This window comes from Mytilus californianus, unplaced genomic scaffold (assembly GCF_021869535.1).
Source record: "Mytilus californianus isolate M0D057914Y unplaced genomic scaffold, xbMytCali1.0.p SCAF_34, whole genome shotgun sequence".
Classification (NCBI taxonomy): Eukaryota; Metazoa; Mollusca; class Bivalvia; order Mytilida; family Mytilidae; genus Mytilus; species Mytilus californianus.
The window spans coordinates 1,364,913-1,437,001 of NW_026262684.1; the positions used below are offsets into that span (position 1 = coordinate 1,364,913).

The window sequence follows — 72,089 nt, forward strand, 5'->3', positions numbered from 1 at the left end:
TTAAAGACTGTGTGTTTTTTTAAAGACGAGTAATGATATCTAAAAGCCATAATTTTGCCCAGAAATTGCAAAAATATTAAGTCATACAAAATTAGGTCAGTTCTATTGATAAAAGGACTGAATAATACAATCCCAAAATTTTAGTGCAGTAAGGGCACTTGTGATGTTATTATGATGCCATAAACATGTTAAAACTGACATATTTTAACAAAAAGTGTTATTTAACATATAGTTTTTGACAAAATTGATTTGAGCGAAGTCTTGATCTTAAAGTGATATATTACACACATTAGCATCTTCATAAAATGCATATTGTAACAAAATACACTTGTACATTTAAAAAAAGTCTAAGCTGATATGTAATAAAAGATAATATCACACGATGAGGCTATAACGGCATTTATTGCAGTTTCGTACTCTATTCAAGGATTCAGAAACCTTAATGCAAATATGTAAGATACATTCTAAAATATTAGATATCTGTCAGACTAAATTCCAACGAATATCCGAAGGAAAGATTTATTATATGCTTTGTGATTTTCGAATTCGGGGGGCTAAAACCGTGGACTTATCAAACCGTTTCCTTTATCACTGGTCATTGCTGCGCACATGTGACCTCCAAATTTTTAATTGTTAAAGTATTCATCACAATTCGTATTGACGATCATGTCTAACCTGGCTATTGTTGGGGATATTTTATCGGAAATATTTGCAAAAAGTAATAGGACTGCTTCATATTTAAAAAGGGTCATTTGCAATGAACAAAAGTGTAAATATGATGATTGTTTACAATCACAAACGTTACGTTGATTTCGTTATTCCATTGATCTATGTAATCAAGGGAACTGTTAAGATCTATGAAATCTAATTTAATCCCGCCATCTATTAATGTGCCTAAGTCAAGTCAGAAATTTCGTCAGTTGTTGTTTAATATCGTACCTAATACTGATTTTTTTACTTTTTGTTTAAATTTGATGTTATCGCCCGATCTCAGAAAGAGGTCTCTCAAAACATTTAATAAATTTTATCATCGGTACAAGGACATCATTCGTAAATATAAATCAACATGCAGACATCTTATACGTTTGGGTATTTCACATCCAATATTTTATGGTAATATTCTTTACAAAGCACAAAAATGTCGGCATTCACCTCAAAAGCTAACCAAACCTTACAACAGACTTATTCGGAAAGGATATAGTTACGATACTGTTGTCAAGTCATTAAGGATTGCATATTTTGGTATTGATATTGATTCACTCATAGGTACTTTGGATCAGAAATAAACACATTTATTCTAAAACCAGTTATTGGCATGATACGGGTTATGTTCCTCTCATATATTTTATGATGGTATGATACTAAACCCCTTACGGGAGGGATTGTTCTTGATTTTCATATGATGAAGACATAATCTTTCAATAAGTTAAATTGAGGTCTGGAGCTGGCAAGTCAGTAACTGCTAGTAGTCCTTTGTTCATTTATGTATCATTGTCATTTTGCTTAGTTTCTTTTGTTACCTATTCTGACATCGAACTCGGACTTCTTTTGAACTAAGTTTTACTGTGCGTATTGTTATGTGTATCTTTATTCTACATTGGCTAGAGGTATAGGCGAGGGTTGAGACCTCACAAAACATGTTAAACCCCGCGGCATTTTTGCGCCTGTCCCAAGTCAGGAGCCTCTGGCCTTTGTTAGTCTTGTATGTTTTTTTAATTTAAGTTCATTTATATGTTTTGGAGTTTAGTGTGACGTCCATTTTCACTGAACTAGTACACAATTTTTTTTAGGGTAGAGCTGAGGACAACCTCCGGGTGCGGGATTTTCTCGCTGCGTTGAAGACCCATTGGTGGACTTCGGCTGTTGTCTGCTCTTTGGTCGGGTTGTTGTCTCTTAACATATTCCCTATTTCCATTCTCAATTTTATTCTTAATGTATTGACACATCTCAAAGCTAAGTCAAATACAAACATTTAAAATCCCAGAAAAAATGACAGTTTTTGAAAAATTTCTATAATTCGACGTGGTTAGCACCAGCTGTTTTCATATTGGATGCCAATTCATTTATACTTTTTTGATATCCAAAATTATTATTTGATAATTTAGGATGAAAATGGACATGACATTTTCTCTTATGAGAGCCGGGAAGATTATCAGTTGAACTTATTATATGTCACAAAATTGTTGTCTTTACTGTGGTTATTATCTTAACTTGTATGGCTACACATATTGTAAAGATATTTGAATTCCGAAATCTATTTTAATTAATCAAGAAAAATTATTGCAAAACGAGTTTTATTTATAAATGTTTATGTTATACCTAAATTCTATCCTACGTTCAGTTTTGGATTCAGTGAAGAATTAGTATTTCAGTGATATATTTTCAAGTATAACTTTGTTTCATGGTCACTGCGAATTGTAAAAGTATCATCATTTAATGTATGTAGATTGATACTAGTATAAATTATGAAAAGTATTCTCATTAAAATCAGGAAAAAAAGTAAGAAAGACACATTATTTAATAAAATCAATAGTAACATTACAAAACAAAAAGCTATGATACGCAGAGAAAAAAGTTTTTTAAATATACACTGCAATTTTTTTCGCAGGCACATAGTAAAATGAATATTTGTTCCTGCTGTTTAAATCTAAATGTTTGATGATATCAACATTTTCTATGTTCTAACTTTTAACATCATCGATACAAATACAGTTTAATCAGTGTTTTATTACAGATTGCAGCCATACAGGAGAAAACCTTCATAATTATGTCTGGCAAATAATAGGCAGTCTGTTTGGAGGAGGTCTTTTATTAAGCATATGTTTAAATATATATTGCTTACTGAAACCCAAGGGAACTTCAGAAATGGTTTCAGAAGTTCCACTTGAAGTTCAATTTGATGAAATAGGAGCAATTAATGATGACAGTGCAATTTTGCATGTATCATTATACAGTGCAGACGAAGAAGTTGTTAATGTCAGCGGGCAAGTATTTGAAAGAATCAACCGTAATTTATCATCACTTGAACAGGAGACTTCTTCAGTCAGCTCTGTTCAAAGTCTGTCAATTTCACGACTGAATGATGACGGATATGAAAATCCTTATCAGACGATTGATCCTGAGAACATTGAATTGCATCCATATAGTACAGTTTGGTCTACCAGATATCAAAACACAATAATTTTCCCACCGGATATAAGAACTAACAGAGACAGAGGTCCGTGGCTTATTATTTACAAGAAAAAAGTGTGAACTTATTGACATTTTATGTAATTTTATATTCAAAGAATTAAAATACAAAACTAATAATAATTTGTTTTATAGTCCTTGAAGGCATCGTGATAGAAAAAGGGCCTGAATCAACTATCATGCAATGTGACATTACCTATTGAGGTGAAGTGGTTCTGAGCTACAGATATCAATCCGGTTTGGTCCTTTTCAATGAATGGGTTCATAATATACCTAAACATGTTACGTTCATGTGTATCTTAATAACATATTACCCTATATATCAAATATAGCACAATTATGCTGTAATGCTGAATCACATTTACACACATATAAAATTGACAATACTAATATAAAAACATTTGTCATTACTGATTTAAATCAAATAAATTCACCTATGTTTCATGCCTCTTGAAAAGAACACTTTTCACATAGATTCAGAAGTTGCAAATGTATGGCTATATAATTGAACTGTTGAACTATCATGCAACAACACATAATTAAGGACAATCAGCTCTTTGTTTTAGAGTTGGCATTATCAATTGGGTATTTGACGGTCGTCAATGCAGAAGAACGACCGCAATTGCACAACACGTGTTGCCAATAACTCCAGCCGTCAGCAATGGCATTGATGACATACGTTCAATTGATGCATGCATCTAGTGCTGTAACATTGGTACCGCTAACATCATTACTTCTACTAGGTCGATACCTCTGCTGGTGGACTGTAAGTCTATGAGTAGCACCAATCCTGTTGTCATGAAAATACGGATATTGTCTAATTGATTTTTGCTGTTATAAAATTAGGTAAATTTTGATGATTTCAGATAATATCTCCGCAATAAAAATATGATAAAATTGGGGCGATGAATCTGAGTTTATTAATGGCTACATTTCTATTAACAATTTAGTATATTGGTTTTCAGACCATTGTCATTGTTTACTGTTTTTGGCAAGCCCATACAGTTGTCAGCATAACAGATAATATTAAAAGAAGAAGATGTGGTATGATTTCCAACAACACAACCCTTCACAAGAGACCAAATGACACATATAGGTCACCGTACGGCCTTCAACAATGAGCAAAGCCCATTCCGCATAGTCAGCTATAAAAGGCCCCGAAATGACAAATGTGAAACAATTCAAACGAGAAAACTAACAGCCTACTTTATGTACAAAATAATGAACGAAATACAAATATGTAACACAGAAACAAACGGCACTCACTGAATTACAGGCTACTGACTTGGGACAGGCACATATATTAAACATGTTACCGGCGCCCAACCCTCCCCATACCATTGGACAGTAATGTAACAGTACAACATGAGAACAAACTATACAGGGAGCTCTTTCTTTGGGCAATCTTGACACCGATGTGTGTTCTACGACAAGAAAAACCTTAAAATATGCATTATCTGACTTATATACCGTCAAAAAATATTATTTTCTGCAGAGATTTGCAAAATTAGCATCCTATTTTACCGACCACACTAAAGTAGGATATTCCTTTCAAATGCGTTCATGTTTTAATACGCCTTACGGCTCATTTAGAATGTGAAATAAAACTCACTAATTAATCTAGATATAAACGTTAGAAATCAATATATATACACAATAAAAATATAACTGTAACTGCATGAAGTAAGACACAAATAATTGTTACTATCCGATAATGGTGTATGAAAAATACAAGTCAATTTGTAAGTAATTTATTGTACTAACATATTTGAATACAGAAGGAGGTGCTTTGTTTTTTTTTTATCTATTATCAACAGTTTGAAACGCATGAAATATTCAGAATTACCTTTTTTTTTAATGGCAATATATTCTTTTTTAAAACAGATAATCAGGATTTAATTATATACTCCCCGTCCCTAATGTTAGTTACGTGGCTGTTATTCAATAGAATATCAGAATAGTTTATCAGTTGATCATTTGATAGTGTAAAAGGTATAAATAGATGTAAAAAGTTAAGAACTGGGACGAAGAGAAATCGTGATATATGTACATGTAACACGAAAACGAATATCAATACATGTATGTATGTGCCTGTCCTAAGTCAGGAGCCTGTAATTCAGTGGTTTTCGTTTGTTGCTCTGTTACATATTTGTTTTTCGTTCATTTTTTTTTTTTTGTACATTAGTTAGGCCGTTAGTTTTCTCGTTTGAATTGTTTTACACTTGTCATTTCGATGCCTTTTATAACTAACTATGTGGTATGGGGTTTGCTTATTGTTGAAGGCCGTACGTTTACCTATTGTTGTTTTTTTCAGTGTTATTTGGTTTCTTGTGAAGAGTTGTCTCATTTTCAATCACACCACATCTTATTCTTTATATGTAGGTCACAGTATGATTTCCTATTCAGTGTGAATCAATACGATTTTCAATATCCTACACACGAATGTGTTAAATCTGGCTTGTTTTAAAGGTGTATTGAAAAGATTTACATTTAAATTCATCTCGCATATATGATAATGTCCCTTTATTGTAGCGATAAATGGATAAAACATTACATAATCTGTTTCTAAAGTTAAAATATTTTGTAAAACCTATCAAAGATGGAACTTTAAAAAACAAATTCAATAATTGGCAACAACAAACTATCAAACGAATTAAATGTTATAGTTTGCATTTTTATCAAGGAAAATAATGACCTCACGCAGGTCATTATTCTATGCCTTGAAGCATATTTCTTTGAAACATGGTATCGTCCGGGTTGATTCTTATAAAGCATGACCTATAGTTCTGAAAGAAAATAACTTCATATAGGTATATAATATTATATAAAAATTAAATAACTCGAGTTGATATCAAGCGCTATTCAATTCTCACTCGGTATAAAACCTATAAGTATCTATTATAATAATCATAATAATAACAATGATAACAAAATAAAGTCTTCTATTTGGTATTACAAAGTAAAACAGCAAAAATATTACATACATATGAAGATCTTAATCATGTTAATTGAGACTCAGTGTGAAGAACTGGAACTTGAATTTGGTTCACCATTAACTGAAGCTATGATGATAATTTTATTGAGAAGTGATGTTAAAAGCCACATGACAACAATATAAATGTATATTCAAAAGATGTCAGACTCAACTATGGTCCGGTATGAATGAGACCAAAATTAAAGACGTCAAAAACAAAACAATAACATTTCTGAGCGAACAGCTCGAAGAGTCTATACAAAATTAGTAAACCTGTATTTTGCACACTTTGCCATCAAAAGCTCGATCCTATTATTAAAATTGAGAATGGAAATGGGGAATGTGTCAAAGACACAACAAGCCGACCATAGAGCAGACAACATGTTTTTTCGTTTTTTTTTTCTTTAGACACTGGTGTTAGGTGTTTTTCTTTCAATTGTGGATTTGCCTTGGAATCACCTCCTCCCTTTTGATGTGATTGTTAAACAACAGCAATTGATAAAAAGAATGTGTTATTTACATAAATGCCTGCTGCTGAACATAAAATAGTACTGCCGTAGATGTAATGACAATTTGCATCTACAATGTACATCTTCGTCTTTAGTTTAAACAATATAAATAATGATGAGCGATATTAGTAATAATTTTAGCACAATGATGTAATATATGTACATCTTCGTCTTATATCTAAACAATGCCAATAATGTTTTTTTTATCATTTTTGATAACATATAACCATCTAGTCCAAAAGGATCATAACCTTCAGTTCTACAGTAAATCGGACATCGTTCTTTCGAGTTGTAAAGATTTTTGTTATTCAGTGTTTAGATATAAGAAGATGTGGTATGAGTGCCAATGAGACAACTCTCCATCCAAGTCAAAATTTATAAAAGTAAACCATTATAGGTCAAAGTACGGTCTTCAACACGGAGCCTTGGCTCACACCGAACAGCAAGCTATAAAGGGCTCCAAAAATTACTAGTGTAAAACCATTCAAACGGGAAAACCAACGGTCTAATATATATAAAAAACGAGAAACGAGAAACACTTATGAACCACATCAACAAACGACAACTACTGAACATCAGATTCCTGACTTAGGACAGGTGCAAACAATTGCAGCGGGTTTAAACGTTTTAATGGTACCAAACCTTCACCCTTATCTGAGACAATAGTGTTACATCACAACATAGAAAGACACACTATAAAATATCAATTGAAATGGCTTAACTCAATCAAAAGACATATTAACACCAGTGAGCTTACACTGAACAAATAAATTTGATCTATGATACAATGTAAATACAAAATAAATAAACTAAGGGAAGAATAATTAAAGTAACTCGTTATACCGCTGTGAAATGTTAAACAATTTAAGAAAAACAATATGCTTGAACAAAAATATCAGCCATTTGCAATTACTTTAAACACAGGTACAGTGTACAGTTCAAATGGAGAAAGGAAATATTTTTACAAAATAAATAATTTTGATGTTCATAGTACGAAGAAGTGAAAATTTATAGTAGTGTTATATCTAGCCTCACTATTTTCTACGTACCACCTTTGATAAGTGTTTAGTATTACGATAAATTTTCACTTCATTTATCATACTATGAACAGCAAAATTATTTTGTAAAAAATATTTCCGTACTCCTAACAACAAAATTATTTTATTGATAGTTACCTTATTTTATTTAACGCTATTTTGCCCCAGGATATAGTTGTCTTTTTGACATTTCTTTACATATTGTATCATAGATCAAAATTATTCGTTTAGTGTATGTTTACTTGTTTCGTCGATATTTCTTTTTGAACGAGTTAAGCCATTTCAATTGATATTTTATAGTGTGTCTTCCTATGTCCAAGTGTTATACCACTGTTTCAGGTGAGCGTGAAGGTTGGTGCCTGTTAACACGTTTAAACACATTGCATTTGTTTGCACCTGTCCAAAGTCAGGAACCTGTTGTTCAGTGGTTGTCAATTGTTGATCTGGTTCATAGGTGTTTCTCGTTTTTTATATAGAATAGAGTTGGGTTTCCTGTTTGAAAGGTTTTACACTATTCATTTTTGTGGTCCTTTATAGCCTGCTGTGCGGTGTGAGCCAAGGCTCCGTGTTGAAGGCAGTACTTTGACCTATAATGGTTTACTTTTTGCAAATTGTGACTTAATGGTTTACTTTTTACAAAAATTGTGACTTGGATGGAGAGTTTTCACAATGGCACTCATACCACATCCATCTTTATCTATATGATACAGTTTGTTTAGTTTAATTAAATGTCAACATATGGTTGCAAGTCGTTAAGCGCTTCTTGCTTTTCTTTCTTTTTTGTTTAAAAAACGACATATGCATCAATTTCTGATATTTAAAATAGATTAAGTGGTTCACCATCTATACAAAAGTGTAAATAGATAGCACAGTTTCATATATTATTCATTTTTCGAAGAAGTCAATAAATAATCGGCGTGTTTTCTAAATCCAATGAATTCCCATGATATCTAAGAGACTTACTCTAAATCTTAAAACACAATGGAGTACAGCCTTAACTGTATTTTGTTCACAAGATATATGATATCATTAAAGTAAAAATTAAACTAGAAAGTGAAAAGAGTAAAAATGAAACAATGATATGGATACGTAGAAGAAATGTATTAACGATTTTAAAGAAGATCAGTAATTTATAAATACGCCATATAGTTTTATGATCTATTCCATTTATAGCAAGACGAAGTCTTGATTAGTACATTATATTCTGCGAGGTTATAAATATATAAATATTAGTCTTATTACATATGAAAGATGATATAAAAAAAAACAATCACTAAACACCAAAACTGATTTCTGTACATGAACTTCTAGAACCAGTTTTTGAAAACCACAAAACATGTTTAAACACACTTAAAATAAACTACTCCCTTCTTAAATAAAAATTAAAAAAAACAATGCATTTTGTAATTGAAGATTTAGAAACACAAATAGAAATTAAACCGTACAAACAAAATCAATCAAACACATATAAAAAGCAACACAAAATAACATAACGTACATGACATTTTATTAAACATATTTATTAAAGAAAATGAATATGTCATATTCATTAATAAGAAAGAGGTTAAAAATACTAAAGATGCTAAAGGTAAGGTCAAACTCATGGGTCGTAAACAAACGACAATGCCATTGCAAAAACAGAAAAAACGACGAAAAGACAAACAACAGTACACAATATAGAAAACTAAAGTCTGAGTCACGTGAATCCCACCAAATACCGGGGATGATCACAATTGTTTCGGAAGGTTAGGCAGATCCGGCTCCCCATTCTACATCTCTCGTGTTACTCCTATAAAATACGGTGATTGATTCGATTATTTTGTTATTGGTTGAGGGAGCCAGTGTACCCGGAGAGAACCGCCAACCATCGGTGAGAAAACTGACAATCTTAGTCGACTACTCAACATAAAAGGAAGAACAAATAGACATAACTTGACCTAGACAAAATTAATTAGTATCCTATTTTTTGCAGTTCATTTATCCTTTTTACATTTAATTCCATGAATAACAAATGTACAATGATACTTCATGTCAATATGAACCTTCACAAAAAAGACATATTAATATGACATATCCGGTCGAAGCAATTCATGCACATAAAAAAATATACTTTATTCTACAAACGTTTTTTTTTTTTTTTGGGGGGGGGGGGGGGGGGGGTTAAGTGTTTATCGTGAAATTTGAAGTCAATTACACTAATCTCTCCTAATTGCGAAATTAAAGTTATACGTATACAAGTTTTACGGATGCAATTATAAGTTGTTGTTTGATCGTTATGGAATAGTTGTATCACAGTAAAGTATTTTATTTACCGTTTGGATTTTCGTTGTTTTGTTTGGCCATCGTATTGACTGTTTTTCTTGATTCGTAGGTTTTTTTCTTATTTTGTTTTCCCTGATTTTTATTTTTTTTTTAACGTTTAGAAGTTTTTGTAAAAAGCATTTGGCAACTATGGACAATTAACATAAAATTTCATTTTCCATCAAACTGTATCCTTTAACCCCATTCAGAGTTATCTCCTGATTCCTGTTGATACTCGGAAGTCCTCATTAGAAAAATTTCAGTGAATTCTTTTTTCGTATTACTTTTGCTTGCTTCATCTATAAAAACAACAGCAAAAAAGTAAGAAAACTCTTTTCAAACTCATAGAATTATAAAAATATACAATGTTATAATTATGTTTACAAGCAAATAAGATTTCATAGGAGGCTTTACGTCATATACTGAAACGGCCACACATGTTTAAGACTCCGAATACCATCTTGGTCAGACATCTGGTTATTGTTTAAAAAAACTATACGGCCGTTTATTCTTATTTGGGTACTGGTTTGACAATACTGATGATGTTTTATTTAAATTTGCTGTATTGCATTTTCGAAATCATTTCAAATTAAATATTTTATCTCTCTAATGCATTATTCTGATTTTTTTACCGTGATCCTTTTTGTCTTTATCAACGCTTTTATAGAGTTTTGGACATTCATATATTTTAGCTTCCAGCATCAATGAAGAGACTTTTTTGTCAAAATGCGCGTCTGCTGCAGTAGAATTTGTACTGTTAATATTATGAGATGTCTTTTTTTTGTCATTTTCAATACTGGTTTACTTTCTCATTGACTAAAACCTATCATATCGTTGACTTTGATATCAAAACATATTTATATTAAACTTGCCTGTATATTTTACTATGCTCAATCTAGTGAATTTTGCACCAAAGCATCGCATTTCTCTAATTCGACAAAAACTAAATTTTTGACAACTGTAATAGTGACATTCATTGAACAAACTCCATATAACGTAAAATAATAACACGTAACAATTAACAGTTTTCGTAATAAAACCTACCTTTCTCACTATTTAAGCATATTTCTCTATTGAGGCATTCTTCCGTTTGATCAATTTTTTCATCGGGGGAGTTGCTGGTTGTGCTAGACCTCATGCTTCTATTCCAATTGCTTCCTCTTTTTTTTGTTATACAACAGGACAATCTCAGTTGATGACAAATTGTAATCTCCCAGTCGTGGTCTGTAATAGTATGATAAAAGAAAACATATTTTTTTCCAGGTTTTGTTTTCAATTTTCTATTTAAAAAAAAAAACAATTAATAATATATTGATTCCAGTTTGGTGTTTTATAGTTCATATATACTTTATTTAGATATTGATTAAGCATATACACATGTTCAAATGAAATTTACTTTCATGCTTATTCCAACTAGCGCATTAGAAAGCTAAATGAAACTTTGATGAAAGATATGACTAGTTAGTTGTGACCATTACGTAAGAAAATGTAACATTAGATCGACATTTGTTTTAAATAAAAGAAAATATTATCTCAACGTCAAACAGGATGGTCAAAAAGAGAATTATATGTTACTCAAATACAAATGGAAATTTATAAGGATTTCTTTAGTATCAAATCCTTCGCATAAAAAATCAAACAGCAACACCTATTATGCATGAAGACACCAGGTAACAGTTTACATTGTCATAATCAATCACTATTTTCAGAAAGCATTTCTAGACAATATCAGAATTGAAGTATGCTTACCATCTTCATGTGATGTTTTCGTTTGTTTCAAGATCATCAAAACGAAAATAACTATTACCAGCAGAACGATGGGAATGCATGTACCTAGTAATATAGGTTTTAATTCTTTGGATGAACTTTCTGAAAGAAAAAAAAAAGCATAACATGTATACTGGAACTGTTAATTGTGCAATTTCATCTTCATCAGAAACTAAAGCAATCATCATGAGCAGTCGATCTAAACAAAAAATACACTGTCTTTGCAAGATTAGCTAATTTGTCAACTTACGCAATGAGACATTTCTGCTTTAGGAATAATATTATAATATTTTACTAAAGAAAGCTTCTTGTTCTCGATTCACAACAATGGATTATGATAAAATAAGATTTCGTTAAAACACAAACATCATACTCGTTTAGCATGTTAGGAACAGTGGAATAATTATTTTCCTAGAAAAATTGATGACAGAAGGTAAATTTAATTTATCTATTATTTACTTTGATTTCTAGATCGAGACCATTGTTTAATAAAGCTTTGATGTAATTCGTACACATTAAGTATTCACACAATCGAAATATGAGCCAATTGCGATAACATTTGTTATATACGTATTATCATGAACATTTGTGATTTACTCCGAATGATCAAAGTGTTTCTGCAAAGAGAATGCAATATGTTGACGGAAACATTTATGTATGTCTAATTAGAATAATAGTCCACAATGAATATCTTGTCGAAGGAATGAAATTTTAAACTTCGTCTTTATAATAAAAACCGTACCATTCAATGCATCGTCTTGCAATTTAAAAACAGATGAAATTTTAAGAACGTTAAAGAATTTAAAACAAAATACACATCTCAACATTACATTTAAGACGTTTTCGTAAATTCACGATTATATTATACAGATAACCGACAATGATACAGTATTACTTGTTGTTGAAAAGAACATCACTGTCATGGTTAACTAGTGTCATCTATCTTTTATATAAGACAACATATACTTGCAACATAATATACTGAGATACCCCATTAATGAAGAATGACTGAGGTAAAATTCCTCCAATTTAATATTGTTACTTATACTCGTCCTGTAATAGTTATTTGTTGTGTTACTTGATGCCATTTTACTATAATCGACCAGTTTTTTGTTTTAGTTTTTTAAATCTTTATGTTTGTTTTTATGACAATTGTATTAAACGAAGAGTTTCTTTTCAGAGACAGCATCAATGTCTTTGCGTTTATATACATTATTTGTAAAACGAGATATCTAGTGAAAAGCAACTTTAACATTTACCAAATGTATATGTGCATTAAAATTGTTAACTTTGGTGAGTGCTTGATTTAAAAAAAAAACAAGCCTAATATAGCACCAGTGCGGTCTTAACAGAAACACTACATCTTATGCACAATTGACTGAAAGGATCCGGATTGCAGTGAACTTTCCTGAAAAAAGGAATAGTAGCAATAGTTAAAAAAAGATATTTTGACATTTCGAAACAGAATACAAATAATTTGATGTTACAAAAACGAAAACAACTTATATGCATCATTATTTTCTATAATTTTGTATCACTGGTCACATATATTCCTGTAATTCGTTTCTGAAAAAATCAAGAATGATGTGAGCACCGTATCGTTTTTTATTGCCAATAACTTAAAAATATGTTCAATTCCTGAATATGAACCAAAAATTCCTACTACGCTTTCTACGTAACATATTAAAAAGTGATTAAAGAAAGAAACTATCAAAAAAACTAGAGGCTCTCAAGAGCCTGTGTCGCTCACCTGTATCTACTGTGTTTTTGGAAATCATGTAAAATAAGGTCAAAATCATAATAAATAGTATTAGATACCCTAATAATGATTGAGGCCAAGTTTGGTTTGATTTGGCCCAGCAGTCAAACTTTAAATACGTCATTCCATTGTAGTTTTACAATAGTAACTGAAGACCCCTTATCATTATTTAAATTATTTTTCAAGTTGTGACCATTTGAAATTGGTTTTTTTGCAATTTTCCCTTAGACTTCTATAGTATACCCCTGTGTTCTATTTTTAGCCATGGCGGCCATGTTGGTTGAATGACAGGGTCATCGGATACATTTTTCAATCAAGATACCCTATTGAAAATTATGACTTAGTTTAATTCTATTTGGCCCAGTAGATTAAGTGGAGAAGATTTGTGTAAAAGATTACAAAAATTTACGAAAAATTGACTATAAAGGGCAATTACTCCTTAATGGATCAATTGACAATTTTGGTCATATTGACTTATTTGTAGATCGTACTTTGCTAAACATTATTGTTGTTTACAGTTTATCTCTATCTATAATAATATTTAAGATAATAACACAAATCTGCAAAATGTCCTTAAAATTACCAATTCAGGGGCAGCAACCCAACAACGAGTTGTCTGATTCGTCTGAAAATTTCAGGACAGATAGATCTAAACCTGATGAACATTTTTACCCAATGTCAGATTTGCTCTAAATGCTTTAGTTTCAGAGATATAAGCCAAAAACTGCATTTTACCCCTATGTTCTATTTTTAGCCATGTTGGCCATGTTGGTTGGCAGGTGGGGTCATCTGACACATTTTTTAAACTAGATACCCTTATGATGATTGTGGCCAAGTTTGGTTAAATTTGCCCAGTAGTTTTAGAGGAGAAGATTTTTGTAAAAGTTAACGGACAACGACAGACGACGGACTCCAAGTGATGAGAAATACTCACTTGGCCTTTTAGGCCAGGTGAGCTAATAAGGAGATGTGGTATGTTTCTTTTACAACATTTTGTATTTTATGAGCTTTAAGAACAATAGTTAGTTCATTTCCAACAATTAGTTACTGATTTCGTCGGAAAAACGTTTCTTATATATCAGATGGTCAATATGATGATACTACCGTTTATTTTCTAAATAATAAGCATCATACTAGTATAAATACCTTTAAAAGAGCATACCCGGAGATCCTCTGTTGGAATGGTGTACTCGTGTATTAATTTACATTTTACTATCACCTTCTCGTTGCACTTTAGTCTCTCTGAAGATTGATGGCTCAAAATTACCTCATAATAGTTTCCAAAGCTTTTAGATGATGTTATTTTGAAATAAAAGCTTGAACCCTGAAATATTAGAAATACCAATTTCAAAATATACATAAACATGATAAATTCAATGTTGGTAGGATTAAAAAGAATTAGCCTTTCCGAAGCAATATACTGCTTTTGAAAATATGTATAATGATCTAAGCTCCTATTTAAATTCTTACTATATGTATTCATGACCTTTATGATATGATTGTAAGGCTTGTGTTTCTGAAACATTTTATGCGACTGTCATAAACGTAAGTTATTTAGCTAGCTTTAAAACTCGGTTTTTTCCATCATTTTCTACATAAGAAAATGCCTGTACCAATTGAAAGTCAGTGCCTGAGCTTTTAATGTTGCCATTTGATTACGAACTTTCCGTTTTAAATTTTCCTCGGAGCTCTGTATTTTTGTTATTCTACTTTTACTCATATCACCTTGTCTATATGTATATGCATACGAACACTATTTTTTTAATTGATAAGATTTTACATTTTTGTCAAAGGCTAGCTAGAAAAGACCAACAATAGGAAATACCAAAGACAAAAATGCAAACTAAAAATCAAAGTACAATCTAAGACAAGACATTAAAATGAGAGATAACGCCAAAAGTATCGGCGGTAGGGAATAATAAAATGAATTATATCAGGTTCTCTAAAATGGTTCCTAACATTTTACATTAACATGTAAGCAACATATGCATAATTGACTTATCATGCGAAGTCTACGTAACCATCAGTACTTTGTACATGGGCAATGATAATCTAAAAAAATGACTTATTCGTGAATGTGATTTCAATATTCTGAAGAGTAATGTTGAATGTTGCTGGATAGAAAATGCTAACTACAAAACTGTTCAAGTTAAAATAAACCACTAAAAGTTGGAAATTAAGGAAATTAACAAATAAACCGAACTCCAAAAAAATTCAAGAGGGAGAGTTCCATATACTTGTATCAGAGCAAAATCAAAAGCTCAAACACATCGAACAAATGAAAAACAACTGTCATATTCCTGACTTGGTACAAGCATTTTCTTTTGTAGAAAATGGTGGATTAAACTTGGTTTTATAGCTACAATGTAGCTAAAATCAGCGGCAGAAAAATGGTATCCCGCATACTAAGTTGTACTCGATTTCATATGTGTCAATACTAATAAAGTTAAACTTCACCGTTAGCAAAAGTGTAAAATGGTCATTTAACTTTCAATTAAACAATTATGTGATTTAGCCGATATTTCTAACAACATATCGATAGTGTGACAGTATGCTGATGTAATTTTCTAATCAAATGTTTTGAATGCCTGTTTTTGATATATTTTACATTAAAGACTTTAATAAAAAATATTTATAAATGCAAGAAAATGTAAAACGTGCTTCACAACTTAATCATCCTGCTGTCCTTCAAAATGCCAACATGAACACCGCAGAAAATAATAGAATAAAGTTTAACATCTTTAGAGCCTATTTCAAGGTATCAGTCATCATATTATGTTTATTTTTTAACCCTATAACTGTGCAATATTACGAATTATTTCAGATTTATTCTTAACTATGATTATATACTCAAAAGCAAAGAAACCTTTGCTGGGGAAGGCCAATGTACAGAACAGAATTTGCAACCCATGACTACCATAATATCAAATGCACCAATCATTTTATTTCATTTGCTTATGACAAAAACATAGGAATACAGTGAAAGTACTTTTATTTGTGGGGTACCGATTTTCATGGTTTCGTGGTTCGATTAAACCACGAATTCAAATTCTCCATGAAATGTGAAATTTCTATTCAAAATTCAGATGCTCTTAGGAAATCCACGAATTCAATACCCTACGAACTAACGTAATTTTTACAAACCACGAAAATTGATACCCACGATTTAAAGAACCTTCACAATATCTAATTTCTCACAATCAGTCTGGTATGAATTTTGGCCTTTTAAAGCTGACTATGCGGTATGGGCTTTGCTCATTGTTGAAGGCCATATGGTGACCTAAAGCTATTAATTTTTGTGTCATTTGGTCTCTTGTGGAGAGTTGTTTCATTGGCACATCTTCCTTTTTATATGGTATGAAAGTAAAGCATTTCTATCAGGAAGCCTTTTTCATTAATTTCCCCAACAAAGTCACAATATGAGGATGGGATTATTCTTGCTACTCGCCGTAAAACTATATGCAATGCTTTTCGTTTCAAGAAAACCCCTTTTTCGTGTTATAGATCAGGTAAATTCACACATAAAATTTCAATGTTAAAAATGGTTTGTCACTCAAAAGTCTGTAATCGGATTTCGGTACGTTTGTAAGTTCCAATAGCAGGTGTCATATCGCCAATCGGCAGTGATAATATATATCCAAATTAAACGGTATACGGTATAAAATACTCAACTCAGTAAACTCAAAACAAAGTCACCTGATCCATCTGAAATATCCATTTTCAAATATAAGCAGAGGAAGTCGCACAACAGATACCCTACGCTTCAAATCTTTCCACCAGTTTACAAAGCTGTCATTATATTTTGTTTGATCTGGATTTCGTCGAGCAGGTACTTTTAAACATTCGAACGGAAATGAGAGACCCATCTCAATAAACCTGCGTATGCTTATTTACTTACCCCAATTAAAGCTGTACAGCTTGGCAATGGGAATACTTTCTTAAAGTGAAGATTGACTGTTAAACTTCGATCAGTTTCGTTTGTATATATAATAGCCCTCACCTCATTTGCTGGAGGATCTACAATCATCATATACTAGTATCAAAATTGTCGGATAATGTTTAATTTGGTTGCATTTTCAACATTCGAATTGATTTTGGGTTTTCTGCAGTGCAGTATTCTACCTGCTGTGTGATTTTTTTTTAAATTTGATTAACATTCTGCTGGTGTTTATTAGCTAATTGGCCCTGTTTTCAATGCATTACAATGTGGTTTCAATTAAGGGAATGTACGATTGTCATTCAGGAACAACTAAATTGAAAAGTGATGTTTTTTTTACATTCTCTAGATGACATGTGGTTTTTTAGTTGAGATGAAATATTTTAAATTATATTACAATCGAATGATTACTTCTCCATGTCGATTTTGGTTGCTCTGATAAATTATCGTTTGTTCTCTTATTGATATTCATTCAACACCACTTTTTATATATATATATGTATATACCGTTACTTGTTTCAATACGATCTACGATACGATATAAAATTATATTTACTTACATTCGAAGTTCTCCTGGGTCGATTGTATGCTTTTTGCCTGTGATTCAAACCCGTACCGGCATTGGTACTTGCAGTTTACATCCGACTCGGTTACATTTCTAATATGCAGTATAAATTTGTTCCCATATGGTAATGTCTCTGTGTACTTAGAGGAATCAATAGGATGACCATTGTAACAGATCAGATCTGGTCCTTTGGACCACTGTCTCGTCAGTTTGGTATTAATATTGTCTATGCCATGAGCTGTGCACGTAACGTTTATATTCTGGTTTATGCGTACTATTTCTGGTTGGAAATTTAGTGTTACTAAAAATAATATAAAAATTAAGACTAACTTATGGGCTAAATAAATGTTGATATCACATTTTACAGTTGTTGTTTTTTTTTGTTTTTTTTTTAAACGGTATTGATGGTAAACTTATTTTTTGCAAAGTTGGCTATTGTCGCTCCTATAAGTTTGATTTAAAAAATTTAAGAATTCAATGAATGATCCTTAAGAATGGATAAGAACAGTAATCTGATTTCGCCAGTGATTTTTGTTTTTTAAATCAAACCTTTTTGTTCATTTAAACCAGGTTGGCTCAAACTGCACCTGGAGGAGTAAGCAATCTCCAATATTTTTATAGATTATATCATTTCTATGTTATGCAATCAGTGTGAAATCGCAGGGTATACAACATATAGACACTTTAGTGCACTCATGTTGATAAAATACAGCCAAGGTGAAATTATAAATATAATCTATGGCATACTTGACTAAAACTGCCATTTTCTTTTTTACAAAATAACAGGTGTTTTTATCTTGTTTTTTTAAAAAAGACACATTTGAAATACATGTAGACACTACAAAGTCTGGAAAGTTGGACATACTTAATACATTTTCATATATAAATTTGATCGCTTTCTTTTTATCAAGACGTCAAGTAGTTCGTCTCATAAACAATAGTAGTACAGTGTAGGTTAATATATAATTTTTTTGACGAGCTATAGAAATAGAGAGAACTTTCCTTTTGGATCGTAGAAAGTATAAATAAATTTTATACTTTCCTATACTGTATGAATATTGTTTTCATCCTGCAATTCAACATTGAGCTTAAACGAATACAATGCAGTTGTTTTCAAATCCAATCGTAGACATTGTTTTGAAAGAAATCAACACGATTTACATGTAAACGCGGACCCCAATGAGGACGTGATGTAAACAGAAATTTCAATATAACTGTTTACTCACAAGATAAGCAGGATACCAGGAACTTTAAAGTTTAAAGTAAAAATATGAGTCCATCGCTTCGTGTTATCGATTCACCTATATTAGTATAGTAGAAAGGCAAGATAAAGTTGAATAACTTCTGCGGTCGTTCAGCAAATGTACTACAGATGTGTTATTATGCAACCTGGAACTTGCAATCAAAGCTGATATCAGATGACCTCGGAGAGATCATCGCTCGTTAAATTCTTTATTTTTTAGCCACGGCATATAAATAGTTATTACAATATATGCATTTCAATTTACCTTTTAGGTTGAAATATACAATTGATTTTTTTGGTATTTTATACTCTTTTCTTTTTTCGCTTCGGTAAAATAGGTTTATCACCATTTGTTATTGCTTTCAATTAGTTTTAGAAGTCTTTTCTTCATTGCAATGAATATGCTGCTGTAAGAATATTATACAATAACTGTCTTTTGATGAGGTAAATATGTGATTTTATTGACTTTTGAAAAACTGATATTCACTGAGGCTAACGGCCGAAGTGAATATCAGTTTTTCAAAAGCCAATTAATCCACATATTTACCGAAACAAAAGACAGTAATTGTTTTATTCCATGTTCCAAGTAAAATGTATGTAATGAAAATTATTTACCAAAACTAATTGTACATCAAACGTTTTTTTGCCAAAATTATAAACGTAAAAGCACGCGACGTTTTGCGCGGTGAATAGCATTTTTCCGCAGGTGAATATGCTTATTTATTCAATATCCCATTCATATAGAAAAACCTACTAAAGTTTTATCAATATGGAAAAATTAAACATATTATCATTGTAATGTGATTATCAATGTTAGCTTGCAGTTAAAACATACCATATGTTTGCACTGTACAAATCTCAAAATTCAATAATGCAAACACCGTGAAGAAGCAAGATTTATATGCAGGAAGTAGAATGACGTCCATTTTGTAAAATATCTACTAAAATATAAATAGATTATACATTTATTTGTTTAAATCCACGCAAAGATATAGATTAAGTTATCAAATGGTATAATATATATTACATATTACATGTTGTTTAAAAGTAGAGTAATGACATATCTATGTGTTGTTGTTTTTTTTTTAACTCAGTCGAGGTAACTACTGAAAATAAAATAGCCAAGTATAGTTCATAATATTGATATGATCTACAAGTCATACCTAATTTGGGATCGCTCATGTTTCTTTGAAAAGGGATTCGTGTTATTCTTGCTTTGTGTTTTTTTTTTTTTTAATTTCCAATGTCTGTGTTGTTAATTTCGGTGACAGTCTATCTATCCTTTGTCATGAAATTTGTTTCAATTCAGAATCTCATATTCGTACAAATTTCAGGGCAAGAAAATTGACCGATGGTTTATGAATTTGGTGATATCTTTTGGAAAGATAAGAATCAATAACCAATCAGTTATTGCGTGATGCTTCATCACTTTGTCAACATATTTCATAGGAGTAACGGGTGGCACATTTGGAGTAGGATATGCTAACCCTTCAGGAGCACCTGAGTTCATATTCTATTTTTTATGGGGTTCATAATGATATTGTCAGATCGCTTTCGACTATATGATAAATAATATAGCCTGCTAATTATTTAGATCGTCATTGGTACTGTCTTAAAGGGGGATAAACTGCAATTTATCACTGAATTTTTTTAACTGAAAAAGTATACAATTGTTATTGTGTACTATAAATAGGGTGACATTGAGGCATTCATTTGTAAAGGCAACATGACATACAGATAAAAATAGCTGCCAATCTGTGAATGATGTTATATTATTTATACTGGACATATAGGGAAATTTTCATTTTTTACTTGTAGCAAGAAAAACAAGTTCGGTGACACCATTTTTTCTTTTTATTTTTTTAAAATATATTATAAAACCTATCTTCTCATATTTTATTTCAGAATTCTGTCTCATAGATTTCTTTTTATGCACAAAAATGTGTTTTTTCATGAACAATCTAAGCAAATTTTGGCAATTTTGAACGACTCGTACCTTGAAAAATAGCGCAGTGACCCATACTTTTTTATCATTTAAAAAAAAAAAAGCATAGTAAAATCTTTATTTTGGCAAAGTATAAGAAAATTCTGTCATTTTTTTCTATACCCCTGAGCTACCTTAATATTAATTTTTTCAATAACAGTCTAAAGTTAAAAAGTTAGATATGCTAATTTTATATTATATATATGATAATTATCTACTAGATCATACCCATAATTTATCACTCTGGGTTAGAGTACATGAATATGTTGATGTTAATGATTGCATCAGCCTTCTCCTCTAGCCACATGCATCACTGTCAATACTATGATGTTGAACATGAGAGGAACCAGGAGAGGCCACCAGAGATCATTAACAGATAAGGGTTAGACAGGACATTTTGGACAGAATAACGAAATAAATAGCAACAGTAAATGACAACCTAAGTCAAGGGGAGATAATTCAAATACAATCAAGCAAAAACAAGTATATCAATATATGTAATATGACAATATCAATAAACATCATAGATAGCAATTTTAAGATGCACACAAATCACTGACCAGTTGTGATGTGCATCAACATATTATTAATCTACATGATTTATTATCAAGCCTTAAGTGAGTACAAAAAAAGATCTCTCGTTTGGGTTCTTGTTGGTATTCAAAATACTTATCAATGGTCAGCTTAAAGGTATCGTATACTTTTAGTTCATACTTAACCATTTAAAGAAGGATAACTCTAACGAACATTATACAACATGTAGTGTAACAGATTTATGCCAGTGGTCTCGTGCAAGCGTGCTCACTAAGAGTGCTGGATTTCAACGATTCGATCCCTGAGCTGATAAAATATTTTCCGCTATCCATGAAAGGTGGCATGTGTAACTGCTTGCGTTAACTTTTCTGAATATGGCGTTAAACATACAACAATTAAACAAATATTCCTTGTTACAGGGTGCAAAATCTAGACTGATTGTTTTTATTTAGATTTCAAAACCGTGTACGTTTTACTTAACTACATGTAGCTTTTAGTTACATGTAGTTCACTCAACCTTAGCATGTGTTTTTGTGTTCGCGTACATTAAAAAAATATTTATTGGATTGTATAAATTAAGATCCTTTAAAAAAAGAACGCATTAAAATGTTATTGTCGTTTCTTCAATATTGCGTTCTTCAGGCAATTATATACACATGTGGCACTTTGACTGATATACATGTATATTGTTACAAACAAACATGTTTAGTTCAGTTTAAAATAATTGGGTAACTTTTAAAGTATTAGACTGTTATTAACTTCAGTAGTATACGTCTTAGGGACTCGCAATTTGAAGATATATTTTTCAATCATAATAATTTAATGTGTTTTCGTTTTCACTGTATGTTTTAATTTTTAATTAATAACAGTGGTTTCAAGAGATATGTGTTTACAAGCAACGCGCAGTATACTATCGAAGACCATATACTTTATAAAAAATGTTCTCAGTAACATCTTGCGAAACTTAAAAATAGTGTAAAATAAAATTGCCCCCCCCCCCCCCCCGAAAAAAAAAATCAGAAGACAAATGGTTTCTTCAAAAAAAAAAATCCGGCTAACCGAGTCCCTGTGATGTGAGTATCAGTTATGACTGGAAACAATGTCAGTATTTTTACAATATATTCTGACCTCAGACATAATTTATTAAAAACTTTCGGTGTTAAAAGTCTTTGTCAGTAGTCGAATCTATTCGACTAGGTCAAGTCTAGAATAAATGTGTATACTGAACGATATAAGACACGAAAGCTGCTGCATACAAACCTAACGGAGCACAGAAAAATCTGGTTGAATTCAGATTAAGATTTTAACAATATCAGCTTCTATATATAGAAGCGTTGAGGAATGAAAATAATTTAATGTTCTCTAATTATTGTCAGTCGATTATAAGTTAACTGTAAAAGGCAATATTCATTTAAAATCACATATGGCAACATATTAAAACACACAAAAAATTTGTGTGTAGTATCTACCTTGAAAATTTGTACATATCACATACCCTTGGTTTCTTTTAATGCAGATCTTCAAGTGTTATTTTTACTGAAAAATGAAATATGATTGCATAATAATGAATTGTAGATATTGTTTGCGTTGCGTCCAGTTCATATCCATGCATGTTCAGGAGGAGAACGAATCATCAAAAAATGCAAAAGGTTGGTGTCTGGGAAAGAATAAAAGCTTCACCATAAAATTTGAACGAGGTTTCATAACAACAGTTTTATATGAAACGTTCACCCTATTATAATTCACACATCATGCACATTGCCACAAGAAAATTTCCTGCGCAAAAATTATTGAAATTATCTGAATTTTTTTTTTTTATTATGAAACAAATAATATGTTGCAACGAAGAAAAACATATGGATTCCAATAACGCTTTGAAAATTTAAAAACAATGACATATGAATATCAAAAGTCACTTATTTCCGTTCGTTACATTATACCTGGTAATTTGCAGAAAAAGTATTAATTTATGGCACAAATGAAATATTCATAGTCGGATCCAAGGGACAGGGGCCAGGGCCTCCCTTTTGTGGGAAAAAATTGGTTGATTATATTGGGAATCACTAAAACATGACTGGAGCGGCAGTGGCGGATCCAGGGAGAGTTGGAACCCCACCCCCTTCTTTTTGGACAATCAATGCATTTGAATGGGGACATATAGTTGGAAACCCCCTCCCCCCCTTTATCATGGGTTGGGAACCCCCCTTTTCAAAATGGCTAGATCCGCCCCTGTGCGGGCCCTCTCTTATGGCAGCCAGAGGACCCCTTTGTAGAAATTTCTGGATCCGCCACTGATATAATCAATTTTTAAAAAAATCGCCGCAAAAATAATGCGTCGTTCGGACATGTTAAGCCTACGAAAAATTCAAGTCTTTGGAAGTCAAAGTCATAAAAAAGATCAATACCAAAGCAAATACATAAGTATGCTTATATATGCAAGCATGTCTGAGTGTCATGTTTAACATTACAATTACATAAAACAATCATGCATGTGTACTTAAGTAAGAATTATAAATAAATTTACCTCACTCATATATCTGCAATCAACAATTCAAATTTAAACATATCATGACCTAGTGCGATTGAGTTTTTGATAGGTTGTTTTATTTTAAAAAATTTTTTCAAATTTACCTGTGAGCAAACAAGTTTAAAATAGATTTAAAAAAAACCTACAGCTATTTATTGTACTTCCCGTTTGGTTCGTCCTCAAAAAGAGTCAAGATCTCTGTATCAGGATACAGTAGTCTTGCGAACTGTTTTAGTGGGTTTTTTTTTCTGTTGGGACGTAAAACAATAAGCTCAGCATATATCATGCAATTAAGGTAGGTCTCTCTTTTAATCGAACCATTAATTTTTTCCACATTTTCATTCAAACGTTAACATGGTTAAAAGCAGGGTTTTATGTGGGATGTGTTCTATGTGTATTTGAAATTTCATCTGCGAAATTCTTCGTCCATATGACTTTCATTTCGGAAATGGCAGTCAAATGATAATTTTGACACCGGATTTTGATTCGAAATAGCGTATATAACCTATATTTCAAATACGTTATATATAATTCGAAATCCTTGCACGAAAAGATAATTCTCAAACTTTTAGATATGTTTTATACATCAGCTCCAGCAAATATCATATTATACCTAAATATAATAAACAAAATGTGTTTAACGTAACTTTTCTATTAAACTCCACAGCAAAGACCTTTCTTATTTTCGACATTTACATGGTTCTTAGATTAGTTTTAGATAGTTTTAATTTTAAAATCAAGACCTCATCTATTTTGTTGAATAACATAAAAATTAGAATACATGACATAATAAATTCATATTATATTATACAATGTTTATTCTTATAGAAATTATTTTATTCGTTTTGATGCATTGTTGAAACATAAGAGGCAAATCACAGAAACGTATTTGTATTCAATTGGTGCAGGAAGTTTGTATTGCCACTGAAAAACTAGAGTATGTTGGATACGGGCAACCTACGGACCTTTGGAGAGGTGTCTTAATGATTATATAGCGTGTAATGAGCCTGGCCTTCTCCCTTCTCCAGCCATCGGAATTAACGTCCACATTCTTCTCGGACGTGGCTGCAAAATACATATCGCACATTCAAACGGGCGCCCAGCGTTAGCAAAAATTTTAAAGCCTGCATGAAGGAGACGACCATTGTTCTTAAACATATTTCTTAACTCCAGTCTATCCTTCGGGTTTTGAAAATAGGTAGATCTACATGTGTGCATAAATTTACAGCAGAACAAATCATGGAGATCTCTGTTACAAGTCGTGTAATATTACTGGTATACAACTGCATGTACACTTGTTTTTTAAATTGAAATACATACGGTCTTCCGATATACTATTCAAGTAGGCATGTCAAATATATTCGTGTGGTATCGTATCCGTAGAATTAATATTTTTCAATACATGTTGGTTTTATGTTCTTTCCATCTACTTACGTCTGCACGAGCAACATACAATTCGATATTCCCTTCATCTCTTAGATGGCAACGTATTGTTTGTATTTTTACTTTGGCATGGTAAGTATATTGTCCGGCTAGGATCGTGGTTTTTCGAGTGAATCGGTTCACTTTTTTCGAGTGTAGATCGGTTTTTTTCGACTGATAAAACATGCGATAAGGTCAATTACCTGCTATTTCGTAACTATAATAGTTGTTTACATGACTACCCATCTTATTTTGAATACTATACATGTTTTGAGCAACAAGAAAGCACAACTTCATTGTATTTAACCCAAAAAATTCAATGATTATAGATATTAGAAGATGTGGTCTGAGTGCCAATGAGACAACTCTCTGAACAGCATGCTATAAAGGGCCCCAAAATGACTACCGGGAAAACCAACGGTCTAATCTATATAAAAAACGAGAAATGAGAAATACTTATGAACCACATCAACAAACGACAACTACTGAACATCAGAACACCAAATAAAATTGGGGTATTATTTTAGTTAGGCCTCGTGATCCTCCTACACAATTGTGTTTATATATGAATAAAAAAACAGACAAACATAGGTCTTAAAACCAGGCCTATGCTATGTTGACATGTTTTATAGACGCCAGAGTATTAGTTAAGACAAAGTTTTCACCTCTCTGTACATACATATCTGTTTTATTATGTTGTTGAATTACTGTCGGATTGATGTTTGCACTTCATATACTTTTATATGTAATACATAAAGCCCTCCAAATAAGATCAGTCGTAATATTGTGCTTACCTCAAAACGATGATGAATACAAAATTGTCCATGAAATACATTTTATTTTTATGTTTTTCTTGTAAGAAGTTTAAGTTTCCGTTATGTTTTCAAATTCCCACTCATTTCCTTCCTACAATTGTATGACAAATGAAAATAAAGTGGGAAATACCAAAATACTATAATAAATACAATAGAGACACATTTGTTTCTTTATTTGGTTTCTCCTCTCTAACGACAAACCTCATGTTTACAATACGCATGGCATAATGGAAAATGGTGTTTTTTGGTTTTTTTTTTATATATCATGTATATGTAAACTTCACTTACGCTTGCGTGTGCTTCAGTACCACTTAGCTCTGTTTGAAATTATTAAGAAAATGACGCATTGGCGGCCCTATTCCGTACTATTAAAGAAATTGATATGGCCTATGAGAGACAGGTTGCATGAAATTGTTCGCACTACAATGAGCCCCCACCCCCCCCCCCCCCCCCCCTCTCTCTCCCCCCTCTACAATGACACACCACACACAAATATTTAATATATGAAATACCGGTATTAAAGCCTTTGTCATCATCTTCCAGAACAAGAAATTAACTCCTGATGAAGTTCAAAATCGAGTTCCGTATACAATGTATATACATAATTATGTATCACTATTTTTATCACAAAAACCTAATAATATAATATATCAAATTAAATGATAAAATTGTATACGAATTAACGTCAAACGCTATAATGATATAATGTCAAAAAAAATTCATTTTCGTTAACAAATTCAAAGATCCATCTTCCTTCTTCAATACACATTTATCCAATAATCTCTATCATTGTGATAAATTGTAAGAACGCCGTGGTTTCCGAAAATCTCCTCAAATATGGTCATAAGATAAATCTTATGACAAAGTTTAAGACCTTCTTATGACCATCATATGATTTGTTATAAAATGTAAATCGAGGCTGGCCTAAGATAGTCATACCTATCAAGCTGTTATGACCATGATGACATAAGTGAAACTTCTTTTTTTTAAATAATTATTAACAATAATAAAATAACCATTATCTTTTTTTTTCATTTAAATGAAAAGGAGATTATATATGAAAAGGAAAAAATCTAGGTTGATAATTTGTTTAGTAGGGCCAATAAGACCCTTATGTGTCGTAAATGTTAGTGCAAATTGAAAAGTTACCATACATATTACACTTAGATACACTGTGTTCCGTAAATAAAAACAAATGTTACATTCAACGAGTTGCAATGGCAACAAACTATGTGTATATTGTAAAATTTCTTGATTTTCCTTGTTTTAGTAAATTTTTTAGTATCTATATTAGACGGTCTCTAAAAACACCGAAAAGAGATTAATGTAGCACAAAGAAACACAAAACATACATGTATATAAGATATGAAATACCGGTACTAACCAAGCCTTTGCCATCATCTTCCAGAGCAAGAAATTAACTCCTGATGAAGTCCAAAATCGAGTTCCGTATAATAGTGCATATTGTGACGTAATTGTGAAGTCAAAACTTGTAAAATTTTATGTAACTCATTCATATCTCTTTTTTTTTGCATTTCCAAACATTAATAGTTATAAAAAACTTCATTTTCTTGGACCAAAACCGGGCCTTGATGCCCCGCACCTACTTCGTTAGTTTGTATATATACATGTATAATAGAATTCTATATTATTATACATGAAGTGTTATTTTTTGTGAATACTTTTAAGATTTAGTACATAGAGTGCTCGCTTAACCAATTACTGTGTAAATACGTAAATAAACTATTTAATAAGGAAAGAAATAATATATGTATTTATTATATATAATCACGAGAAGGAAAAGGAGTCATAAATTTTACGTCGCTGGTGATTTAGATTCTAATTGCCGAAGTGGAGAAGAATATTTATATATTATTTTGATAGCAGACTGCGGTAAATATCACTGATCACATAAGTGAACTTGCTGCGTAAACAGTTCTAAGAAGCTTGTAGAAAATAAAAGAGAACTCCCGATGTCGTAACTTTTATGATAATAATCATTGTTCATGTCGCGATGGCTCTTAAGTTTAAAATAAAAGCCATATCGTAACTTGTGACACTATTGAAAACAAATATAACGACTATGACAGTTCATAAGACCATCGTAGGACATGATGCCTTAGTCATAAGATACTTTCGAAAATCAGGCTCCTGGTGATTAATAAGAGTAGTTTCATTCATAACAGAGGTAACAACCCCCTTTTTCTCATACAAATACAGTTTAGAAATCTCTCTCTCTCTCTCTCTCTCTCTCTCTCTCTCTCTCTCTCTCTCTCATTTAAACGCGTTTTTTATATTTGAAATATACAAAACGTAATGCTTATCCGCTAAATCTGCAAGGAAACGGCAAAACTTTACCATACACTAAGAAAAATAGTATCCACTGCAGTTCGTACTTGTGTCAGCTCATACATTCGAACCATAATTGGTGTTCTCTGTACTCCTGCAATGAGTTTGGTTCTAATTTCTTGTAATTCGTCGATTTCAATAGCGGAGTTAAAATCCGTTTCAATCTTTTACTGGGTAAATGTATGCAATTTTAAAAGAAAGTCAAGAGAATAAATCAAACTTATAAGAACATACGAACAAAATCAAACACGAAACTAAACACAGCTAAGCTTAACAAGTTAAAGAGGTTATAGACATGATCATGATATAGGAGAAAATGAGAGCACATCTTCATAACAAAATAAAAAATATGAATAGAACTCTTAGGAAAGGGGAGTCTGAATACGTAGCTGCTCTAACAGTGTGAGTATATTCTACGACGCCTTTAACAAAACAGTGTACGATTCCAAATGTTCAATTTAAAAATGATTAAGGTAAAATGTTATAATAGAAACGAGTTTATAGAACATCTAGTATTTAGAGTAAATTACACTGAAAGTTCCAAAATACTGAAAGTTTATATTAAAGGAAAATGAAGCATAATAGATTTTGATATCAAAAGTAACGTTTTGTACAACATGTACCGCACTGAAAACAATGAATATTACTCACTTATAAAATGTAGCTCGGGCAGAAATCTAAATGCGCATTGAATAATATTATCCAGTTATCAATTATAGAAAACAAATACACGTTCGTCTATTTAAACAAAAGAAATAATTACTTCTTTGTCTTTCGAAATTTTCTAAATTCACATAATTATGTACTTCCCCGTTGATTAGTACTTCTTTATCAGACACTTGTTTATCTCTTGTTATTATATTCCTTGAATTTCATAAATAGCTTTAAAAATCGAGGCTTTTTGAAAACGCCTTTATTATATTTACTTTCACTTTTATCGCTAGACTAATTACTTTCAATTTTTCAGCGTTTCAAGTGCTCTAATTGAAATGGAGCGGAGGTAAATAATATTTTTTTATCGTTGAAGGATCACATAATATAATATTAACGCAAAAGATCTAAATAAAAATATAGTTGCCAACGCCTCTTTTAATTTCCAATCTCCTCATATCAAATTACCCTCAATAAAGTAGTCACCAACCAATACATGATTACAGGTTTTTTTTTATACGCCAGTTTACGGCACGTAATATGGTACACCATTGCCCGTCCGTCTGTCCTCCGGTCGTCCACTTGTCGAACAATAACTCAAAATCGAATTAACCGATTTGCATGAAACTTGTTGAATTGTTGATATCTGTTGACGTGAGCTGTCTTTTGATTTTTATAAAGTTTGGACTTTACGTTTCCGAGTTATGGGGTATAACTTATTCTAAAAAAGGGGGATTTTCAAGTTTTCAGACAATAATTCAACAGTGCTTTAATTAAGTTGGTTTCATGCAACTTTGATGAATTATTTAAATCTATTAATATTGAATTGAGCTGTTTTTCGATTTATATAAATTTTAGGTTTTAAGTTTCCGATTTATTGGGTTTTATTCATTTAAAAAGGGGGATTTTCCTGTTTTCGGACAATAACTCAACAGTGCTTTCAGCAGTTTTTATGAAACATTGTTGACTATACTTTATTTCTATTGAGGTGAGCTCACTTTAGCTGTTTTATAAATTTCTGATTTGACATTTAGGAGTTATGGAATGTTATTCTATGAACAGGCGACGGGCGTACCATGCGCTCAGAGCACAGCTGTTAATTTACTTGTGTGTAATTAAAACATTTTAAGGGCAAATTGAAATTTTTCGATATCTGTCAAACCTTTTATACCCATATAGGTTATAGAACATATGATAAAATGAAGCGATGATTATGAGTTAATTGATGGCTGCTTTTTATTAGCTGTTTTATAATATTGCAGTTCTGATCATAGTCACTGTTTCCTGTTTTTGTGTATCAAAAGGATTTCCCAGAATTATGTCATCTTCGATATCTACGGAAGGCTTAGATTGTCACTTTTCAGCTAAAAATTGTCAAAATTTCAGGACAAGGGCACAGGGCAATGGTGAGAGCCCCCTGATGTCTTAATCTGCCTAATATTAAGCAGACAGTTAGTTAATAGGTAGATACGAACGTGACTAAAAGAAATCTGGGTAGACTTTCTGTCTTCTATGTTTACGGAGGGCCAAAAGTGCCAGTTGGATATTCAAAATATATAGTGAAAACCTACCTGAGACCGCTGAAATGACGATGAGACCTCCCCCCCCTCCTGGTCTTTCAATGTCCATAAAATTCGAGGACATCATATACTCTGTATATATAAAGGTTGTATCAAAAGGATTTCCCAGAATAATGTCATCTTCGATATCTACGGAGGGCTTAGGGCTTAGATTGTCACTTTTCAGCTAAAAATTGTCAAAATTTCAGGACAAGGGCACAGGGCAATGGTGAGAGCCCCCTGTTCCCTCAATCTGCATGATATTAAGCAGACAGTTTGTTAATAGGTCGATACAAACGTGACTAAAAGAAATCTGGGTGGACTTCCTGTCTTCTATGTTTACGGAGGGCCCAAAGTGCCAGTTGGATATTCAAAATATATAGCTAAAACCTAGCCAACTGGCACTTTGGGCCCTCGTAAGCATAGAAGACAGAAAGTGTTCCTAGATTCCTTTTAATCACGTCTGTATCTACCTATTAAATAACTGTCTGCTTAATATCAGGCAGATTCAGACATCAGGGGGCTCTCACCATTGCCCTGTGCCCTTTGTCCTGAAATTTTGACAATTTTTTGCTGAAAAATGACAATATGTGCCCTCCTTAGATATAGAAGATGACATTATTCTAAAAAATCCTTTTGTTACAACCTTTATATATACAGAGTCTATGGTTTCGTTGAATTTTATGGACATTGAAAGAACAAGGGGGTCTTACCGTCATTTAAGCGGTCTCATGTATGTTTTCGCTATATACTTTGAATATCCAACTGGCACTTTGGGCCCTCCGTGAATTTAGCAGACAGGACGTGACCCAGATTCCTTTTAGTGACGTTTGTATCTACCTATTAACTAACTGTCTGCTTAATATTAGGCAGATTGAGACATCACGGGGCTCTCACCATTGCCCTGTGCCCTTTGTCTTGAAATTTTGACAATTTTTTGTTGAAAAGTGACAATATTTGCCCTCCGTAGATATCGAAGATGGGATTATTCTAGGAAATCCTTTTGATATAATCTTTATATATACAGAGTCTATGATTTCGTCGACTTTTATAGACATTGATAGAACAGGGGGGTCTTACCGTCATTTAAGCGGTCGCAGATAGGTTTTCACTATATATTTTTAATATTCAACTGGCACTTTGGGCCCTCCGTAAACATAGAAGACAGGAAGTCTACCCTAATTATTTTTAGTCATGTTTGTATCTACCTATTAACTAACTGTTTGCTTAATATTAGGCAGATTGAGACATCAGGGGCTCATACCATTGCCCTTAGCCATTTGTCCTGAAATTTTGACAATTGTTTGCTGAAAAATGACAATCTATGCCCTCCGTAGATATCGAAAATAACATTATTCTGGGAAATCCTTTTGATTCAATCTTTATATATACAGAGTTTATGGTTTCGTCGAATTTTATGGACATTGAAAGAACAGGGGGGTTTCAAAGTCATTTAAGCGGTCTCAGGTAGGTTTTCACTATATATTTTGAATATCCAACTGGCACTTTGGGCCCTCCGTCAACATAGATGACAGGAAGTGTACCCAAATTTCATTTAGTCACGTTTGTATCTACCTATTAACTAACTGTCTGCTTAATATTAGGCAGATTGAGACATCAGGGGGCTCATACCATTGCCCTGTGCCCTTTGTTCTGAAATTTTGACAATTTTTAGCTGAAAAGTGACAATCTATGCCATCCGTAGATATCGAAGATGACATTATTCTAGGAGATCCTTTTGATACAATCTTTATATATACAGAGTCTATGAATTCGTCGAATTTCATGGACATTGAAAGAACAGGGGTCTCACCGTCATTTTAGCGGTCTCAGGTATGTTTTCACTATATATTTTGAATATCCAAATTGCACTTTGGGCCCTCTGAAAACATAGAAGACAGGAAGTGTACCCAAATTCCTTTTAGTCACGTTTGTATCTACCTATTGACTAACGGTCTGCTCAATATTAGGTTGATTAGGACATCAGGGGGCTCTCACCATTGCAATGTGCCCTTTGTTCTGAAATTTTGACATTTTTTTGCTGAAAAGTGACAATCTATGCCCTCTGTAGATATCGAAGATGAGATTATTCTAGGAAATCCTATTGATTATATTTTTATATATATAGAGTCTATGATTTCGTTGAATTTTATGGACATTGAAAGAACAGGGGGTCTCACCGTCATTTAAGCGGTCTCGGGTAGGTTTTCACTATATATTTCTTATTTGGGGGCTTTCCATATATATTTCTATTTCTATTTTTAAATGTTTCTAGAGTGATGGGTTTTTGTTTTTGTTTTAAGAAATATTAGATATAAAATTACAGTTCTGATGTCGTTTTATTGATAAAAATCTATATTACATAAAGACAAATATGCAACTTACATAAGCATTGATAAGGGTTTATATTCGACAATTTGAAGGGGTCATAAAACGATTTCCTACGTATCTTTTCACTCCTTTCAACTATGAAAATCATGCTTTTAATGTTATCAAATATTATATTTTTTTTTATGATTTTCAACTAAATTTGAATATCGAACCGACTGCTAGCAGCCGGTTGGATATTGAATATCGAATATTGAATAACGAACCGGCCGCTAACTTCACATCCATTCACATCTCGATCATTTAAACTGAATCGTTGCAATCAAAAATCTAGCGTATTGCCAAATTACACATGAAAATTTTCAAATACAAATAAATCAACTTCAATTTTTTATCAATCACTCTTAATGGTTTGTCGAAAACATAATACTACTGCCTAAATAAATGGTATTGCAGGTTTCCATACTGGCATTACAAATTTCCCCATTTTGTACACCTCTCAGCTTGACAAAAATAACTGGCCATAGTGTTTTCTTTTCTGCATTTATGCCGGGTGTGCCGACCACCTTTCCATTTTAGGAGGTGGTCGTTTTTTTTTCAAATTTCGGATTTTTTTCGGTCCCGCACCGTAAAAATTTATATACTAATCGCGCCTCGCTGATTGTTTTCATTGACAAAAATGGCGGATCGTCAAATTTCAATGTTTTCTTTTATTAATCGGGGGAGAGAAAGGCAGATGACGATGGTGATAAGGAAAATTCTAGGCCAAATAAGTCAACTAAAACGGATAGTTGTATTGAAATTGTTGAAATGGAAACAGGTTGGGAACAATCCTCCAAATGAGGGATATCCCTTAAATGAGGGACTGTCTCTCTGGCAAGAGGTCATGTTAATTATGTTGGAGAAAAGAAAAGAGAAAAACTTAGATTTTTTAACTTATATGGGGAAAAAAATCGTTATATTTGGAACACATTTTCTAAAAGAGGGTCCCATTATTTTAAATGATAAATAATATATAATTCTTAAACATGTTTTGACCATATAATACCAAGTAGATGTATAGTTCTTTTGGAAAAGTTTCTGTAAATAAAAACAATATGTGCTCATTTGTATCTCGTCAAATGTACCCCTCATAAAAGAGATCGCCATTACATTGAGAGCTTACCCCTCATTTGGGGGGTTTTTCCCAAGCTGATAAATATGAACAGGACTTTAAATAGCTAAACGTCACAGAAGGAGGATATTACTGCTCTGTGTGCCAAAAAAAAACAGCACTAGAGCGAGGAACAGGACAGAAACTTGGATCGATAAGCCATGCATATGCTGGAGGAGGTTGTCATGCAAAAGCCATATCTGCTATCCGAGATCCGCAAAACTAATTTGTGAAATGAAAGGCTAGCAGTGATAGCAGAAGAACAGTCCAATTCTATTAAATTTGAAAACAATATTAACCCCAACCAACAGTAAAAAAAAAGGTTGGAAATGTTAAAACAAAAACAAAAAACACCCGGTTACAAGTGATTTTTTCAAAACACCCACCTTACCTTAGTGAAAAATTGGGAACACTGCTGGGTCTGTAATATAATGAATTGTTCCATCTTGGTTTAAATGATTTGTGGTATTCAAAAAAATTCTGTATGTAAAGATCATATTATGGTTATTAAACAGAGACTATGGGATATTGTCAAACAAGAGTAGATAGATGATATCATTTTTTTACTTTGCAGACATATTAATGTAAACCAATACCCGAAGTTACAAAAAAGTGTATTGTTAAATTTAGATTGTCATCACATAATCTAGCTATAGAGAAGGGACGACATTCAAATGTAAATAGAAACATTAGAACCTGTACATTGTGTATTGATGATATTGAGGATGAAATGTGTTTTATTTTATCATGTACTTTATATTCAGATTTGCGTGAATGTTTGATAACACCACATTATTGGCGTAAGCTATCTGTTTATAAACTTTTACAATTATTAAGCACTACTAATGTAAAAGACTTGTGCAACTTAGGAAAATATATATTTAGAGCTCTGAAGATCAGAAATGACTGTTTTCAGTAAGTTGATTTGTAATTGAGTTGTAACATATATTTGCTATTTGGAATATATTTATATGTATTTATTTATAGGTGTATTTGATACTTCTGTCTGTTTTGTCATGATCGTGTATTTTTGTAATTTATATTTAGCATATATTAATTATACATGTACCTATATGTTGTAAAACATTTGGTTAATGAAGAATTGAAATTGAGATTGAAATGGAATAAAACAAATTGATCTGTTGATGAATGATGATTGTTGATTATAAGGTACATCCCATCATTAGCATACTCACTTGAAGTTTTATTTTAACTGTATAAAGCTCTTCCTGGGAAAATTTGTATGCATTGCAAAACAAAAAAAAATACCGAAGGGAAACTCAAACACATAAGAAAAAAAAAATGACAATGCCATGGCAAAACGTTGGAAAACGACCTAAAGACAAACAACGTACGAAAACATAGCATTTAATACTAAAGACTATGTAACTAAAACCCGTCAAAAAATCGGGATGATCACATGTGCTCCCGTCCTGAAGGATTGGCAGATCATGCTGCTACACAATCGATGATAAATAAAATTCGGTAGGTCACATTAAAGGAAGAGAGGACGGAAATGTAATTACTTCAATTGGAGCATATCAGTCGTCATCTTTGAAACAGGTAACCCTTGGTGGTCAACCAACTCGTGATGGCGTCCGAAAAATTTGGAAATGAATAATTGTAACTTCCCAGCAAACACACAACATTTTAAAAACATTTTTTAAATGTCATATGGACGTCTCTCACAAAATATTTCAATAAGATATCATTTAAACATAAAAAAAAATGTTTATTTTATTGTTTTTGAAATGTTTTATTTCTAACATTTAAGTAAAATGTTTTTACAACATTAACAAAATATTATTTGCTAATATCTTTTATTCATGTTCTCAAACATTGTTCTAAAATATCCCGTAGATATTTTATAATATAAAAAAATAATATTTTCTTCAATTGGTATTTTATATTTTAAGAACATTTAAAGTAAATATTTTCCAAATATCCAAAAAACATTCTGCAAAAAAATGTTTTACAGAAAATATAGTTTTGCTATTTGCATAAAATGTTTTATAACGTAAAATTAAAATGTTTTACATAAAACATCTGAAAAATATCAGCTAAATGTTTTCTATAAAATATTCTGACATACACATTACTTAATAGTCTTACTGATATTTTATTCAACATTTTACGGATATAAAAATAACATTTTATTTAAACTTTATTCAAAACCCCACACACAACGTTTTGTGGAATTAGCTCGTTTTTTTCAGGATAAGATATAGTACTACATTTCATCAATATCATGACAAGCAAGATACTATGGTTGAAATCCTTAATTGATATCTTGAAGATCCTTGAAGTCAGATTGTATTCCTTCTTATTTTAAAATTCAAAAGAGTCAACATTAAATTACGCAATAATGTATTAATAAACAATCACCTTTTTTGTTTAATGTTTATTCATTTCGTTCGTGTATATTTTAGAAATTAAGAAATGAAAACTGTAACTGTACTAAGTTCAATTTTCGTATCGTTTAAATGTCTTACGGAAAACCGACCTTTTCCGGAATCGACTTTTGTTTTATCACCGGAAATGATTTTGAAATTTGAATTTCGAAACGAAGACAGGATGTCAACAAAGAGAGCCAAGAAAATTGTTTGTTACGCGATATATACTCACTTGGTAAGAATGATTAATCTGTTAAGATGAACTTGTGCATTCATCGTGTGTGTTCAATCATAATCGGAACCAAATTACATCTGTTTCTGGAGGTGCGGATCAGGGTTTTGAAAAAAGGGGGCCCCCTGCCCAAGGCAAGCAAACGTTTGGAGTGATACTTGCAAATAGTCTATACATTTATCTTATAAGTAGCTCCATAAGGGGGTCGGGGCCCCTAAATCCGCCACTGTTCAAGCATCTACGTACACCAATTATGAATTTGTTCATTGATATAAAAAAATTATAAGGATATGTGGCTTGTGTGTTTGATTGCCAATACACCTTATCGCTATTTGTCCGCCATTACTGGCCATGGACATCACAAAAGTTCCCATAAAATGTTGACGTCATATTAGAAAATATTTGACACCACAATTGAAAGTAATACACCTTATCGCTATTTGTCCGCCATTACTGCACATCACACAACTGTCACAAGTTTCCTTAAAATTTTGACGTCATCATAAAAAATATCTGATGCCACAATGGAAAAGTGATTGTTGTTTGACGTCAAAAGTTCAAGCAGGATAGATTCTCGGATCAAGCGGGAATAGCGATAAGGTGTATTATTGTATGACGTATGCTGACGTAAAAAGTTCAAGCGGGACAAATTTCCAAATACTGAAATAGCGATAAGGTGTATGAGACAGCTATCCACTAGAATTTAAATGACTTGGATAAAAGAAATTATAGGTCACTGTACAGCTTTCAAAACTGAGAAAACCAATGCCATATAGTCCACTTTGAAGCCTTGACAAACAAATGTTAAACTTTTCTCAACACAATTGAAACAAAACAACTAACTGCCTACATTAAATACACATTATGAAAAAATTTGACAGACTTAAACCAACAACAACTATTGCAATAAGCATGACTCAATACCTTGTTTCCGAGGCACACAAACAAGTTACAATAACACTAATATAAGCACCATTTGAATATGGAGATTTTTTTTTCTAGTAAAATCAGTGTATGTATGTATTTGCAAAACAGTAAATTAAATTTCCCTTAACAGCTTAATGAACATTACAAAGACTATGTAAGACTTCAGTACAAGCAAGATAATATAAACTGTTGCTTAAAATTATATTTATTGCTTCATACACACAATGTACATACAATGTATCTTTTATTTTTTAACAGGAGCTAAAAGAAAAGCCACAAAGGACAAGTTCAATATGCAGGTTTACAATTTGGAAGTGGCGCAGGTTCTTTGGAATGTCTACAACCTTTCAGGAGAATTTTTTTTTTGAAGTAAGATTTTCATACAGAATTACTGTTATTCCATATTTAATTCAAATATTTAGCATAAACAATGCATTACATTCAAGATTAAGGGCATACAATACAGAAAAGATATCTGGATATTTGAATAAATAATTTTTTTTGTGACAAAATAGAAACAAGTTGTTTATTTAAATCAATCTTTTAGTCCAACAGTGTGCTTTCATAAACAACATATTTGCTTTCCTTTGAAGTATTTCAAATACATATAAACAACTCATTTAATGACATCTGTGTGTTTCTCGGAAGTTAAGTTATATTATTATCATCATTGTGAAAACAATGCTTAACACTTCGATAAGTTATTATGTGCCTATAGTATACTTCTAGGACTGTATCATATGCCCTTAGATACAAATGACAAGTTATAAACTATGTCACTCTACAGAGTTTAACACTTAAAAATGACAATAAGATGTTTAATGACATTATGTAGCAGGGCTTTTAAAGGCCCCTACATGATACAATGCATTTAATGAAAACTAAAAAAAAACAAGAAAAACAACAGCCTGATTTATACAAAACAATAAAAGAAAAAAATTATGATAGACAACAATCAACGAGTATAATGAAATAAGACTCTTGACTGGACACATATCTAGTCTAAAGTTTTTTATGTGTTTTTTTTTTTAATAACTTAATGAAGTTCAGCGTGGCATATTGCTCTCTCTTAACACGGTCAGTCATTTATCGTCCCCTTCCGACAGACTATCATCGTTATTTGTTTCAAAACTTTAAAGGGGAGGGGATGTATATCCTTCAGGCAACGTGAATCGTTCTATAATAAAGGAATGTGCAAGAAGTTTATATATGAATGTAAGATTAATTTTTTTTTCAGAAGCATGGCACAGCAAGAAAAAGATATAAGACACTACAAGACATTCCAAGTGATTTTGAATAAGACAATTGATTGACTTTTTCAATGTATTCTTAAATAAATCAAATAGTTGATGTAAAATGGTGTTTTGTTCTCATCTCTTCAGCCAATTATCAATGATTATTGACTGAAGATTTAACCCTATTAGAAGTGTAGCGTTTTAGTTTAGAAAGAGAAGTTGTATTGAAAAATCTGAATTTGGGACACAAGTTTTAGTCAATGTAACTTGAACTTAAAAATGTGGATAATGTTTGCATAATGTCCAATGGCATATATGTCATGCATGTTCAGGTTGACATATGCATGATGTGTATAAGATAGGTAATAAAAGTTGAGAGTGAAAAACTAAAAATTATACCATTGTGGTTAGAATGTGGGCTTTCTTGCACTGTCTGTCGTCTGTCCACCTATATTTGTCGGATTTTGTCCAACAAATATTTTCATCACTGTTTTTCCCAAAACTGCTGATCAAGATGAGGTGATATTTAATGTTGAATGTTCTCAAATTTTTCATTACTTTAATTAGTAATGCTGATGAACAGAATGACTTCATATTTGGTAAGTGGCTTGACCATGATGAGTTGTGTCTGCCATTTTGGATGTGTCAACATTTGTAGATACTTCTTGTTTTTAGAGACTTTGAATTGTGAATTTCATATGCTTAGCAAAACAACTGATTTATTCTTGTTTGTATATAGAATTAATCACTGTGTATAAATAATTTAACTAATGATTTGTTATTTAAAAAAGCAGGAAACTCAATCAGAAGTACAGAAATTTTTATATTGATATGATCTAGATATCAACCAAAAACATCTGCTTAAACATTTTGAAAACATTTTTTAGGCACAGTCTCACTTGCAAGAAAACATCCAAAAAACATTTCTATAACATTATTTGATGTTCATGATGTTTTTCAAACGTTCAGAAAATATTTCTAGAAAATATTTTTTAAAAGATTATCAAAATGTTTTATACGCCATTGTTTTTCACATTATCATGATATTTCTTTACAACATTTTAATTATATTATGCAAATATTTTAGAAAATATATTAGAAAACGTTTTAGCGATATATATTCTACCATACATTTAATGTTTTTCTCACGTTTTTTTTGTGATATTTTCATGACATTAGACACAACATTTTAAAAACATTTTAAAGATGTTTTTTATGTTTGCTGGGTTATTATAACCCTTCGAACTTTGCCTTTAAAAAAATCCTTGCAGCAACAACTATCTATCAATGATAGGAAATACAAGCTCTGGGTTATCGTATCAATAAACTCATCATAGATACCAGGATAAAAAAATTATATTTACGCCAGACGCGCGTTTCGTCTACAAAAGACCACTGGGAGATAAATACTCCATTTGCAGACATTGCTTAAATGTTGTTACATAGAATTGAAAATTTATGTGTAAGAATATTAATGTATTCGGTAACTAGAACGTTGATGAGCGATGAATCTAAACCTGTATTATTCAATTTAACATGTTCACTTAAGGCACGATATAAAATGTCAGTGAACTCTGCAATGAGGTTCCTGAAAAAATGCGATGACACATTCATAAGACGGACGACAACGCTGACACACAGTAAGGCGATGGACAAATGTATATCAGTATCACATTAATTAAACTATTACTAGTAAATAGCTTTTAATATTGCATCATTCAATGAAATGCATATAATTATATATATATATACAACTACATTTGTTGCATAGGGATGTTACGCTTCAGTCACTCCAAACTAGTTCTCACAATGTCTGAACCAATCCTTAAAAACACGTAAAAACGGTTTGTGGTCTGGCTTGAACTTATACAGTCTATAGAAAGTGGGAATCCAGAAAACCGTTTTATGTGGAATCTCGATATTTAAGAAATAATTCATGGTGACTTAAATTTATACTGATTTGACCATGGGTTTGCCATTTATGCTAAATATTTTACCACAAGCGGAAAAAAGGGAAAACCCGTTGTAAAGCCAGTATAAATTCAAGCCCCCATGAATTATTCTATTCTTATAGGACAAATACGGTAATTCTTTTGGATCGAAGTGCTCTTGGTGAAGGCAAAAAAGCTGCCTTTCCCGTAAATAAACGCACTATTACATTGACGTAAAAGAACGGAGCAAACTGAACTATTGACATGCTTAAATTATTTACAATCACGTATTTAGATAAGTTTGGATGAAACTAAATGATAATTTTACTTATATGTAAAACAAGAGGCTGTCAGAGAGACAGCAAACCAGATTTTCCTGCAGAGGTTGAACCCTGAACAGATGAGCAAGTATGGACACAACATTTAAGCTTAAAACAGCTCTGAATTTTGATTGTGATTGAATATTTGATACAGCATTGGTTTGTGACACAAACTAAATGTGTTCAAAGAACTGAAAAATTTGAAATTAAACATTTACCTATTATGGTCCAATATCCAAATTATAAGTACATTGCTAGAATCAGCATACTGTGGATTCATTATTATTCGTTGGATACCAATTTTCGTGGGTTTCGTGTGCACAGGTGAACCACAAATTCAAATGTTCAACGAATAACATATTTTCAATAGGCTTTGTATACAGAGATTGGCAAAACCACGAAATCAAATAACCACGAATATGCAAGTTTTCAGCAATCCACGAAAATTGATACCCACGAAAATAAATGAATTCACAGTATCAAAGAACCCCAATAGTTCAATTTTTGATGAAATACTTCTAAGTTAAATCAGTTTTGTTCAAATGGAAATAAATCAAACTTTATTTCCATGAACCAATAATATAAATCTAAAATTAAATATAATTTCACCATAGACTCTAAAATTAGATATGACTTAAAAAGATATGATGTTATATTTATTTTAAATTATATCAGATATAAATAATAGTTTTCTAATAAATCTGTCACTTCAATTATAATTGGATGATTGCATTGGAAATTAACAGATGTGGATTATCTTATCACTTAGTGTAGAAATCAAAATCAAACTTTATATATATAGCTGATAGTTCCCAATATTTTTTCGTTCATTTGTAACATACTAATATAGATCTGCAACTTATCTAATCTTATTTTAACTTTTTAACTTATAAATAATAGATTATTATCTATTGAATTTTTATATCTGGAACCCCAAACATGATCAAGTATAAATTAAAATTAACATACACAACAAAACAATTATATACATATATCACTCAGAAAATTAGTTTTTACAGAATAACAAACACACCATAAAATTATTAGTAATGTAATTAACTTCAAAATGTCTAATACTATAGCTTATAATCATCACCACTTAGGAAATAGAAAATTTTCAAATAAATCTGTCACTTCAATTATAATTGTGAGATAAGACATTTACCATATACTTTACCTTAGTCATAATATGACAACAAGAGAAAAATATTTAAAAATACCACTTTTGGATATTAAAAATGGCGACAACTCAAAAAGGAGAAATACTAAAATCTTGAAAAAAATTGTCAAAGCGTTTTCATGTTATGGTGGAGACACTGTTTGGCAGCCGCCTGCCCGCCTGCTCGCAAGCCCGCCCGTCTGCCCGCCCGCCCGCCGTACATCCCCAAATTAATAACCGATATTTACTTCGAAAATCCGGTTAAAAAATTGATGCGATTGTCATACAAGTGTGAGGTTTAGCTAGGTTTAAACCAGTCATTTTCTTCATGAGAAAATGCCTGTACCAAGTCAGGAATATGACAGTTGTTATCCATTCGTTTGATGTGTTTGAGCTTTTGGTTTTGCCATTTGATTAGGGACTTTCCTTTTTTAATTTTGTTCGGAGTTCAATATTTTTGTGATTCTACTTTTTCCTGACCAGTTAGAGCCATAACCTCTTAAATCAATCCCAACCATCCTTTGGAGGTATTGTAACTGGTGGTACCATTTCATTGGGATCCATACACTTATACACATGTTATTGTCCTGAAACATCAAAATTCTTATTGTTGGCCACTTTTGTACCTTAATTATTCCTAAGACATTTACCCCACAATCGATCCCAACCTTCCTTTTGTGGTGCAGAACCTTGAAGTAAAATTTCATAGAGATCCATCCAATTTGGATAATCTCACGTTAGTCTTGGTTGAGCTGTGATTAATGTTGATGTTGGTCAATAAATCATTATTTAAAATTTAAGCTAGAAATAAGGGCCTCCTCAGAGGTTTATCGAATCTGCTCATTTAAATAATATATTTATCAATCTATAAATAGACCTCTGCAACAATGGTCAGTCTTAAAGAGGTATATTTTTCTTTTGAGAGTCCAAATCTGCATGGAACAACTAATTTTGTAAGATAAGTGAACTTATATGTAAATGCTACTTTTACCAATTTCTTAAATTATTTTGATTCTCAATTGTCTCAATATAGATTTAATTTCTCACTGCATAATTATTTTATCTAAACTCTTAAAAGTAGAAGTTGTTTTCTGATTACTAGTAGTCAATTGTTTAAAAAAGACACTGAATCAGTTATAAGAAAAATATGCTAAAGGGGGCCTGAAAGCCCGTTTACATTTTCACATGACGTTACATTATAACGTCATATTTGTGTCTTGTTCCTTTCGTACAATGTAAGGGTAGAGGGAATGCTTTAGTAAGTAAGTGAGTAAGAAACATACCTGCCCTTATTGTCATCCCTTCCTTGAAGAGTTTATTCTGAGGCTACCCTTGTCCGTCATGTCCTTTTTACACTTGCTATTATACTCAAATGTCGTGCGTTTGATTATCCGTTACTGTATTTTCAGTTATTGCTGAGTACTTAATATATAGTATTTTAATATACCTTATGCAATTCAATATATATTTATGACCCGTACATATACCTTTTCTTCAACATGTTCAATACAAATGTTAACAAATGAGCATTCATCAATATATCTATATAGTTCTAAAAATAGCAACACTCAACATTCAATCTGTTAAGTCTTATATCTGAATGATAGATTATGGGTTTTTTGTGACCGCTTCTCTTTCAATGTTTCGACAGCCTATTATATTTATATCAATTAACAAAAATACTATCTCTACATATTTTCCGAGAATTCCAACAAACATTAATATGTACGATTGGTATGTGCACTTCCTTTATGTAAATAATTTCATACGTTTCCCAAAATACAATTTTCGAAAATTACAACATAGGTTTATGCACTGCATTGTATGTACAAGGTCCGTGATATAAAATAAATCATTTGTAAAATTTGAATTTGCATTGACCCAGTTGTGTATTGTAAATAAGAGAAAATAAAAAAATCTGTAGTTTGCTTGTTCGTGGTTTCACTTTCATATTTGAAATTAACTCATTGGCAATCATACCACATCATCTTGTTTTATATTAAATATATTTTATTTTTTGTTGCCATCTTATCTCCTTTTGAATATTTGTAGAGCCTATGATTAAAAGGGTAATTACATCAGAATTGCTTTTCCAGGTTTGAAAATGCCAATTGACGTTTAAATATATGACATTTTTTTGTAAATCTGTATCAAACTATAATATACTAGTCAACAAAAGTAACGATATACAAGTTTAAACTCCAATTAATCATAAAATATAATAAATTTGAAAAAACTGTTAAATTATCCACTGTAAAACATTTATTTGCAAAGCAAATGCATATGATTTAAAGAATTTGACCAAATTGGAAGTTAGAAAATAACATGTTATTTAACATAGGGGTCAACTTTATTTTGCGGGAAAAGATGAAAAAAGTCGGCACTTATTTTCGAAGATGTAAAGACATTCAAAATTTTAAACAGACGATGTTTAAGTTTAAAGATTTAAGTCTAATATCGATTTTGAATTTTTTGGGTGAAACAACAATTTTTAAATAACAAAAATTGAAAAAAAAAAGAATTCTCGTATTTGCCTTAAATTAATGGTTTTGATAAGCAAATAACAGCTGTAAATATTGGACCAGTTTGGCAATTATTTTCCTTTGTACAGTGTATTCAATTTCATTATATATAGAAAAGGCGTTGCCTTGTATCGTTTTTTGTTGATAGTATAATATATTAGATATGTATTACAAAAGATATACAACACGAAGTGGTTTTGGTTTTGACTTTTTTAAATGTTTTTGTTTTTTCGTCTAGTTGTATTAAAATTGAATAGACATATATTTCTAGGTCAAATACATGGGAAAAATCAGATGTATTACTTGCAAACATATATTTTGTTAAGTTCTCTGATCTTCAAATCGATGATAAAATAAGCGTCTCATTATCTTAATGCATCATCTGCCATGCGAATCCACACTCAGTCACAACGTCACAATCTGAAAAATTACAGATTAGACTACTCTTCTGATATCTTTAGATCCAAGACTTCGAACATTTACCACTAGTGATTTGAAACACTATCATATCGTATCAAAAAGTAAAATCACAAAAATACAGAACTCCGGAGAGAATTGAAAACGAAAAGTCCCTAATCAAATGGCAAAATCAAAAGCTCAAACACATCAAACGAGTGATTACCTACTGTCATATTCCTGTGATAGGCATTTTCTTATGTAGAAAATATGTTTCACCATATTCTTGATAGGGACCATTAAACTGACCTGTGTATTGTTTTGGAGGTATAAATTTAAACATGAGACTATCCTATTCGTCCTGCTTAATTAAAAGAAAAGGAAATAGCAGATACAATATAAATAATTATCCAAATATTCGACAGCGAGTTTGTCGTTGGTTTTCCTGTTTGAATGGTTTCACACTAGTCATGTGTGATGCCTTTATAGTTTGTTGTTCGGTCCTCTAAGTTACAAAATATGTAATTGAATTTTCAATATAGATTTTCGTTTCTGTATTTCTGTTTTTGCTTTGTTTTTGTAAGTGTTTTTTTTAGGGGGGGGTTCATTCATATATGTGCAAATGTCAGAAAATAATTTCTAAATAATATAAGATTCTTACCTCTTAAAAAGAGTTCATAAACGTAAATCGTGCTGTAGATACTTATATTTTCTAAGCTGTCACGTGATCTTATACATGTCATATCCTCATTCATAAATAGATATATCGTTTTAATTTGACATGAATGGGTTAAAATAGATGATTGGTTCATCCTAGCTTAAAATTCAATAAAGGGATTTGATAAGTCCCAAATATTGCTCGAATTTCTAACCTTAATTTCAAAATGAATTTTTAAAAATATTTAAAAGTTGACTAGATAGGTCGTTGTTTGATTTGTGTTTTTTTTTTAAATTAACGTGTGTGCATTCATTTTAGATGTCAAAGCTAGCATTTTCGAAAGCATAACGTTTCCCTGCATTTGGGGATAATTATTTTTTACATTTACGCGCAGCTTTTGATTACAATTGCCCAAATGTTTTTACGTGTATACTCAGGTAAATATAAAGGTAATATGAATATGAATAACATAGAAATATAAATGACTATAGTGATAACTGTTAATTTTCAAAATAAATATGATATAAATTAATATTGAAAATATTTGTTAACTCATATTATATTTTGTTCATATATAATTCTAAAAAATATAAAGTGATCATGATAAACCCCGTTATAGCTTAAGGCAAACATGTAAATTCATTGCGAATATTACACAGTAAATAGTGTTTCACCGAATAGTTGTCGCTTTCAAGTTAGTAAATATTTTTTGTAGTGTGTAAAGGTGTGTCAATGCACAAACATGGAGTTTTGTTTGTTTGAAAGCAATTAGCTTCAAATTTTTGGCACGTACCGACATGTAAAGTCATGTACTATTTGTACTTTTTCCTTTTTAGAAGTTATGTTTTTACATTTTTAACATTTTTATCTGTATATATGTTTTAGGATTAAGTGCTTGTACATAATAATGAAACGGACTTATCCTACTCGATGTCCCACTTCAGACTAACGGAAGGGGTACTTGTACTCGTAAACAATTGATTAAATTAGTAAATAGATAAGTATTATTACCTGTAGTTACCTGAAATAACCTGATTTTACCTGTAAAATAAATGCGCGCAATTTGATCAAAATGTCGTAATGATTTTTGCTCGCAAACATAATGGCAAATGTAATGCACCGTCAATTTAAATGTTCATAAAATTCAATGGAAAAAGTGGACAATGTCTATAATATTTTTTTACTGAAAACAAAAAGGGCCTGCATCGGTAAAACATTTTGTTATCAATGGCAAACGACCTTTCTGATCTGAATGTTTAGCCTATCGAACATTTCGCTGTTTAACTTATTTGCCTAAATGTAGTTAAAATTCAAAAGATTTCCGCTATATTCTTTTCTTCTTTTTGGCATGTTAATGTCAGTTCATTTTAAGTTAAACAGGATAAAGAATTTCTATTTTTTCGCGTTCTCACATATCTATGTTTCAACTTTTTTTTCATTTCAAAATAATGGACTCAAAGAAAAAATACTTTGCCAAATAAAAAAAAAATCCACTTTATCTTTACAGTTATTTTTGTTGTTTTACTCTATTGCAAAATATGAACAGAAGGTGTTAAATTTAAATGTAACCAGACAGCAAATAGTAAAATCACAAAAATACTGAACTCAAAGGAAAATTCAAAAGCTCACATAAAAACACATCAAACGAATTGATAACAACTGTTATATTCCTAACTTGTTACAGACATTTTCTTATGTAAAAAATAGAGGATTAAACCTGGTTTTATCGCTAGTTAAACTTCTCACTTGTATGACAGTTGCATCAAATTCTATTGTATTGACAACGATGTGCGAACAAAACAAACAGACATAATAGGTGAAAATGTCAAAAACAGGGGTACATCAGTCAACATTGTGTTATAATCTTAATCACTATAACAAAAAACAAATATGTAACAAAGAAGCCCAAAAATGCAAATAGACAAAAAAACCCAAAAATGCATATAGACAAAGAAGCACAAAAATGCATATAGACAAAGAAGCACAAAAATGCATATAGACAATATTAGCCAAAAATTGAAGACAATAATACGCAAAATTTACCATAGCACAATAACACAATGACGGGATGTATAAGTACAGAGCCACGTCATATGTACCACAAAATCACAAAAAGGCATATAGACAAAGCACATTAGCAGAAAAAGACAAGAATACAAATATTCTCTTGAACTGAATTTTAATGTGCGTATTGTTATGCGTTTACTTTTCTACATTGGCTAGAGGTATAGGGGGAGGGTTGAGATCTCATAAACATGTTTAACCCCGCCGCATTTTTGCGCCTGTCCTAAGTCAGGAGCCTCTAGCCTTTGTTAGTCTTGTATTATTTTTAATTTTAGTTTCTTGTGTACAATTTGGAGTTTAGTATGGCGTTCATTATCGCTGAACTAGTATATATATTTGTTTAGGGGCCAGCTGAAGGACGCCTCCGGGTGCGGGAATTTCTCGCTGCATTGAAGACCTGTTGGTGACCTTCTGCTGTTGTCTGTTCTATGGTCGGGTTGTTGTCTCTTTGACACATTCCCCATTTCCATTCTCAATTTTAAATATTGTACAATATCTCAATAACACAATGATGGGATGTATAAGGACAGAGGCACGTCATATGAATCAAAGAAACACATAAAGGTATATAAACAAATCACATTAGCAAAAATGATGACAAGAATACATAAATTATCATAGAACAATCCCACAATGACGGAATGTAGAAGTACAGAGTCACCTCAAATGGATATCACTAAAAACCGACGGAACAGTAAAAGTAATATTCCTTATGACAAATAAAAGAATACTATACCGTTATTAAGATGATACACAACGTCAGCACCCAGAATCTATATTTCAAGACCATCGTGTTTTATTTGTGAAGTTACAAAATGCATTTGTGCCCTTATGACAAATAAAAGAATACTATACTGTTTTTAAGATGATACACAACGTAAGCACCCAGAATCTATATTTCAAGACCATCGTGTTTTATTTGTGAAGTTGCAAAATGCATGCCACAAAATCACATTATTTCCTCCAGGACTCGAACCCAGGACATCTGTGTTGCAAGGCAGCGCGCTCTAACCGACTGAGCTAAAGACTTACGTCCCATGCTCAACCGCTTACCGTTTGCTTAGTATCTACTTCGTGTACCGAGAGAAGCAAATCCGTCACATTTTTTTTTCTTTTACACATATATGAATTTGTTATTGGCTGCAAGACGAATCGCTTTGTTGCGTTTAAATTCAAAATCCACAAAAGAATAAAAGTTTTTATCCAATCGATCCGTAGTAAAAAAATTATTTTTACACATTGCTCGGATACTTGTGGTTAATGTTATAAAATATCGCCGTCCTTATATTAATTAGTTGAAGATTCTTTGAAATTATATATCATTGTATATGACCCATTTACAGAACTTTGAAATAAAGTATTGAGCTATTATATATAATAGTCATTAACATGTAATCGATATTTGATGATAACAAGATACAAAATTTAACTGAGATCACTACAGGATATCTGCAGACATTATATCTTTTTATGTAAAAGATAACGGATATATTTTGAAGATTGCAAATTTAAAATTGAATGTCGTTTTTTAGGCATAGATTGCCTTGGCTGAATTTGGAGTTTAGGCCTTTAAATGCCCTTTCATTTAGTGTGCCAATGATGAGCGTCTTGTGTATACAAAATGTAAAGCCTGGTATCGTTGATGAGTTGTTTTTTTAATTCATTCAAAATGACAGCAAGTGACAAATCACATTTTGATTAAATGAAGATAATATTAATTGAAAAAAAGCAGTGAAATCTATACTTGATATATTCTTATCTATTTTTGAATATTTTGTTGATTCATCCTTTGCCTTTATCTGCATTGAAGAACACATTCGAATTGTTTAATTTATGTTTTCGTTTTTAAAGTGTATATTTCAACTTGAAACATTTTCCAGCTCAAAATAACGGACTTAATATTTGTGATAAATGGAACCTTTACCGCACTTTCCTTTGCTGAACGAAGGTTTCGATGCAGTGAACTTGAGCAATATCCTTCGTCATAGATTAGATCAATCGAAAATGCCTTCCCATTTTAAAGATCAGTGTGTACCATTCAATTCTTATACCTATACCAAACCAATTACAACTAACATTTTCAATTACAAACACGTGTCGAAGGATCTCAATATTGACGACTTCAAGTCTAAACCTCCTGACTGCACCTGTGATAGTTCCCCGTTCATATATAATCCGGCTGCCCACGTCATTACCGGTGACATCACCATTGTCAATAACACTTTCCTGCAAAATGTGATATCCAAAGGTCCAAAATATCGGGAGCCTAAATCCATCAATTAGAAACACAACTTAAAAAAACAGATGGATTCAGTCTAAGATTATGCCAGGCAGTAGGTTAAACGCGGGAAAGAAGACGTAGATACTCTTTCCGAATGAATAAGGGCTATGAGGTCGTTGATACAAAGAAACTGAATGGATCTATCAATACCCATGCTATGTCAATCTTAAAAGACCTAAATGTTGCAAAACACTTGTCCTATTTCCATGACAAATATGTAGTTGTCCCCGCAGAGACATAACGCCATAAACAACATAGTTTTTGTGTGTGAATCACATTACATAAACTGCTTGATAAATGAATAAGGTATTGACACTTAACTTGGAAATTCAACATATACCCCCACGACACTTACTAAAGAGGAAATCCTGGATAATCATAGGTCTGTTCTATGTTCCTTTGAAATTTCAACCAACGATGAGGAACTGGATCTTCCATCACTGTATTGGATACCTAAACTATGTTGTGTTTTGTGTACTATTGTTTGTCTGTTTGTCTTTTTCTTTTTTATGTATTGCGTTGTCAGTTTATTTTCGATTTATGAGTTTGAATATCCCTCTGGTATCTTGTACAAATGTTAAAATCTCAGAAATCACAAAATCACGGTAACTAGCAGGTCACACAAAATATTTTGCAAAGGTATCCACAGAAAACTTTGCAAATTTACATGTACAACACAATGACAATTAAATGTTACATATAAACACAGTATGCACACTACAATTATTGCTGAGATTCATTCATTTTCCTTCTTTCTGTGTAATTTTCGATTCCATCTACATATATGAAATCGTCTTCACTTTCGCTTGAACTATCATTGGTGGATAGTAGATTTTGCGGTTGGGCTCCAACAATTATGTCAGAATAGATTGTCTTATTATCAATTCCGTGAATAATTACTGAGCCAGGCAACTGTCGGTCTTCAAAAACAATGTCTGCATAGTTCAGATCAGCTTCAGTAATCTGCAATTGAAATGTACTTAATATTATATAATAGGGAATTATTTATTGCGCCAGTTTTTTCAAACATTCTCTTAAGGATCAATGTTCTCGTATGCACTGTATTTGAAGCCCAAAGAAACAAAACACAACAATAAACGATACCGACAATGATGGAATGTACTGTACATAAACGTCTTTTTTTGTTTTCGTTTTCTTTGCATAAAATCTGTATGAGCAAAAATCCTTGCAATTAAATTTAAAAAGTTATAAATTTAGACGAGGATTATGTCAGACCATGAACAAAAGATAAAACAGAATGCATATAAACTTTTCCCGAATATATTAAGGCTGTGAGGTCGTTGTTACAAACTACATGTATAGTACGCAATGAGTCTCGGAACGTGCGTGTTATGTATATGACCTACATGTTGGAAAACATCTGTCATATCTCCTAGACAAATATGTTGTTGTAAATCATATAGTTTTTTCACATTATATAAACGAGGGAATACAATGATTAGGTACATGTATTGACATTTCACTTGGAAATACATTCAACCAAATTGAGGAATTGCTTAATATTTCACTTAATTGATACCTGAATTATATAAATGTAGGATATTGTTACATAAAACTTGTAGAATCATTTAGGGTACATTAAATTCATCTTATTCTGCAGTAGTATGAAATTGATTTACAAAAACCCCGAACTCCAAGGTAAGTTGAAAAGGGAAACGTCCATAAAAACTGACAAAAAACGAAACGCTCAACTTTGTCAACCAATGGATAACAACTGTTATATTCCTGACCTGGTATAGGATTTTTCCGAAGAAGATGGTATGTTAAACCTGGATTTACATCTCGTCATATCTCTCACTTGTATAAAAAAAATTGACTATCATACATTTGCAGCTCCGTTATATTGACAAAAATAGTGAAATATTCAAATATATTGTGATCGATCTGCCACAGTTATGTTAGCATTCAGCATCGTTATAACAAAATTAGCTCGTTAAAACAAACAAACAAAATCGTTGAGTACTGCATATATAACAAAACCGCAAAAAGTCCATATTTTTGTAATTTATAGTATAACATATAGTATTGTATAATAGTAAACTAGTAGTTTTTCGACATATACACATGTCCCGAAAAATGGGTTTGTCTCTGTCTTCTCTTCTTACTACACAAATAATCCTCATTCTAAACATTAAAACATATTGAATAAACTTTCTGTTTACTTTTGGCTTGAGATCGACAATATACTTTACTGTTTATATTTTATATGTTAATAAAAAAGGAGTCAATAGCTAGATTCAACAGAAACTTCCATTTGGCAAAACATATCGTCTGATTCGACATCATGTGTCGTCGTTGATAAGAAACTTGTATTTTCAACGCTTGTAAGATATTCTGTTGACTAATGAAGTTTAATCTATTAATGCCTTTTGTAATCTTCAATCTTAAACAATAACTTCTGCAAAACTATAAATATTTATAAATTCAATAGCAATAAACTCAATATAGTGCATTTACCTTTGGCATAGGTGTTGCTAAATGTTCCTCAATCCTCCGAAGTAACGCACATTGCAAACTCCGTCCTAGAACGATTAAAGATTAAAATGCAGAAAAGTGCGCTATAAAAGATTATGATTATCGTATAATCGTTATTACTTTATCTTTGTTTATCTTTTTGTTGTTTTTCATTTTGGAAAAGGTATTGTCCATTTTTTTCCGTTTTGTCCCTTGGTATATCTCCCCTTATTTAATTTTGATTCGTTTTTCTTTTAAGACGATCACCAATAAAGGGAAATGGATACTTCTATGAAGTTGAATATTATAACTAACTTTCGCGAAAAAAGTATAGCAAAAATACTTAACTCCCAGGCAAGTTTCCATAAAGTCCTTAAAAACTGACAAAATCAAACGCTGTCAATCAACAAAAAAGCGAATGACAAATGCCATAATTATGACTTGGTACAAGTATTACAGATGAAAATTTAGGGTTAAATCTTGTTTTGAAGCTAGCGAAACCTCCTACTTGAATCACAATTGTGTATAGTTTCGATATATTGACAAAATTGAGTGAGGAACCAAACAGACATAATAGGTTGACGTGACAATAATAGGGATTCAGCAACCTCAACTTTTATATATGTAAATATAAAATGTGATGGGTATACGGTTTGCAAAAAAAAGTAGTCTTTTCGGATTTGGATGTCCGTACATGAACATTTTTGCATGATAATGAACCCGGTAAAATGTTCTGATAAAATTACGCTATTTACAATCAAATAATGTTTGTGTGTCTCAGAAAACAATCTTCTTTTTTAAATGAAAAAATTACTAACGAAAAACATGAATTGCCTTGCAAAACTTCAAACAAATGCATACATCTGACCAGGGAATCAAACCAACAAGCCATCTAATTTACCTATTTACAAGTTGGATAATGGAGTACTAAAAAAGGCAATTCTCTATATACCTGTCAGAAACAACGAACATTGTATGCAATTGATTTTACTTGTATCAAAGTATGTTCGAATGTGGCATAATTCCTAAGAACCGGAATTCTGAAAAATGTCCTTTAAAATTTACCGTTAAATAAACATTGAGAAATAAGAAGTCTGCTATGGAGGTAAATGCAAATTTGCCCCCTTTTTCTAGTGCCTACATTTAACATCATGGGTTGTTTCGTATGGACACGAACAGTATATCCTCCATATCAGCACGAGTGCATGTATGAAAATCATCACCTCTAATAAGAAAATTAATTTAATAAAATAAATATTTTACCACCATTTTCGTTGTAAGTTTGCATCTGCATCTGGTATAGTTGATTATCATGTGAAGATGAAGGTATTTGGATATCATGTTCTTCTTCGCCTCGTCTAGTTTGTGGATTTAAAAATTCAGAAGACTGGTACAGGCGGTTTTCAACGGAACTCCCTAGAAATTAAACATTAAAAAAAAAAAATTTTTTCTTTAACAATTAATGGTTTATATCGTAGCAACCTTTATAGTTATTTGTATTTTTGTTCTTCGCTTAAATTGTTTTTTTTTTTTAAAACTAAAGATATTTTTACCCCCAAAGGAGACTGATATAAAAGTAATGTCACTACATTTAGTCATTGAGGGATTCATAAGTGGCCTGTTGCAATGTTAAGTTTATGTCACAATCTAATATATTCTCATTTCTCAGTAGCCGTCCATGACATTCTTTCCGGTTGCCCTCTTATACGGGATCTACCTTTTGAATGTATTATTGATTTGTTGTCGTCCTGATAATTCATGAGATGCTTGCTACTGGACGTTTAGCAATTGACAAACAATCATTCTTTGTTAAAGGTCGTACAGTGAACTTTAATTGTTAACTTGTGCATGTTGTGTGTCATGTGGTTTCCTCTGTTGATTTATCTCTTTCCTAATAATACTTCATATTCTCATCTTTAAAATTGATGTACCACCTTATAAATATTCATGACGTTTCCTTTTATACACTTTACTTCGAATAAAACAACCTTTTATATTGTTTTTTTTTTTTTAACTTAATGATAAAGTATGCAGTTGATAATGAATTCCTAATCATCTTAATAACGTGTTATAGTATTCTTTAATTTGTCTTTGTAAATTGTTACTTTTACTTTTTAGCCTATTTTGACAGTATCCATTTCACGTGGCTCGGTACCCGTCATTGTGTTGATGTACTATGGTAAATTTTTGTATACTTATCTTTCGTTTTTGCTAGTTTGATTTGCCTTTATGCCATTTTGTTTGTCTTTGTTGACACATTTGCTGGTTTTTGTAGTGTTTATGGATTATAACATAATGTTGAATGATGTACCCCTATTTTCGACATATTAACCTAATAATATGTCTGTTAGTTTTGTTCCCACATCGTTGTCAACATAATGAAATTGTATTCGACTATCATACAAAAAGTTAAGAAACAAAAATAACAAACTCCGAGGAAAATTCTGAAGATAGATGTTTACCTAGCTAACAAACCAGGTTAATCCTTCATTTTCTACATTCAAATCAGGAATATGACAGTTGTTAACCATTCATTTGATGTGTTTGGGCTTTTTTTCCATTTGCTTAGGAACTTTCCGTTTAGAAGTTTCCTCGGAGTTCGTTTTTGTTCTTGTTTTTTTACTCTTCATTAAAATAAACAATTAAATAAATTGGGTTTTAATTGTACCTTGAGTATCTGAAGCATATTCATCTTCAAGTCCACTAAAAGTAAATTTAATATGTGCATAATTATTGAATATAAATACTATTCTAAGGCAGAATATTTTCACAGTTTTCTCTTTATTTAATGCTTTTTCGGTGATATTTCTTTCTCAAAATCATGTAGACTGTCATTCCACAACAGTATAACTCATCACTTATCTATTCGACTGTTTGTTGTGTAAAGATTAACAACTGACTTCGCACTTGTATGCCAAATTACTTTATTAATTATTAATAACGATTAATTAATCTTCAGCACCGAATCAATTTGTATAAAAAATAATTTGTTTCAAGAGTCATTGACGAAAAGTAATGTGGTAATAGCAATTTATTTATACGAAATAATTCTTTCGCGTTATGTTCAATGCTCATTTTAATAAGAGAGGGCACTATATTTGTCAATATAATTTAACAGAAATATTACTTATGAGCCAAATGATCAGCGCTTGTATTGCTGTTCTTCATCTCAAGGGCTTCAACACTAAGCTTGCGATATGCGTATAAAAATATCTGTATGTACATACTCGATTTAACAGAAATATATAACAGAATATAGCATTCAGTCATACCAATCGTTCAATTCCATTTTCGTATGACAGAAATGCAGAATCTTATCTATTATACAACATACCTGGAATTTGTTCCTTTTGCTAAAATAAATCACGAAAACAGCATTAAAAGATTATCAAGAGAATTCTTACATGTATGACATTGTTTATGATGTATATTATCTAAGAATTTATTTCATGAATTCAAAATCGTAAAGAAACTATCATTTTGAAATAGCGAATAGTTTATGGGTCATTAAGACAACTATAATACGTTCATGTCATTGGATCTTGTTGAAATAAGTGATATACCAGAGCAAGGAGACAAACAAAAATGTCTTGAAAGAAATACAGACAATCTCTGGTGTTAAACTGATCATCGTAATTACAGTTACGGTGATCCCAACATGGCGGAGCCCAAAACAGGTAAAATCGTCTTTTTGTAATTTCTCCGTGTACACGCGTTGTTTCAAAGAATTACTCAGCCGCTAGGTTGATATGTACGGCATTGTGTGTGTGTTCTTAATATCACATGTAACCTTGTTACCGAAATAATACCATTGAAAATTTACGGAAGATCATCGTAACTCCAAAAGAAGATAGTCGTAACTTATGGACAAATAACTTGAAAGATAATCGTAGCTGTATAAAATATATCTATGATCATAGTAACTGATTTTGTCAGAACCCTCTGCTAACGGAATATTTAAAAAAAAAGGTGTGTAAAGATAACAACAAACGCGTAAACAACATTCGTGATCGAAATATATTTTCAACATAAGGTAAGTTTGCAATTTTTCATGATCATTTATACAAATATTGTTATAATATTCGGGACAACCACATGTCAACGATATTAAGAATATGATGCCTCCTTATGTTAAAACTATACTAGATTATAGTTTCCATTATATCTTTATTTAACACTCTTACTAACTTCATTTTTTGTAGGTTATATGTGCTATATGTGTTCTTTTATGTCTAGAGCAGACGCAGTATTGGCGATCATCTTATCTACCCACATCAAAGGAACTGATACAACATTCAGTTTCCAAAAAAAAAAGTGGCTGAGGAGCGATTAGGACATTTTGCATTTCAGTCACTGCATTTTGCATGGAAAATACAAACTCTTAAAGAATATGTAGATCGAGGTATTATACTAAATCTAGATACAGAAGGAAAAAAGATAACCTTCAAAAGAAAAAATCAGAGTTCGAATGATGTGAAACATTTTTCAAATACAGAATCAGAAGCATCAACACAAACAACAAAGATTGACAGTTCATTGATTAATTCATTCATAGATGCATGTGATGCTCGAAAGAAAATAAATCGACATGATGATTTTGTATCTGTTCTCAAGGGTATTGGGTCAAATACTTTAACCAATAGCATTACCTTACATCTTTTATTGGGTGCGGGTAATTTTACTCAAGCAAGGTTTCAATCACGATTTATATATAGTCGTCTATCAGCATATAGAGAAAGTTACGATCATCACTAACAAGTTACTATGATCATGTCTAAGATACGACTAACTTATAATCAAGTTACGGCTATCATAACAAACAATATTCTTGGAGTTACGATGATCTTCCGTAAATTTTCATTGGCTTTTATTTCGGTAACAAGGTAACATATGATATTAAGAACACACACATACAACAATACCGTACATATCAACCTAGCGGCTGAGTAATTTTTTAAAACAACTCGTGTACACGGAGAAGTTACAAAAAGACGATTTTACCTGTTTTGGGCTCCGCCATGTTGGGATCACCGTAACTGCAATTACGATGATCAGTTTAACACCAGTGGACATTTACATAGTTAGAATCAAAACGAAGAAATATCAATCAACAGTGTACAAATACTTCACTGTAAAAAGTAAGGAGCAACACGAATCCCATCAAAACTTCGGCTGTTATCTCCGTTTTTTTTTTTGTGTTTTTTTTTGTGTTTGTTTTTTATATATATATATATTACTATTTACCTTTCTGTTTCCTGTAAAGAACAATTCCAATTCCTATAATAAAACACAGTCCAATCGTGGTAACAACTGGTAGTACTATAAGTTTTCTATGAAAATATGACTCTTTTTGTGATATCTCTGCATAAATGAAATGATTACAGTTAGTTTAAAAGAAAATACATGTAATACTTTATAAATTTGATATGTCCGAAGAACTTTTAATGATTTATCTTGGTTTATATAACGAAGAATAACCAAATCTGCCAATAACATTGCGTGAGGAAGATTGAAGTATATTTGATCTAATTAATTTCTTACGTCGAATTCACAAAAATATATGCTAATAATAATTTCAGTACGTTTGCACAAATAATCCGATGATACCCTTGGGTTCTAGATAAAATAACACTGTACAAATTGGTCCTGCAAAAGCCCTGTTCAGGAACGCTCAGTCCAAAAATTTTGAAACCCAAGAATTTATAGAAAATAGATATATGCAAGGAGTTATATAATTTAAAAAAGTAACTGAAAACGAGTGTGGACACATTTTAATATGTTGATAGACGCAGTGCATACCACAAAGACGCCCATAGGCATTTTTGTTTTTTGCAATCTAAATCTTAAAGGAAGTTTAAGAGGCACATACGTGAGGTCACGAAAGCGACGTAATCTGTTTTATTACTATCTCCTATCTTGTTTCTTGATAATATGCAGATAAAATATGCTGTATTTGGGATCAGGTTATATATACTGTGGTTCATGTTCTCTTCTTTAGTATCCTTGTCAGGTACTATTACTGTAACGTTCGAATTGAAGTAGGTTCCAAATTCTAAGACAAACTCTTGATCGAAACCTCCATTGAAACCTGGGATCCATGACACGGTAACTATCTGTCCTGTTGCTTTAACTGAAACATTTGATGGCGGTTCCGGACAACCTGTAAATATAATTTGTAACAAAAAAATATTAACAAAATAATTTTGTGAGCTGTTGTTTGAAACAGCTTTTTTAAATTATAAAATTGCTTGTAATTAACATGATTAAGGAAAGAAGAGCTAGTTCTTGAAGAAATCTAACAAAAAGAACTTACACTTTAAGTTATAAGCGACACGTCTTAACATCAGTGTTGAAAGAATTAAGAAGATGTGGTATGAATGCCAATGAGACTACTCTCCATTATCGTCACAATATGTAAAAGTAAACCATTATAGGTTAAAATCTGTTTAAATGTTCTATCGTTCTGAATCCAAATGGTATGAATTATATATTGAAATTTTATATTTTTTCGAACTATATTTCAAAACCCTGTGACGCGTTTAAACAAGTATTGAACATTTTTAATATGTTAGGTCAACATTATTGTGTTTTCTATTCTCAGGTTATGACTTGTTAACGTTTACTTTTCCATTTCTTGTTAAAATCAATCTTATTGAATTTCTCACAAAAACAACAAAATATTTGAGTTAACGTTAAGAAAAAACTGCGGAAAATACAATTACAATACTGTAATCCAAAAATGTTTTTTTAAATCATTTTTTTATTTTAACACCATCTTCATTATTTCTTTGTTTATTGTATTGTAGTGTAGTAGAAATAATGATTGCGATTTAAAAGAAAGTATTATCACTCTTATAACAATTGGTACTTTTTTTTTAGGGGGGTGGGGGGTTAATGTAGTGATTCTGTTGCGTACATGCCATTATTTGAGAGTGAACATCCTTGATAATGTCATCAGTGTAAGCACTTTTTTTTTAAATTATTTACTTTTGTATTGTTTTGTCCATGCATACAAAATATACGAACTAGCATCAACATTTGTTTCTTTGAAGCATTTTCGTCTTTATAGGTTAACAAATTGGCAGAAATAAAAAAAAAGTTTGTATTATATCTTAAAAAATCTTATATCTTAAAAAATCTATCTTATATCTAAAAAAATCTATCTTATATCTAAAAAAATCTATCGTTTAACATATTCATTCAAGATTCTGATTTACTTACTTGCAGATTGTACTCGTACGTCAAAATAATTACATCCTATATTGTTGCATGCTTCCACCATGTAGCATGTGAAATCGTGTGCTGATGTCAAATGCAGGTGAAAACTATATTGCACTCCAGAAACTCTTACTTTTGCTCCATGAAATATATCATATGTTGTTATATTTTCCATTGTTGTCTTAACCCTAACAGTGGTACCATTCTTTTTAATCAAAACTTTGCTACAATAGAGCTTATCGTAAATAATAATTGTTAATTTTATTATTTTTCCATATTGTCCAATTTGAACTTGTGTATTGTCTGCAACAAAAACTGGTGATGCTGGAATAGACAAAATATGTTTTTCCATGTTAATCTGATTATTCACACGAAACTAAATGAACTCAATTTAAATTAAATCATTCAATACATTGAAACATTCCATTGGGTTTTCTTTGTGTTTCTATGTATGTTGAGTTTACTTTTTTCTAACAGTAACAAATCACAAACTCCTCTATGCAAACAGCCAACCCAAATGATCAAATGCCAACATAATTTGATGATGTCTGTGCGCTGACATCAGAAATTTATTCTAAAGCTAAAATGTCTTTATTTAGTTAAGGACTAAAACTCTACAAGTCAAAAAAAGAATCGAAAATCTTTTCATGTGACAATTTCATAATTTTAACTGTGCTGGATTAGTTTTTGATTTGCGCGTTTCGTCTACATAAGACTCATCAGTGACGCTTAGATAAAAAAAGTTATAAAGCCAAACAAGTACAAAGTTGAAGAGCATTGAAGACTCAAAATTTCAAAAAGTTGTGCCAAATACGGCTAAGGTAATATATGCCTGGGGTAAGAAAATCCTTAGTATTTCGAAAAATTCATACTTTTATAAACAGGAAATTTACAAAAATGACCATATAATTGATATTCTAGTCAACACCGAAGTGCTGACTACTGGGCTGGTGATACCCTCGAAGACGAACGTCCACAAGCAGTGGCATTGACCCAGTGGTGTAAATAGTTATCAAAGGTACATTGCAGGCTTATAATTTATTACGACAGACGCGCGTTTCATCTACATAAGACTTATCAGTGACGCTCAGATCAACATAGTTATAAAGCCAAACAAGTACGAAGTCGAAGAGCATTGAGGACTCAAAATTCCAAAAAGTTGTGCCAAATACGGCTAAGGTAATCTATGCCTGGGATAAGAAAATCCTCAGTATTTCGAAAAATTCATACTTTTGTAAACAGGAAATTTATAAAAAAAATGACTATATAATTGTTATTCATGTCAACACCGAAGTGCTGACTACTGTCTGGTGATACCATCGGGGACGAAACGTCAACCAGCAGTGGCATCGACCAAGTGGTGTAAATAGTTATCAAAGGTATCAGGCTTATAATTTATTACGCCAGACGCGCGTGTCGTCTACATAAGACTCATCAGTGACTCTCAGATCAAAATAGTTATAAAGCCAACCCTTTTTCTTTTATTTCTTATGTACCATACATAAAAGCAACAGCAGTATACCGCTGTTCAATAGTCATAAATCGATTTAGCCGAAACAAATCCGAGTTACAAACTAAAACCGAACGGAAATATATCAAATATATAAAGGGGAAAATAACGAAACAACAGAAACACTCAACTGCATTTGACTTGGTCCAGGACATTTTAAGAAACTAATGGTGGGTTGAACCTTGTTTTATGGCTAGCCAAACCTCTAGCTTATATGGCAATGTTCAAATACCGCTGAAAAGACAAGATTACGTGACAGGCATATAGTACAAATAAACACAAAAATGAACTCGTCATAGATACCAGGTTTGAATTTTTGTATTTGCGCCAGACGTGCGTTTCGTCTACAAAAGAGTCAAAATAAGTTTAAAAAGCTACAAAGATGAAGACTATTGAGGACCAAGAATATAAAAAAAATTGCCAAATACAGCTAAGGTAATCTATTCCTGAGGTAGAAAAGCCTTAGTATTTAAAAAAATCATACTTTTGCAAAAAGTTAATTTATAATAATGACTACATAATTGATTTTCGTCAACAATGAAGTTTTTTTGTAAACAGTTATTTTATAATTATGGCCATATCAATGTTAATTCATGTCAACACAAAAGTGCTGACTTATTGGCTCGTGATAAACATTTCGGACATAGAACTACATCAATACATAATATAATAGTACACTTCAACGTGTAACAACAGAATTCAACGAACACCTCCCATGAATTCACGACAGTACACCAGGACAAAACAAACGGGTATAAACTGCGCGTCCAACAAATGTATCAACAATATTAATGGTATCAAATCCATTAACATCTATCGTCTTATATTTTATTGTGCCTATACAAAATATACGAATATGCTCCATCTGTTAAATATGGATTAATGTGCTTTGTCTATATACCCATTTGTGTTTGTTACTTACGACGTGACTTTGTCTATATGCCTTTTCGTACTTCTTTGTTATATATATATGCTTGTTTTCACAGTGATTAAGATTATAACACAATTTTGACTGCTGTACCCCTATTTTTGACATGCTTACCTATTATGTCTGTTTGTTTTGTTCACACATCGTTGTCAATAAAATGGAATTTTATGCGACTCTCATACAAGTGAGGTTAAACTAGCTATAAAACCAGGTTTAATTCACCATTTTCTACATAAGAAAATGTCTGTTCCAAGTCAGGAATATGACAGTTGTTATCCAATCGTTTAATGTGTTCGAGTTTGGATTTTGCCATTTATTTATGGTCTTCTCGTTTTCAATTTTCCTCGGAGTTTAGTTTTTTTGAGATTTTACTTTTTAAAGATCTAACTCGAACACAGAAAACAAGTCTAGGCTTACATCACATAGACATAGTCTTCATTTATTCAAAAGTCCTAACTTTATGGCTTGTTGGCACAAATTGTCTAAATAATGTTCTCTGTTTATCATCGTAGTTTCTCAAATTACTTGTATATAAAGAAAAGCAAAGATTAAGTTTGGAATCATGGGACAGCAGAATCAAATCTGTCAGTTATACAATTTCATTGATCCCCATATATAGCTTTGGACTTTTCTTTTCGCGATTTTCACCGTCTAGTCAGGTAAGACGAATTGCTAAATTGATGTCTAAAATTCCGATCACATTTGTTATTTGATTGTACATATCTATGTTGCATTGACAATCCAGAATAAAATGTTGAAGTGTTTCAATTGGTTGACTGTTGAATTGTACGACTCAGGGGTGTTTGTCTCATGTGATAGTTCAATGTTTACTTTTTTATTCATACAAATAACGTATGTACCATTTTACCGCAGAACTCTTATGTTGATTTTTACATCCTGAAGGTAATGATGGTATTTCTTAAATTCCTTTGCTTCTGCATTTGCGAAGATGTCGGCTTCTTCTTAACATATCATATTGGCATGTCCTAATGTCAATGATTTAATTACTGCTTGGCCTTTTTTTCTATTTAAACCGTAAATATTTTCTTTGGTCTCTTTGATTATATATATGTAGCTATTTGAAGCCGAGTTCAGTGTTCGGAGTTTCATTCTGTGTTGTCAAGATCGAGAACTTACCAATCGAGGCTCTTCCTGGCTTGTCATATCTATATCAAACATTGTAAATTCAAATAACGATACGAGTTACATTTAGAATAATGACTCGACTTGATGAGTAGGTATCCAGACTTTACTTTCTTTAACAGCCCTTTCTGAAGTAACCATACCTTACTTAGTTTTATCATGTGACAATGTATGTTAGGAAGAGGTTTCTTTTATGCACATTCTGATTTTAATCTTTGACACTGGCATTGCCATTTTAGATTCAAATATATTATTAACCATGTGTGTTAACTTGTCCTGATTTAACAAGTGGGTAAATATATTTCATGCAATGAAATATCGAGGAAAAAGAACAGTTATCTTAAACTTAATTATTCAGGTAATAATTGAGTTTGAAAATCAAACATTTATGATTTAACATGGTTCACACCAAACAATACAACTTGCTATTGATTAAAATGCGTGATATGGACTGCATTCATTAAGACGTAAATAAGCTTTTGAATGCAACCACATAATTAGATAGATTTGGAAATGTAAGATCACTTATGCTACCCTTTTATATGGTCATTTTCGTGCTTTTGATTTTAATTTTCATTCACATACACTCTTACCACTTGATTCGATGTAAATTTGACCTTCTTGAATTAAGTTCCTTTTTTGATTTGAGATACCATTAGATACAGCACACACGTAAATACCGTCGTCTTCATTTGCTTTCCTGATCTTAGATTTTTTTAAGATAAGTTGACCTTCATGTGTTCCATGGATACGACGAATGTGTTCATTGTATTCTGATTTGTGTTCCCAATCATAAAATGTGTAACTGTCTGGTTTTCCGTCGGGACTGCAATGAAGAGTTGTGCTTTGCTCTGACTGTGTGTAGTTAACTTTTACATCTGGTGCATCTATGAAATGACAAATAAATGTTAATAAACTTCGTAGTTGTTGCTTTTATTCAATTAGTCTTCAGTTCGAAACGAGGGTCCGATATACAAAATATTATGTCATGCACCTTTAATGAGGTTTATGTTGTGTCTTTAAATCAATTCCGACATTTAAGAACATGCAATGATCGTTCAAACGTATTTTCATGCAAATCAATTTTTCATGTTTTGATTCAAAAACAAGCAATTTCATACTCCTTTATTCTTTTTAGTCAAATTTATATCTTTTCAAGTGTACCAAATTTAATTCAGAAAAATCTTTTCAGTATCGGACTGGTCGTCATCCAGAGAGTCATGTTTCAGCCGAGACATTTGAAATATAGCTGAGTGGGTGGAGCAGAAAGGGTTATGTATTAATATATTTATCATGTATACTTCCACTGCTAGTTTCCAGGTACGTAGAACATAAAACTGATGTAATATTTGTATTTATAAAAGTGATAAATAGACCAATATAGAAATGTTCAATCATAAATTTCTTTGAGGTTATGACTGTTTTTTTTAGGTTTTGTAGATAGAATGCATGCTCACATTTAATATAAGAAATTCTAAAACAAAACTTCATTCTTTATTCCAATCTTCCACCAATCTAAACAATTATAGAGTATAAGCTGAAATTGCTTTCACAGTTGGCTGAACAATGTATTATTTGGCCTTTCGAACTTTTTTTTTATTCGAGCGTCACTGGTATGTCTTTTACAGATGAAACGCGCGTCTGGCGCAAATACAAAATTTCAATCCTGGTATATATGATGAGTTTATTTACAACTTTAAAAAGGATAAGATTACATAAATTACTCACATAAAACAGTGATGCCTGTGACGGAAGTCGATGTTGCAATGCTATTTTTTGCAAAACATGTGTAAATTCCATTATGATTTCTATAGAATGTAGAAATCGGGAGGCAGAAATCTTTTTTGAGCCCATCAAAGTTAGTTGTTCTCGTTTGTTTCAAAGAAAATACTTCATAATTGTTTTGATACCATGCTATGTAATGTAGTGGTGGATTACTGTTTGAAAAGCAGCACAATTCCATAGATTCACCTTCAATTATTGATCCCTTTTTGCTTCGCATAATCGTCAGGTAAGGGCTATCTAATTTTAATAATAAATGATAATCAACCTTTAAGTATTCAAGTAAGAATAAGCTTCTTATAAAAAGCGGAATGGACTTATTCTAATTCCACATCTCATTCTTTTTATAGTTATCATCGGGTGTTTTCTGCAGCTGCAGCCAAGAACACAGAATATAACGTCGAAAGAATAAATTAAGAAAACAAATACATTAAGTTCTCTTTATCTACATTCATGAATCGAAATAAAGGTTTAATAGCTTCGGTATTACGGTTTTTTTTTCTCCCCTTATAACAAATAATTTCAATGTCTTCTTTCAATGAATTGAACGAGAATTGACATGCATTCATGATGTTATTGTTTACGTTAAACCTAATTTACATGCGGTTTTAATTCTGTCGTGGCTTTTCAAACTTCTATAATAGGATGATATAGTTGGTCCATAAGGAATCCATATTTTGATTAAAGAGCAGTGCGCAGGAATTGTGCGTTTGTATAATGTAGTTATCTTTCATATATACTAGTATTGTGTCGAGTATTTAGCTTTCCTAACATTCTTTCTCGAGCATACTTCATGATGTTTACTCTTTCTATGCACCAAATTTGTATTATAACTATTTATATAAGACGATGTATAGAATAACTGCAAAGAGACGGCAACATACACACATGCGTTCACATGTATGGTCATTGGAAATCTACATGTTTATATGGATTAAACATCAAATGAATTAACCAATGGAATGATTATCTAAACTTACATTTTTTGTCGTATGTATTGACTTACATTGTATATCTAAGTATATCGTTTGAGACAGTGGAGTTGTCAACAAATCACTAAAGGCATAACATGTCATGTTTTGCATATGATCAAATCTAGTTGGAGTGATTTGATACAGAAGACTTCCTTTGCTACCATTTGAAACAGTCTGATCTTGTTTACTCCAAATTAGGGTTGCTGCTGGTATACCAGTTTTTATAGTACATTTTAATTCCATCCGAACTCCCTCTTTTCCATATAATATATTATTCTCTGATACGTTTACTATTTTCATATTGGTCGGCGGTCCTTAAAAATCAAATGTCTATGCACTTCAATGAAAGTTTTAAAATCAGTCAGACGAATCTGTTTGAAATTACAATGCTTGTTAATAAGTAAAATATGTACCTACGTGTCTTTTGTTTTTTCTAAATAATGTTTTTGCTTGGGTTTTTTTCGTCTTCGTTGACGTTGTTATTTTGGCCATTGTGTTTTTTGATTGGTATAAAGGTTTTCGCATGTGCATTTTGCATATACTTTCTCATTCTTCTTAAACTAATAGTTTTAAAACATATCAAATTAGATAAACTCTATTAACCACATTAAACATATTTCGTATTGCCTGTTTTACACGAATGTGTCCTATTTCCGAAATTACATGATACATTTATCTAAATTAAAACTTAGCATTAAACTATTGCATTCAACTCACTCTTGCTAAATACGTTGTATTTTCGAATATTTAAACTACCAGACAGGAAATAAATACACTGGTAAATACCATCGTTGGTTGTCGAAAAGTTTTTTATTTGCAGATGACACGTTCCTCTAGTGAAATTACCATATACAGCGATATTTGGTATTGTTAAGTTGGGATGGATATGTAGACCATCTGAGTAAGCCATTTGTTCAGTTTCATATGACATAGCTTTTGACCCGCGTGGACCTTCCCAAGAAGTTCCATTTGCACAAAAATGTGTGCAATTCAAGACTACCGTATCGCCACTGTCTACTAAAAGTGTTGTATTCACTAAAACTGTGTAGCACCTGATTCCTGTCAATAAATATGTTTCAACAGATAAGACAATGAGACAATTTGAATGCTGTTATATAGATTACAAAATTAAGATATCTGTGTGCTTCCAATAAAGGAAGACATACAAGAGGAAGAAAAAAACAACAACAGCAGAAATAAAGAAAGAAAGAATATTTTTTAGAAACAGCATAACAGTATAACAAAAATACCGAACTTCAACATGTTCAAGGTAAATTCAAAAATGAAAATTCTATACAAACCGACAACAATCACATGTTTTTGTAACTGCTGTTGTTCTTTGTCTCGTTATTCCGTGTATATATAATTTCTATGTACTTATTCGAAATGACATATATTAATGTTTTCTGGTTTCATTCCAACAGTAAAAGGGACGCATTTGTTATCTAGACAAATTTTGTTTTATAACCCCCAAAAAAGTAAAAATATCTCCAGAAATGTGTGTTCAATCTCATTCAAGATCTTTATATTGGTAATTGTAGAAAAATATACACCATTTAATTCGTAATATATGGAGAATCAGGCAGATATTCCCTGGAAATCAATATTCAACTTCGTATTATTAATTACTAAAGATAATTGATTTTCGAAAACCAAGAAAAACTTCCGGCAAATTTTATTAATGTTATTTAAGTATTCATTATATTTATCTACAAAACAAATTATAACGATGTATACTTGATGACCGTGTGTAATCTGTGCGGGATACACAGCTAGTATTTCATAATACATTGCTATATACTATGGCCAAACTATAAATCTCGTTTACTTTAAACATACATACATCTGTACAAGAACCATTAGAAGCAATCAATTATATATTGCTTACAAAGATTATGAAAATTCATTAGTTTATTAGTTACCTCGGTATAATTAGAGGTGTACATAATTTACACCATTGTTAAAAATTCATATACGCCGGGAGGGGATGGGGTGGAGTTGGTTAAGAATTAGTTATATATTTTTTTTAATTTGTGAGACATGATGTGAATTATGACCCAACATCTCGGAGCATATGCATAAAATAATACATTATTTGCAACAGGTTTAATTTTTTTTCGAGATTCAGAAATAATTTTTGAACAAATTTACTTTTATAATCAGTAAATCAAAAAAACTGGAAATATTTAACTTGTTTGGTGGTACACATAACTCTCAATGTTATTCCTCTTGTACCAACAGTTGGATTTGATCTATCTAGTATATAATAAATATTTTGAGGTCAATACTAGAATTGTAATTGAAACAATGCATGTTCATCGCTCGGTTGTTTTTCGTGATAAATATAACCTCAGCTTGAGTGCATGTGATCATAGTTTCAAATAATATTTTTTCTCATGCCAAAACAACTCCTTCAGATAACGTACTTACATAAAAGAGGGGCGAAAGATACCAGAGGGCCATTCAAACTAAAAAGTCGAAAATGAACTGACAACGCCATGGCTAAAAAAAGGAATAGACAAACATTGGATCACAAAACACAACATAGAAAACGAAAGACTAAGCAACACGAACCCCACCAAAAGATAGAGTTGACCGCAGGTGCTCAAGAAGGGAAAGCAGATCCAGTTCCACATGTTGCACCCGTCGTGTTGCTCATGTTAGTAGTACAAACCCAGTAACAAGTCTAATTCGTTAGGTCACATTCGTGAAAAGGGGACAGGATTGTAGTGACGACATTAGGAACATAATCGCTGTCATCTGTGAAACGGAAATCCATTACGGTCAACCAACTAGTGATGGCTTCTGTAAAATTTACAAAGAGATCATTGCTACATAGAAATGGAAAGTTCACAGTTGGGAAGTTGAAATAATCTCTTTTGTCGTAAAGTTTAGTTTTCAACCGATCTTCTTTGTCAATTTCTAGGAAAAAAAAGTCAGGATACAAGTCAGTATCGCAAACTACATTTTGGTACTTAAATATATAACAATGCATACAATACCTAAAATCTGGATAATGGCTAGTATTTGAATCTTCAAAATAAATGTATCCATATCTGCAAAAAAACATGTATTTATAATATTCATGAATATCGATAATTTGGTAATACTTGCCAACCATGTTCTATTCGTTGTTTATTTATATTTTAACATTTGTTTAAAAGTAAAACAAAAACAAAACAATTCATTACGCCAAACATTCTTCCGTCAAGTTGAATCTAGTTTAAACTAAAACAGTCTAAGTGGTCCAATTAAAAGCCGTTTATTTCAATCAGTGGCCTATTAGTTATTTTTAAGACTACCAGGCATTCGTTTTCAAATTCTGATTATATCAATTTTAGCTACAATTTTGTAATGACTACATTTAAATTCACCCACAACTTCTCAAGCGGCTGGCTGTACTATGTAATCCCTGGAATTAAAAATATGTTGTTAAAATTGTCTTAAACAAATTCCGAAATAGAACAATTACCTAGTCAATCTGCTCGTTTTCATTCAAGCACAATTCTTTATATAACTGTAAGAGCTGCGTAATTACACAATGGTTTTCCTTGTATATTTCCTCATATGTTCACGTATGTACGGTAATATATTTGATATGTGAAAAAAGGAAATATTACTCAATGACACCAAGCACTTAACTTTTGTTGTATACATTACAGAAAGTAATAAATAATTTGTCATACATCATGTACATGGTTCTTATATCAAATGTCTACCCGTTCACATATGGACATGCTTATTTGTTTATTTGTCTCATTTCCACTGATAGATATAAGAAGATGTGGTATGAGCGCCAATGAGACAAATCTCCATACAAGTCACAGTTAGTTAAAAGTAAACCATTATAGTTCAAATTACGGCTTTAAACGCAAAGCCTTGGCTCAAACCAAACAGCAAGTTAAAACAGGGAAACCAACGATCTAATCTATATGAAAAACGAGAACAGAGAAACACTCATGAACCACATCAAAAAACGCCAACCACTGAACAACAGGTTCCTGACTTAATACCGGTGTAAACAAATGCAGCGGATTAAAACATACCACATCTTCTTGTTTCTATGATTATAAACTGAGAAAATGTATATTCAAAAAGGATATTTGTTTGTGCAAGGTCAAATTATTGGTTTCTATGTGTGGAAGGATCGAAGCAAGCATATAGCACACTAGTATTAATATTAGTATGTGTCAACAACATGTGATATGGATTAATTTTTATGGGTGCATCTATCGTTCCAAATATGTCAGCAATGAGTTTATTTACAACCAATGGGTCAATGGTTTCCCTCCTGAATGTATTACCAGCCTAGTAGTAAGCACTTCTGTGTGTATATGCATTATCATTGATGTGGTCATAGTTTTAGATAAGCTGTTTACGAGGCTTTACCTTTTTCAAATACTTAGTTTTTTTTCTGCAACAGGAATGGAATAGATCACTTTTGATGTGTTTGGCAAGGCCTTTCGAAATTGTGGGGTACATCGGCTTCGTACTTTGTTTGACATTGCGACTTGTTTGGTTCAAGCGTCACTGGTGGATCTTTTGTGTACATGGCGCTCGTCAGCATGGTGTGTAAAATTAAAGACCTGATGTCTGTGGTGAGTTTATTTACAACCACTAGGTCGATTCCGCTGCTGATTGAGGTTTACTCCCAGAGGGTGTTACCAGACAAGTAGTCAGCACTTCTGTGTTGTCATGATAAGCATTTTGGTGTGGTCATAGTTATAGAATGACTGTTTAGGAGGCGTTGGATTTTTCAAAATAAGGAGAATTTTTGTGTACCGGATTTCCTTGACTTTGTTTGGATACTCCCATCAAAAGTTTTAGGTACTAAATGCTATGCGGATTTCGTACTTTGTATGGATGTTTTCTTGTTTAGTTCTAGCGTCAATGGTGGGTCTTTTGTGGATAGGAAATGAGTTTCGTGCACACAACATACGGCCTGGTTAATTTATGAGTGTCTTAATAACTTTTGACAGCTAAACGAATACAAAACTTTAAAAGTAATGAAATTAACAAAAAAAAGAGGCTCCAAGGAGCTTGTGTTGCTCACCTGATATTTTTGTTTTACAATTGATGCATAACATAACAGTATAAAGAATGCAACCATTATACTTTTGCTTTACTTTCAGAGATATAAGCCAAAAATGGCAGTTTACTCTTATGTTCTATTTTTAGCCATGTCGGCCATGTTGGTTAGCATGCGGGGTTATTGGACATATTTTAAAACTAGATACCCTAATGCACAAATTCTTCAAAATTAATTTTAAAGGCAAATTACTCCTTTAGCGTTCAATAGAAATGTTATGTCATCTTGACTTATTTGTAAATCTTTCTT

General features: G+C 31.7%; 3 long non-coding RNA genes across 4 annotated transcripts; 1 reads left to right on the forward strand and 2 right to left on the reverse strand.

Annotated features, from left to right (window-relative positions):
- Positions 1-10,107: 10,107 nt before the first annotated feature.
- On the reverse strand, positions 10,108-14,846 carry LOC127736611 (uncharacterized). Of its 2 annotated transcripts, XR_007999078.1 has the most exons (4): positions 14,683-14,846; positions 11,760-11,879; positions 11,055-11,234; positions 10,108-10,309 (listed from the first exon to the last, which is right to left on the reverse strand). It is a non-coding gene; the product is annotated as an uncharacterized LOC127736611 (long non-coding RNA). The 2 variants fall into 2 exon arrangements; XR_007999077.1 differs by lacking the exon at positions 14,683-14,846 and having other exon boundaries at positions 11,760-13,239.
- A 21,695-nt stretch (positions 14,847-36,541) lies between these two features.
- On the forward strand, positions 36,542-39,512 carry LOC127736612 (uncharacterized). Its single transcript, XR_007999079.1, has 3 exons — positions 36,542-37,231; positions 38,414-38,524; positions 39,393-39,512. It is a non-coding gene; the product is annotated as an uncharacterized LOC127736612 (long non-coding RNA).
- Positions 39,513-50,076: 10,564 nt separating this feature from the next.
- On the reverse strand, positions 50,077-55,901 carry LOC127736599 (uncharacterized). The gene is made up of 4 exons (XR_007999066.1): positions 55,865-55,901; positions 54,460-54,612; positions 53,200-53,264; positions 50,077-51,684 (listed from the first exon to the last, which is right to left on the reverse strand). It is a non-coding gene; the product is annotated as an uncharacterized LOC127736599 (long non-coding RNA).
- Between the last annotated feature and the right edge of the window lie 16,188 nt (positions 55,902-72,089).